Source organism: Cervus canadensis, chromosome 8 (genome assembly GCF_019320065.1).
Source record: "Cervus canadensis isolate Bull #8, Minnesota chromosome 8, ASM1932006v1, whole genome shotgun sequence".
In the NCBI taxonomy this organism is placed as follows: domain Eukaryota; kingdom Metazoa; phylum Chordata; class Mammalia; order Artiodactyla; family Cervidae; genus Cervus; species Cervus canadensis.
In genome coordinates, this window is record NC_057393.1 from 57,937,654 (window position 1) to 58,008,975 (window position 71,322).

Genomic DNA, 71,322 nt, shown 5'->3' on the forward strand with positions numbered 1-71,322 from the left:
CTCCCACATGCCCACCTTAGCCCACTACCACCTGCTTGTATCCCCCTTATCTGGGGGCCCGGGCATCCCTTCCTCCTGGAGAGTTTGGGGAATTCTGGGGACAGAATTGTCCCACCGGCTTCAGGCCACATCCACAGGAAGACACATCACGTCCCCTCGCAGGTACTAACTCAGCACTTCAGGGACTTGCCACAGACCCTGTCCTGTTTCTACATCCTCCCTGAGACTCTGGGCCATCTGCACAAATCAAAGCCCGGCACCAGCTCCAGGCATCCCATTCCAAGACTTCATTTTAATAAGAATTCAGGGGAAATATTTTCTCCGAAGAGGTTCTTATCTCTGCTCATCGTCTGCTCCTTTCCTAGTCCAGAGGCTCTGCTTGGGCTCAAGCAATGATAGAAAAGTGTCCTCAGAGGATGAGGCTGAGTTGTGATTCCCCAAGTGGAGGTGGAGCAGAGGGCGCAGCCTTCCCAGTGGGGACTAAGGAGGCCTTATTATTATAATAAATCAGTCTCACTTGATTGGCTGCAAATGGTGGAGTGATGTGACCATATGTCACTTGGGCATTAAACAAATCCTCATGAGCTAAGAATATGTTTGTTTAGCTAATTGACCTCTTTGGCCTTCATCAACCACTTGGTAAACATCCTCAGATAATGATTTCCAGAGAGCGGATTGTGGCTTTCAAGTGTGCTGTGAAGGGCCCCCAGCCCCAAGACCACCTCCTCCGGCTGCCTGCTGAAGCACATACGTGCCTGCCTGAAACTCATACATACCTGGTCCCAGGAGGGTATACTGGCGGTAACAGGGCTAAGAGAAGAGAGTAGAACCTGGCAACTCTCCTTGGCTGTGTGGACCACACTCTGAGCCATAATCATCCAGACTGTTAAATGAAGGAAATGCCCACGCCCAGAGGGATGGGGAGACAAAGCAGGGGTCCTAGGGTCTAGGCTCTGTAGTAGGTATTCTTGGAAATCTGTGATAAATCAGTCATAAGATGGACCCATGTCACTTCTATGCAAAGGAGAGAAGTCCAGATGTTTACTGGGGACCAATGATTTGGATACCTGTGGGGCCTCGACCTCAGAGACCCAAGTCCTCCAACTCAATTCTTGCAAGCAGAGGGTTGTGGGCTGGGCCCTCAACCAGGAGGGGAGTCTTTAGTCAGGAGAATGGATATTTGTTATATCTCAGAGCTAACTTCTCCTGCCCTGGAATCACCAATCCCATTCCCCATGCCCCGTGATGAAGTGCAGACATTTCATTCCTGTCACATGAAAGCTGTCACAGGGCACCATTTCAGTTCCCTTTGCAAGGAAATAACTTCAAGCTGTGAGGTAGAGGGAAGCTGAGACTCAACCTCGGCAGGATCTGAGTGACTACGGCCCCACTGGTTTCTTCTGGCTGCTCTCACATCCCCCTCACACCTAGGACGGTGGGCTTCTGGTAGTTATTGAACTCTGTTTATTCAGCTACAAAATAGACAATCGAATACGGAAACCTTATCAGTAATTTAGTGCTTCCTTCTTGCCTGATGCTAAGCACCTTACACATATTTTCTCTTAGTCTCTACAATAAGTAAGACACTTCCCTAACGCCACAGAGTAGGGGGTGGCAGAACCAGATCTCCAGTGAGTTCTCCCTGATTCCAGTGGTATGGGTCATCCAGTGTAGAGGGGAAACACTATTTACTTGCACGTTAATAACTCTCCTCTGCAGGATGAAAACCATCTGCATATAAAGTATGGAGCACAGTGCCTGGCATGTGGCAGGAAGTCAAATGGAAGTTATTCTTGTTATTCTACCAGACGTGGTGCAGCCAGATGAGACCCCCACATACCTTCTGGGTCAAACCACTTCCGCCCCTTCTCCCCAGTCCCCAGGGCTGATGAGCTTGAATTAAACAGGATTAAAGGCTTACTGGGGCTGGAAGCTACACCCCAACTCCTGCGTTTAGCCCCAGACCTTCTGTCCGCCAGCTGAGAAGGACGAGGGAGAAAGGCAGCTACACAGGGTAGTGCTATTGCCTTGCGCACGGTGTCAAGAGAGCTTTTGTGCAGGAGCCAGCCCTCCCTCTGGATCCCCATGGTGAGAAAATGGGCCCTGCTCTTGCCCATGCTGCTCTGCAGCCTGACTGGTCCCGCACACCTCTTCCAGCCAAGCCTGGTGCTGGACATGGCCCAGGTCCTCTTGGATAACTACTGCTTCCCAGAGAACCTGATGGGGATGCAGGAAGCCATCGAGCAGGCCATCAAAAGTCATGAGATTCTGTCTATCTCAGACCCTCAGACTCTGGCCCATGTGTTGACAGCTGGGGTGCAGAGCTCCTTGAATGACCCTCGCCTGGTCATCTCCTATGAGCCCAGCACTCTCGAGGTCCCCCCACGAGCTCCAGCATTCATGAACCTCACACTAGAGGAAATCATCGCAGGGCTGCAGGATGGCCTCCGCCATGAGGTTCTGGAAGGCAATGTGGGCTACCTGCGGGTGGACGACATCCCAGGCCAGGAAGTGATGAGCAAGCTGAGGAGCTTCCTGGTGGCCAACGTCTGGAGGAAGCTCATGAACACCTCCGCCTTGGTGCTGGACCTCCGGCACTGCACCAGGGGACACATCTCTGGCATCCCCTATGTCATCTCCTACCTGCACCCAGGGAACACAATCTTGCATGTGGACACCATCTATGACCGCCCCTCCAATACGACCACTGAGATCTGGACCCTGCCTGAAGCCCTGGGAGAGACGTACAGTGCCGACAAGGATGTGGTGGTCCTCACCAGCAGCCGCACGGGGGGCGTGGCTGAGGACATCGCTTACATCCTCAAACAGATGCGCAGGGCCATCGTGGTGGGCGAGCGGACTGTTGGGGGGGCTCTGGACCTCCAGAAGCTGAGGATAGGCCAGTCTGACTTCTTTCTCACCGTGCCCGTGTCCAGATCCCTGGGGCCCCTGGGTGAGGGCAGCCAGACGTGGGAGGGCAGCGGGGTGCTGCCTTGTGTGGGGACCCCAGCTGAGCAGGCCCTGGAGAAAGCCCTGGCCATTCTCATGCTGCGCCGTGCCCTGCCAGGAGTCATTCAACGTCTTCAGGAGGCCCTGCGCGAATACTACACGCTGGTGGACCGTGTGCCCGCCCTGCTGCACCACCTGGCCAACATGGACCTGTCCTCCGTGGTCTCCGAGGAGGATCTGGTCACTAAGCTCAACGCTGGCCTGCAGGCTGTGTCTGAGGACCCCAGGCTCCAGGTGCAGGTGGTCAGATCCAAAGAAGCCTCTTCTGGGCCCGAGGAGGAAGCTGAAGAACCTCCAGAGACAGTCCCCGAAGTGCCCGAGGACGAGGCTGTCCGGCGGGCTCTGGTGGACTCCGTGTTCCAGGTGTCCGTGCTGCCGGGCAATGTGGGCTACTTGCGCTTCGACAGTTTTGCCGATGCCTCTGTCCTGGAGGTGCTGGGCCCGTACATCCTCCACCAGGTGTGGGAGCCCCTGCAGGACACGGAGCACCTCATCATGGACCTGCGGCAGAACCCCGGGGGGCCATCCTCCTCTGTGCCCCTGCTGCTCTCCTACTTCCAGAACCCTGACGCCAGCCCCGTGCGCCTCTTCACCACCTACGACCGGCGCACCAACGTCACACAGGAGCACTTCAGCCAGACGGAGCTGCTGGGCCGGCCGTACGGCACTCAGCGCGGGGTGTACCTGCTCACTAGCCACCGCACTGCCACCGCGGCCGAGGAGCTGGCCTTCCTCATGCAGTCACTGGGCTGGGCCACGCTGGTGGGCGAGATCACCGCGGGCAGCCTGCTGCACACGCACACAGTATCCCTGCTGGAGACGCCCGAGGGCGGCCTGGCGCTCACGGTGCCTGTGCTCACCTTCATCGACAACCACGGCGAGTGCTGGCTGGGGGGTGGTGTGGTCCCGGATGCCATCGTGCTGGCCGAGGAAGCCCTAGACAAAGCCTGGGAGGTGCTGGAGTTCCATCGAAACTTGGGGGAGTTGGTGGAGGGCACGGGGCACCTGCTGGAGGCCCACTACGCTCGACCAGAGGTCGTGGGGCAGATGGGTGCCCTGCTGCGAGCCAAGCTGGCCCAGGGGGCCTACCGCACAGCAGTGGACCTGGAGTCGCTGGCTTCCCAGCTTACGGCCGACCTGCAGGAGATGTCTGGGGACCACCGTCTGCTGGTGTTCCACAGCCCCGGTGAAATGGTGGCTGAGGAGGTGCCCCCACCACCCCCCGTCGTCCCCTCCCCGGAGGAGCTCTCCTATCTCATCGAGGCCCTGTTCAAGACTGAGGTGCTGCCTGGCCAGCTGGGCTACCTGCGTTTCGACGCCATGGCTGAGCTGGAGACGGTGAAGGCCATCGGCCCACAGCTGGTGCAGCTGGTGTGGCAGAAGCTGGTAGACACGGACTCGCTGGTGGTCGACCTGCGCTACAACCCCGGCAGCTACTCCACAGCGGTGCCGCTGCTCTGTTCCTACTTCTTCGAGGCAGAGCCCCGCCAGCATCTCTACTCTGTCTTTGACAGGGCCACGTCAAGGGTCACAGAGGTGTGGACCCAGCCCCACGTTACAGGCCAGCGCTACGGCTCCCACAAGGACCTCTACGTTCTGGTGAGCCACACCAGCGGCTCAGCAGCTGAGGCTTTCGCTCACACCATGCAGGATCTGCAGCGAGCCACCATCATCGGGGAGCCCACGGCCGGAGGGGCACTCTCTGTGGGCATCTACCAGGTGGGCAGCAGCCCCTTATATGCCTCCATGCCCACGCAGATGGCCATGAGTGCCAGCACCGGCGAGGCCTGGGATCTGGCCGGGGTGGAGCCGGACATCACTGTGCCCATGAGCGTGGCCCTCTCCACAGCCCGGGACATAGTGACCCTGCGTGCCAAGGTGCCCACTGTGCTGCAGACTGCTGGGAAGCTCGTAGCAGATAACTATGCCTCCCCTGAGCTGGGAGTCAAGATGGCAGCCAAGCTGAGTGGGCTGCAGAGCCGCTATGCCAGGGTGACCTCAGAAGCCTCCCTCGCCGAGATGCTGCAGGCTGACCTGCAGGTGCTGTCCGGGGACCCACACCTGAAGACAGCTCATATCCCTGAGGATGCCAAAGACCGCATTCCCGGAATTGTACCCATGCAGGTGAGTCACAAGGGAGTATTGGTCCCACGTGGTCCCACGAGGACGTCAATCAACTGTCCACACATCCAGGGCTCTGTGCAGGGTTCAAGGCAATGGCTTCCAGACTTGTTTTCATGTTAAAGTTTTCACCAGTCAAATCTCTTCCTCTCTCTAACCCTGTCCTCCTCTCCTCATGCCCATGAGGTCCCTGAGCACCTCTGTAGAACATGGGTACCCACAGAAGCTCAGGTTGAAAAATGCTAGTACAGAAGGAGCTTCACTCTTGTCTGGGTAGAAGGCAAGAGTTTGCAGAACTTCTCTTTGTTGGTGTTAGAGAAAGAGGTTGCTAAGTCACATGAGGTCCCCATGAGTTCCTCTCCTAGAAATGTGGGGTTTGTGTCCATCCACGTCACTTGTCTGCCTTGTGGGAATTGCAGTTTTTGTGAATGAGTCAGGGTGTGGAGACAGGGAATCAGGCAGTGGTCCTGGGCTCACATTTGCCTTGCAGCTAGAACATGGAGCCTAGGGACAGGCCCAGGAGTGCTGGCGCCCAGCCTAGACTCCCGAGGTGAGGCTGCCTTGGTGGGGCACTGACTACCTTCTCCCCTCCCCCAATGCCAAGTACTGTCTCCCAAAGGTGTCATGCTGGGTGAGTGTGCACCTAGATACAAGGGCCAACAGGATGGGAAATTCTGAGTGAAGCTGTGTGGTCAAAATATTTGAAGTCAGCATTGCAGATCTGAGTAAATCAAGGTTAAGAAGGTTTGCTGCAGGGTGGATGAGAGAAAAATTCTGCAGATCAGGGGCCAAAGTACACCGCAGGACTCAGCAACCTCTCCTGTCAGCAAAGAGCTCCATCAAAACAGCTTTACAACACCTCTCCACGGGGTTTATCATCTACTTTTTCACTGCATGGCCACAACACTTAAGCAGGGAGCATTTGTCCTGGTTCCTTTGAAGGCAGGACCTGAGACAGGGACTTGTGTGCAGGCAGTTGATGTGGGAGATGTTTGCTGAAGCTGGAGTGAGGGAGCAGGGTGAATTGGATGGAAAGGGTGAGTCCATTATTGAGGCTGTTGTTTCTGAAGATTCCAACAGCACCCTGACAAGTGTGAGGAGTGCCCCCTGGAGCTCTCCCTCTGCAGATGGGACTCAGTAGTTCCGTCCTCTGTTAGCTGAAAGTCACCCCCAAACACGAACTCGCTCAGGCTCTGGAGCAGCTTGGAGAAGATCCTGAAGTAGAAAAAGACAAGGGTTTTCCAGACGGAGGGCCCCGTCAGCTGTGGCTGAAATCAGAGGGCTGAGGGCACCGAGAGCATCTACTACCAGACTGTTATCTCATTTTACCAAAAGGGAGGTAGTAGACAAAGAGAGGAGTAGACAGGAGAGTGGCCTGTAGCCAAAGAACTTGTGACTGAGGTCAGCTTAGGGTCTGGAAGGCAGGCATCCTGAAGTCAGCAGGGGTGTTCCTGGGATGGAGTCACCTTGTATGGATTCAGATCCTGGCTCTACCACTTACTGGCTGTGTGATCCTGAGCAAGTTACTTAATCACTCTGTGCTTTGGGTTTTTTTTTTTTTTTTTTCATTTAAAAGATGAGGATAATAGTGTCTTCTCTACAATAACTTCTACAATGTGCTCAGCCCAGGTCCAGATCCCTGGTAAAGACTCAAGAGCCCTGTAGTTCATGTCTTCTCTCCCTGCCTCAGGGAGGGAAAGGATGATGAACTCAGAGATAAAAAGTATCTGGGGAGCTCAGGGGAGTCAGAGTGGAGACTATGCCTGGGCCTCTCAACTCAGATGCCAGGTTGAGGAGTTGGTACCCATGAGCATTCCCTGTAAGGAAGCTGCTGATCACACATGGGATTCACATCCCAGGCCCGCTACCCATTTAACTTTCCAAGTACCATCAGGAAAGGCCCTGGCACCTACTACTTCCTTACAAAATGTTAGCTCCCTTCCAATGCCATCAATATTTCTCATGATGTAAAGGAACTCCGTGGCACCCACTTACAAATCTGAGCTTTCACTGTGTCTGGCAGAAGTGACAAGGAATAGATGCTGGGCAGAGCTTGGCAGAACAGGGAACCACAGCTATGGAAGAGCTGGACCTGGACTTTCTTCTTTAGCAGAGGTGGTTGTCCATTTAAGCACCATGATCAGTAATGAAATAAAGAAATAAGAAGTAATCAAACCCTTAAAAATAAAGTGAGCTTTCAAACCTCTCCTTTCCTGACATGGAGCTGACCTCCCACTCTTTCAGATCCCTTCCCCTGAAGCCTTTGAAGACCTGATCAAGTTCTCCTTCCACACTAATGTGCTGGAGGACAATGTTGGTTACCTGAGGTTTGACATGTTTGCGGACTGTGAGCTGCTCACCCAGGTCTCCGAGCTGCTGGTGGAACACGTCTGGAAGAAGATTGTACACACGGATGCTCTGATTGTCGACATGAGGTCAGTAGGCCTGGGCAGCTGCTGCAGACCGTCAAAGCCATGAGCCTGGTAGGGAAGAAAGGACTCTGGGACATAGGATAGGACCAAGGGATAATACCTGGCTGGCAGGGCTCTGGCTAGCTAGCCTGGGGTTCTGGTTTAATTGCCCAGATGGGGCCCCACTACTGGTAGTTTCTTAAGCTCAGATGGCCTCAATGTGCATTCCAGGCTGAGAAGCACTGGGCTAGTTCGGTGGTCCCCAAATGTCCCTAGTCATAGGATTAAGTGAGGAGAGAGGGAAAGGGTGACCTTAAAAACACTGATTCCAGGGTCCTTCTGAATCCAAATCCCTGCGAATCCAAAGCCCCAGGGGTGAGACCCAGTGACTAGTTTATTTGACAAGCAGCATCCAAGTGACTTGGATGATCAGCCATGTTTGGGAGAGCTAGGCCTCCACCTATGCTTGTGCCTCGTATCTTACAAAATCAGCACAGGACAAGCCTGGTCATGAGAATCGTAAAGCCAATGGCCCAGTCAGAATTTTACAGTTCAGCCACTATTGTTGCAAAAAGGACTCTTTACATCACAAAATGATTGCTGAGGGGATGCTTTCAGCTAGACCTCCCATCTGCTTCTGTGAAGGTATGTCTCATACAAGGTGGGTTTCCTTCCTAGAGCCGGGGGAGGGGAGTTAGGAGGGTAATGGGTAGAAGAATGCCCTTGTGTAGTGGCCAGCCCTCTCCTCACTCCCAGGACCATCACTGGACTTGCCCTGGGCACCTTCCACGGGCACTGGGAGGAGGGGAGCCTGCTCCCTGGGGAAATGGACACTGCCCCCATCCCCAGCTGCTGGATTGACTAAGAGAGAACTGTGGTTGCTGACTTGCAATACTCTTGTGATTCTTAATTGTCACTAGGTGGCGCTGGATCACAGAGGTGGGTTCCCCTCCCTGGAAGATGAACCCATCTCCCAGGGCTTGGGTTTGGGTATGTCCAGAACTCAAACTTGGGGACTCTTGTGGCATCTCTAATGACTTTATTCTTCAGACGCTCTATTGAACATCCAAATGACCCTCATGCTAAATCTCTTTCTGCTTAACTGTATTTGTTGTTCAGTCACTCAGTCGTATCTGACTCTTTGCCACCCCATAGACTGCAGCACACCAGGCCTCCTGTCCTTCACCAGCTTAACAGTATAATCCACATTTTTTTTTTTTTTTTACAGAGGAGACCCAGCCCACAGGTGTGCTTTGCTTAAAGATCCTTCCAAACCACAGTTTGGAGGTTCAGATGCTGAAGTCATGGGCCCTGAGCCCATCCAGGCCATCTTACACCATCAACCAGAAGAGACTACTAATACACTGCCAACCCAGTAGTTAGCATTCCTTGTTGGATTCCTTCTTTCACAGACAAGGAGACAGGGGCCAGAGAAGTCACATAATGTGACATATACAAATGGCCTGGGATGATCACAGGCTCCCTTACCCCCAGTGCAGTCCCACAGCTCTGAACACTCCACCAATCAAGGATAGACTCCACCACGTCAAGTGCCATTTTAAGACATCTCAACTAAGATGCCTAGTGGGTAATGTGAAATTAGCAATCATGAAACTGGGAAGATAGTGTTCTCAAAATGTGCTTCAGTCACAGGCAGCATGAGTTCAGGGGAGCAGTCCGTGGTCAGTAAGCTGGGGAAATTTATCAACAGGTTCCAAGCTGCAGGACTTGTCAGAGCCTTTAATATAGCATACAATATGTATCACATAGTGTATTAATATATGAACAGAAAGAATGGGTCTGTTATATAGTATTTTTTTTAATGAATTTGACCACAAAGTCTCTTCTCCTCAAGAATCTTGTACTCTGGGAAATGCCAAAGAATTCTGTAAGATAAGGAAAGGGTACCATACTTAGGCTGCCTGGAATTAAGAACCCTCCACAGGGCAAGGATTTGGGCCCCCTGGGGGCATCGAGGGCTACCCTGTGGGTTCCACCCCTTAGTGGGCAACTTTTCCCTTCCTTCAGGTTCAACATTGGTGGCCCCACCTCCTCCATCTCTGCCCTGTGCTCCTACTTTTTTGATGAAGGCCCACCTATTCTGCTGGACAAAATCTACAACCGGCCCAATGACTCTGTCAGTGAGCTCTGGACCCTTACTCAGCTTGAAGGTGCGTGCAGAAGGCTTTCCTTCCTATTATTCTAGTAGCTCCTGAGAAATCAAGGAAAGACAGTTTGGGTTCAGGTAAAAGTAATTGTAGCTAGAATATAAAACCCCTGTCCTATGGCATGTACTCTGTACATGAGACGTTCAATCCCTGCAAAACATTTACCATTACACCCATTTTCTAGATGAGAAAAATGAGTTCTAAGTCAAATATCTTGACTAAGGTCATTTGGCTAATGATAGGTCCAAAATTTGAACACAGGTTTGTCTAAAACCAAAATGCCTGCCATTCTTGCCATGGCAAACATCAGTCTGCAAGACAAATGTAGAGCCAGAAGGATCCCCTGCCCATAACCAAATCCCAATGGGTTTCCAGTGGTTTTCCACATTATCTGAACTCTCAGCAGCTGCCCAGCACATCTGCCTAAAGAAAGTTCATAACTCTAATGAACCTTCTGTTACCTGCCCTGGGCCCAGAGCAGAGGCTGGAGGAGGCAGTACAGGCCCTATGCTTTACAGAACCACGGGTCTCCCACTCACATCCCAGGGGATAGCCTGGCTCTGTCTCCCTTGCTTAGCTTGCAAAACCAGGGAACCTGGATGCCCATATGACAGGAAGGGGCTGGGAAACCAACGGAGGTTGTGTATCTAATCAGAAAAGCATTCTGCAATTTTCATTTGTGCATTTTCTTATCACACAAGCATTTGGGGGCAATCTTCCAAGATATACATTCAATAATATTACAAAATATAAATAAAAATCAGGACCAGATGAATTCTCAATTTAAATATATATTCAAGACTGGAAGTTAAAACCAGATCTGCAGACCGTGGAGCCCAGGAATTGCCATGTCCAATATGGGAGCCACATGCCATGCATGGATTGGAATGTGTAAAGTGTCAAGTGCACATGAGATTTTGAAGACTTTTTATGAAAAAAAGGATGTAAAATATCTCCATAATTTTACTGTTGAAAAATTTTGAGAGGAGCATATTTTGGATTTATGGCATTAGATAAAACAGTATTAAAATTCATTTATCAATTTCCTTTTACTTGTTTAATGTGGTTTCTAGAAAACTTGAAATGACATCAGTGGCTTGCATTTAGGCTCATGTTGCATTCCTATTGGACATCACTGTCCTAGAGGTTCTCATCATTAAATCACAAACTTGGCTCTTCTTGGGGTCCAGAGTGAAAAGAGAGTCTGATCTTGTTAGCCATTCTCTCAGGTAAGTCAGTCAAGCCTTTTCCCATCACTTGGTGAAAAAATCTCTCAAGCACTTGCATGCTCAGGATCAGGCACACATCCTTATCCTCATTTTATAGATGCAGAAACTGGGGCTCAGAAAGGTGGAGTGAATTGCACGCAGACATGCGGATACAGAACCAACCCTCCTCTCTCTGAGTCTAGGCAGTCTGGAGAAGACAAGTACCCAGCGTGTGGATTTGACTCCCTATTTTGAAGGGTCTTGTATCTTGCAGGTGAACGCTATGGCTCCAAGAAGAGTATGGTCATTCTGACCAGCAGTTTGACTGCTGGCGCCGCAGAGGAATTCACCTACATCATGAAGAGGCTGGGCCGAGCACTGGTCATCGGGGAGGTGACCAGTGGAGGCTGCCAGCCACCGCAAACCTACCACGTGGACGACACTGATCTGTACATCACCATCCCCACCGCCCGCTCAGTGGGGGCTGCAGACGGCAGTTCATGGGAAGGGGTGGGCGTGGTACCTGACGTGGCTGTTCCTGCAGATGCCGCCCTTACCAGAGCCAAGGAGATGCTCCAGCACACTTCACTAAGGGCGAGGCGCAGCCCACGCCTGCATGGCCGCCGCAAGGGCCACCATAGGCAGAACCAGGGAAGGGCAGGATCTCTGGGCCGGAACCAAGGGGCAGTCAGGCATGAGGTCCTGACTGAGGCCCCCAATGGGCAGAAAAGGGGTCTGCTTCACTCCGGTTAGGCTTAGAACCGCAGCTACCCTTGGAGCTCAAACATTTGGTCTCTTCCCAACTGCCAGCATCTTTTCTGTTGGGACACCTAGGGACAGGAAGCTCATCCCCTTCAAAGTCAATCCCCTCCAGGGAAGTGAAGTCCAAATCTATCCCCACCCATGCTTCTTAATCACCAACCCCTGGTCCACATGCTGTCAACTAGAGCATCTCAGTCCAATCGCATCATGATGGGAGCCACAGATGCTAGGCACATGCACATTTTCTGGTAGACACGTTTAAGAAAAGTATAAAGAAACAGGTAAAATTAATTTGAATGGTGTACTTTAACTCACTATATTCACAGTAATATCATTTCAATGTATACTCTATATAAAAATTTTTATGAATTGAGACGCTTTTGCACCAGGTCTTTGAGATCCAGTATGTGGCCCACGCTTGCAGTATGTTTCCATCAGCACGTGTCACATTGGCTCACAGCAGCCACCTGCAGCTGTCGGCTCCCATGTGGGACAGTGCAGGCCCAGAGGTCAAGAGCCCCCACTCCCTCCCCACATTGTCCCCATTCTGTCCTCCCCGCACCTGCATCTTCCCCATTAGAGCACCCCTCTCACTCTGCCCTGGGACCATGTCTGTCCCCATCATGCTATGTTGCACTCAGGGACAGGAGTGTCCTGCTCATCTCGTCTCCTACTGCTGCCATCTGACATGCCACCTGGCCCAGGCAGTGGATACACAATGAACACACATGCCCGTCAAGCTGAAAAACTACGTGTTCCTCCAGGTAGCTGCTCTCAGACACACAAAGACAAGTTCAGGTTCGCTTAGTAATCCTCTCCTCTCTGCCCCAAACCCTCCCAATCCAATTCTACATGGTAAGTCTATCTTTCCTTCACGTTCCTCCCACGACCGCTTCTCCTGCCTCTGCCAAGGACCCGAAAGTGAGCTCTGATGCTACGAAGCTTCCCACCATGCAGCGTTGCTGTCAGAGGGGAGAGTGGCCCTGGGTGGCAGTCTGGGGACCTGCCCAGCTCGTCCAAGTGCAGCCTGTCACTGTGCCAGCTCTGACAACCAAGCTGACTCCTAACAGGGTGAGAAGTTTGAGGCAGGCAGAGCCCAAGAACTCCCCTGGATCTGGGCCAGCCCTGGGAGGAGACCTGGAGCCCAGGGGTGGCCAAGGGAAATGAGACACCTCTAGCTGTTGCCCTGGGACCATGCAACCCTGCTCTGCCAGAGTCACAGGGACCCCAAAATGAGAGACCTCCAAGGCCCTGCTCAAAGTCATGGTAGGGCGAGGCCAGGAGGACAGGGAGCTCCCAGTGCCCCATCCCTGTGCCTAGAATCCCAGGCTCCAGGATTGCATGCTGAGGATGAAGTTCTGCCTTGTCCCCTGGTGAGTCCAGGCTGCGGTTGCCACAGTGACTTCCCCAGGGGACTAGGAACAGCTTGGACTTCATCAGTCCCCTTCCCAGGCCTCAGAGATCTTGGGAATCTGGGCCACCACCTATCCCTAGGGGTTTTCTCTGCTAGAAGACCTCAAACCAGCCCTGGAAAGCCCCCATGGAAGGCAAGATTTTACTCCAGCTCCTTTTCCTCCTGCTAAATTCAAGAAAGATTCAGGGCATGATTGAATTTTAGTAGTATCGCATATCCTGTGATCTAAACTTTTTCTTCATTAGACCTGCTACCATCCAGACAAATGTATGATCACCTTCTATGCTTACACTCTAGGAGTCTCTCTCCTCCCTCTTCTCTCTCTCTCCCATACACACACACACACACACACACACACATATATATATACATGCATATATATTATATATATAGCTATCTGATGATTACCTAAAGAAAACAATGGTTTCTTCTAGATGGTAGTATTTGGGGTGATATTTTAACTTTCTTCTTTATACTTTCTCTTTTTCTTAAATTCTTATGATTAGCATTTATCATTATTTTAGGATGCAGCAGTCATTATTCCAAAAATATAATAAGATAAAATAAATTCTATAACTGAGTTACTATCATAGTGATCATTAGCAGTTGTTTATCTTTTATGAGTTTTCCTTTTACATCATTTGGATTTCCTTGATTTGCACCACTGACATTTACTATAGCTTATTTTGTTTAAGGTGTCTTGTAGGTGTTGTGGTGTCCGCAAATGGAAAAGATCCTGGTGGGTCTTAAATAGGGGAAGGGGTGGAGCAGTTCTTGGGGTGGGTAACATACATAGATCTCTCTTCCAAGCTTCACACCACCTGGACATCCATTATTACCATCTCCACAGAGTCGACTCTGCCTCAGAGCCATAGACATCAGTGGTTATTCACTGGCAGTCACACATCTAGCACAGTGGCTGTTTGCCCTCCTTTAGGCCACCAGCATTTGCACCCACCTTGGGTGTTCAGAGAATTGCTCCATATGAACTTGTGGGAAACAGGCTCACTCAGAAGCAGAGAGGTGATTGAGAGCCCAGGTTCCAGCTTGAGCCTGCCCAGGCGGGAAGGCCAGTTGTGTGACTCTGGGCAACTTACTTCATATCTCTGTGCCTCAGTTTCCTCTTCCATTCAGTGGGCAAGATATTAGCACCTTTGGGGCTGTGTACATTGAATGAGTTAATCTCATGCTTGGCCAACATGCACTCTAACCATTCCTCCACCAAGAAACCAGATACCCTGGAAGTGCACTTTTCCAGCCCTCTGTTGGATATGTGTTCCTGCCTGGGCCAATCAGAGGCCCCTGCACAGGATGTTTTGTTTTGTTTAATTTCTGCAGCAAGTGACCCAGGGAAGCTGGGTAGCAGCAATGGCCAGATGTCGAGTGTGCAGGGCAGCACGGCCATGCCCCAACTTATCAGGGGCAGCGGCAGCACCCTCCAGAGGCAGTTTCTGTGCCTGGCCACAGCAGAGGTCTTGCTGAGTAGCTCCTTGCTTCTGCTCACTATTCATCCTGGGCCTCCAGCTTGCCCACCCAACACCGGGTGAAGCCCTGGCTCCTCTCAAGACAACCTTTTCTTCTTCAACCATACACAGCCTTTGTTTTCGTACAATGAACTGCACCATCCCTCTCCCTCCCTTGTCTTGAGGTCCTGGCTCAGTGCCTGAATCCCCACCCGCCTTCTGCTCCATTTCTGTATGCCGGCCTGTAGCCAGGGCCACTGTTTTGCCATGCAAACTTCTCACATCTCCCGCTGCTTGAGAACCCCTCAAGGCACCCACTGATGTGTCATGAGAGGGTTTAGACGAGGCTGTGTACCCCCTCTCCCAAGATATACCCGGTCACAGACATGCTGGACCTTCACCATCAGGACTGTTGCTGGGCCCAGCTCCCAGGCACCATGCTGAAGCACCAGCTTCTCTCCCATCTCACTCCCCTGCTTCCTTGTGCCTGCATCTGCCAAGCAGCCCAACACGAAGCAGATAGACACATTTGCGTTTCAGGGAGGGTCATGACCTCCCACACAGCTTTAATGCAATGAGAGGATACAGTTCAGAAAGTAAAAGGATGCAGCCTGAAACCCGATCATGAGCAAGGAAACCTGCCTCCTAGGTGCCCGCTGGAGGGCACCCATCTCCCACCTCCTGGTTTCTCTAGGATTAGCTGCCACCTGGCCTAAGGACCTCCTTACTACCTTGCAGATCAGGGTGGCTGGGGTGAAAATAGCTGCATAATCCAAGCAGCTTAGAATAAGGGTATCAGAGGCCACTGGCTTCCTGTCTCCAGTTCCAGGAAAACATGAGATGGTTGGGAAACAAAAGGCTAAACGTAAAGAATGGCGACCCTCCCTTCAGAAAGCACTGCCTCCCCAACCCCTATTCAAAATTGCCTTCCAAAATTCTTTTCTAGGACATGGCACAAATCAAAACACAGTGGAGAAAATTTTGTTTTTTTAAATAGAAACTTCATTCTATTGCTTTCATATCTTACTGTATGATCTTTAGACCGCTCGCATGACTTCTACTAGGAAAAAAAAAAATTATACAAATAGGCTCTTAAGAGAAGTGACCTGCAGGGGAGGCCTGATGCCACCAGGGGGCACCAGCACCTCCCAAGGAAAGAAAGAATACAGGGTTCACCTTGGGACAACTCCTGCTGACTTTCACCCCTTTGTAGGGGGTCTCGCCCTCTGGCCAGAGGAACAGGGCAGTATTGCAAGGTTACAAGGCTAGGACCAGCACCTAGTCGATTCAAAGACTGGGATCATAGTAGAGTTAAAGGTCTCCATCTGGTGGTTCCTGCCCCTCCCCATTGCCACCACCACTAATGTGCTTCCTTCACCCCCTGCCATTTTGACCGTCAGTTTTTAAAAGACAACTGGATAAATGATAACTGATGTCACATACAGTCCTGATCTCTGGCCTCTCTTGAGGCCTGTGTTCAGCCAGCCTGGCCCTAAGGAGCCCTCACCCAGAAATCATGTACTCTAGGTTTCAGGGCCTCCCCTACCTCCTCTTCCCTTGCCACCATCCCCCAAGCCCAATGGGCTTCACTCACTTTCTTTAACCTAATTTTATACCCATTTGACTAGACTCCCTGGTCTAGGATTCAGAAATAGAAATCTGGGACCCTGGCCTTTTAAGGTTTTACTTCTCTTCCAGATAAAAGCAGAAAGAAAACCAGATCTTGGTCAAAATTAAGAACTAAAATGGATGTGAATTCAGAATGTCTTATTTTAGCCTCATTAGCACACTTGGGGGGACCTTTAAAAACCTTAATTGAACGACTGCTACTTAGGAGATCACATATGAAAATATAATTTGCTATTTTTTCCAGCCACCATAGGTATTTTCCCTTCCATTGTCCAAAAAGGAAGCCAAGACTTTGTTTATTGGCTGAGTGGTTCCTGTGTTACCTGCCTAATGCTGGCATTGCCAGAAAACCACGAGGGCTGAGATCCAGGGAGAAGATCCACAGCACATTGGAGGAGAGAGGCAAAGACACCAACACAGTATGGGGAAGCTGTTTGATGCTGAGAGGGTATTCTGAAGTGTGAGGTGCTGGGGAACTTTCTGTAAACTGGAGAGACAGGGGAGGGATTTTAAAAAGACAGACAGCCTATACTACCAGAATAGGATTGGGGTGAAGAACAGACTAAATTATATAAAGACAATTTAAGGAATGTGGCAATTCTTACTCCAGAATTGTCGAGTAAAATTCATACCTGCTGATGTGATGTTTTGTGGCAACTTCACCCGCCAACTCTTAACTGGGATGGAAGGTGGCAGAGAGAATGTGAGCAAAGTTGTGATTAAAAGTGACTGCTCTCCAGCAGATACAGGAGGGTGGGAGAGAAAAGGGACAAGACAGTCTTCAACTGTCATGAGGACTTTGGGAAGCCAGCCTAGCGACAAGGAGGAAATGCCACATTAATCAACTGTAAGGCATCACCTCCATAAGTCATCTTGGAGTCTGTCAGTTTGAATGTCAGCAAAACAACTTGCATCTACATCAATTTTTACCACAATGAACTCTGTCTTTAAAAGTTAAATTGGGAGATGTTTTTTTGTGCTTCTTCATTAAATTAACTTTATTAAATTTTTTTCAAAATGTTTCTCTTGCTTATGAGTGATGTGGTCACTACTAGTAATCATTTTGTTTGCAACCATAGCCAAGTTTCCCAGAGGAGTATGGATGGGCCAGGGAAGACACACTGGTCTAGACATCTAAAGGGTCCTAGACTTGACCTCACCACCTCTTGCCCCTGCATCACTTTGCACATCAGCTCTTGGTGGACCTCATTGTTCATTGCTATAAAGTGAGGGGACAGACCAGAAATGCAGAATCCCTTACAATTCTAAATTTCTACTTAGAAAAATTTTTTTATTTTAGTGTACTTATACCTGTCAAACTGATTTCAAAGAAATTATGGAGTAATCCAACAAGCCAGAGGAGGACAGCCGTGCATGCAGTTTAACAGATGTCAAAACCCTTGTGAGAAGCTGGTTTGTCAGGGGTGAGGCCAGACCAGGCATCTTATTCATTCCTTCTACAAAGGTCTGTTGAACACTTGCTTTGGCCTCATTGTTCTAGTTGCTGAGTGCTGGGGACACAGCAGTGAAAAACACAGCAAAAATTCTTTACATTCTAGTGATGGGAGATACAATAAACAAGATAATTCAGTAAAAACAGTATGCAAGAGAATGAAAAGTGCTCAAGAGAAGGGCAATGGAAAATGTTGGGGAGGGCCGGGTGCAAGTTGAATGTTTAGACAGGGAGTCGACGCCTGGTCCTAAGTCCCAGTTCTTCAATTGTCCACAATACCACATGACCCAGCTGGGCTGAGCAGACACAAGGCAGTCTGGGAAGGATGTGAGCACAAGTGGGGCAGTCTGGGTTATTCTCGTACTGCTTCTCCAGAACCCATAGTCTTAGGAAAATCAATTGACCTCTTGGAGTTCAGTTTCTTCTGCTGTAAAATGGGAATTAAGTATCTATTTCCAGGGCATATCATGTGAGTTAAATGACATAATGTATGTTGCTGCACGATGTGGAGTCTCAGGTTCCAACCTCATGAGGTGTCCTTTCCTGCCCCGCATGGGACAGTAGGGGAGGGAGACTCCCCAAAGCTTCAGTCTCCTTCTGGGCAGAACCTCTCTGTGGGCAAATTCCAGCTCCATGCAGTTTCCAAAGGGACTCAGCCTACAGGGCTCCTGGGCTCCAAGCCTCTCTGTAGAAATGGGGATGCTTCCTTGGTGCCTCTAGGGAACCCTGCTTCTTCCTTCCAGATGGAGAGGAAATGGTTCGGGAGGTACATCTTCGCTCCTCCAGCCCACTTTACCTGTTACAGCCAGAGGCCCCCTGGAAGGGCTTCTCAGAGCCAGCCCTCCAGGACCCTAGCTCAAACTCCTTTCCTTCAATGCCTTCCTACCGTTGCATCTCCAAGAGTCGCATCCTCACTGTCTGCCCATCTGTGCCTTGCAGCAGCCTCAGACACCTATATCTCAGGACCACCTTCTCCCTAGCATTTCCTGCCCTTTCTGAATCACCAGCTCTTGCTGGGCTCTGCAGCTCAGCTTACACCCCCACCCCTCAGGGTAGGGGTACCCCCACCCTTACCCATAGGTTTGATTCGGTCATGCCCCTTGATGTGACTGATGCCAGCACAGGCCTCTGTTCTGCATCTGTCATGCTGCACCTGAATCACCTCACATTCCAAACAAGGACCATGGGTTGAACTCATTGTGGCCCCACCAGGGCCTGGCACACAATCTGGCACAGCCCAGATACCCAGGGAGCTCAAAAAATGAATGAATATATGTGTGGCTATGGCAAGTGGATGGGAGGGTAGGTAGGAAGTGGGGGGAGTGGGAAAGAGAGGGATGGGGCGGGGTGGGCAGGAGGGACAAGCAGCTGCCTTGGGCAAGGTGGGAGCCAGACATGGAGACGGAGAGAGGTGGAGCCTGGGGGTGTTTAGATGGATGGCTGCCGGCCGAGACCCCCACCAGCTCCTTTCTATCCACAAGCCTGAGTTCTGCAACTGAGGCCTGCAGGTCAAATGAGCAGATCTTGAAAGTGAAGTGAAAACCAATTAAAAAAAACAGCACTGACTTGAAAGAAATTCCACAAATGGCTTTCACACAAACTGGCTTGTGTTATAACAGAGTTTATGATCTGAATTTTGCATTATTAGGAATAAGGACAAATGTGGATGAACAGCACAGGTACTGAAACAACATGCATTAGATAATAAATGGTATCCACAACTCTCCCAGTCCTCAAAGTGCTTCAAGCCTTAACGTTTTATGATCGCTTCCTGAGAACTAAGGGGGATGTGTGTGTGTTGTTTCATTTTCCCATTTTCACATATTCAGAATGTGAATAACCATGGACCAGGTGTTGGTTGAATTATTGGTACCAATTCCTCCAGCCCTTGTAGGATTATACACTCACTCATGACTTCCCTATTGGCCCCCATGCACATCTCACCCCTTAACTTTGGGTTTGGCCATCAACTTGTTCTGGTCAAGCAGATGTTAGTGGAAGTGACCGAAGCAGAGGCTTGAAATGTGTTTGTGTATTTGGACTTGTCCTACTGTGCTCTTGGCATGACCATGAGAAAAGCATGATGTGGTAGCCCATGAGTTCTGAGAGAAAAAGCAACCTGGAACCAAGATCAGCCAAGCCCAGCTCAACCCCAGCCAACTCACAGACCCATGACTGAGAAACAGGGGGCCCGCACTGTTTCCCACTGAAATTGTCAGTTAACAACAGGTGACTAATCTGGACCATGACAACTGCACTCTTTACTTAGTGATGACACTGCCAGGCATGCGCTGGCCATTTCCCACACATCTTCCCATAGAACCCTGACAACACCCCTCAGACACACGTGTCACCATCTCCACTTTACAGATAAGAATGCTGGGACTCAGACAGTTAGAGCAGTTTGCCCAAGCTCAGGGCTAGTATGTGAAAGGGCAAGGATTCTGACCCACATCTGTCTGCCTCCAAAGCCCATGTTGTGTGCCAAACTTGCTTCCATGTGGAGCAAAAGTTATGCTGACAGGAGAAGAGTCCCTGCTCCTGCAAATGTCAGAAACGCTTGGTGCCTATTCTTCACCATACCCTGTGACTAGCAAAGTGCACTGTTTTACAGCTTTATTTCCTTTAAAACACATCATGGGGACTGGTTGTCCTTTTCCAATTATGACTGAGCTGTTCATCCTCAAATGCCCAAGGAGAGAGCCCTGCAGACAACTGTGACCAGACTTTTCAGAGGAAGGCCCCGTGAGCCATCTTGGCCTCATGGCCAAGCGCTTGCTCCAAACCACCTGTTAACTGTGCGAAGTCATGTGCCGGGAGAGGTGGTGGCGCTCGCGGAAGTACTCGTGGCAAATGGGGCACGTGAGGGCCTCTGCTCTCAGCCTCTTAGAATGCAGGTCAGGCCCCGCACGCTCCTTTTTGTGGTGAGATCTCATGTGGAAGACCAGGTCGGAGGTCAGGCGGAAGGACAGGTTGCACTTGGCGCACCAGTTCTGGGTGGACAGGCCCAGGGAGGTGAGCGTAGGGGGCAGCAGGGCCCAAGAGTTGGTGGAGGAGGAGGATGGGGGTGTGGGGATCTGGACCATGGTGCGCTTAAGCCACAGCGTGGGGGTGCCCAGGAAAGTGCCACAGAGAGGAGCATTTGGTGGCACTGTGTGCAGGTTCCAGAAATCACCCAAAAGCTTGGAGTTGGAAAGTTGACCCCAGCAAGTGACATCAACCGTGTTGATGAGTCCCAGCAGTTCTCCCAGGGCGTCTGCAGGTTCACCCACCTGAAAGACAGAGGCTGGTCCCAGTCTCGCTGCTGGACCCCTGGCTGGCTTGCTGAAGGCACTTCTCTGCTCCCTGCGGGCTCCACTGGGCCACACAGAGACACAGGTGCTGCGGGTTAGGTCCCTGGGGATATCGAGGGTCAGCTGCTGGGGGCCAGGCTGGCCTGCAGGGCCACTGTGCTCCCTGTCCTGGGCCTGCCTGCCCCCAAGCCTCTTCTTGAGCCGAGGCACCTCTGTGAAGGCGCTCTGCCCTTGTTCCCACCAAGTCTTCCGGGGCATCAGCTTTCCCAGCCTGAGCTTGCCTGGGGCCATTGACAGTACCATCTCGGCACAGGCCTCATCCTGGCCACTGCCGTCCAGGGCAGTCTCAGAGCCCAGGCGGTTCGTTTTCTCCAGTAGCACCGGCTTCCGGCCCCAGCCCTGCTCAGATTCACTAAGTCGCCATCTGTTTTCAGCTGAAGGGCTCCGCAGAACTCCCTTCCCAGTAGCCATGGGGGCCACAGGGCCTGAGCCAGCTGAGTAAGGTGGATCCTCCAGCAGTTGTCAGCCCCCAGAGTTTCTGGAGGGCTTGGCCAGGGGAGTGGCTGTGAGACTGAAGGGCTCCCCTGGGGCCTGGGCCAGCACACTTGGTCCACGGGGCTCTGCAGAGAGAGGAAGCAACAGGCCATGAAGTGTGCTCGTCACTCAGGGACATATCATAGCATGCAGGCTGTAGGAACTTATAGAACTCCCCTCACCTGGGACCTCAGTATCTTGGGCCAATTGCTGATAAGAGCATGAACTTGAAGGCAGACAAGAGTCCATGTGAGTCCAAACTCTGCCAATCTTCAGCTGTGGGATGTTAGATGAGCTACCCTTCTAATTAATCTTCTCAGCTAACTTGACCAGAAATAGTTTTTCCTCCTTTGCATCCAAAGCATCCTGACTACTACAGATGCAGCAACTCACCCTGACTCAGAGCACAACGTTTTCCCCACTAGAACTTCATCAGTTAGGAAGGACCCCATCAGTGAGGAAGGACCTCATCAGTGAGGAAGGACCCCAGCGCACAATGCTGCCACCCAGAGGCCAGACTCAGTACTGCCCTGCATCTATCAGCATGCAGGTAGGAGCTGCTGGGTTAACAGCGGCACAAGGCTTCCACCAGTCAGCTGTGACTTGGTTGACACTCTAACATCTCTGCACCCTGATATACATCAGTTTTTGTTCCTTTTTGCTCAGTGTGCTGATTTTTTTTTTAACAAATCATCACACATGCCAGGACACTTCAAGCACTTGATGAGAGGAAGTCTGTTGCACAGGTGACCAGAGGGTAAAAACTGGACAATAAACACCCAGGCAAGGCAGGTTGGGTCTGGAGCTGTTCCTGGCCCCTGCTCCCACACCTGGGGGCAGCCACCTTTCTACCAGGCCCTGACCCTGCCACAAGTGTGGGTCTCCCCCTCCACTCTCCTGACTACACTTGTTCTTCACACATTCATCCACTTGCTTCTCCTCTGCTCACCTGTCAACTGTCAGAGGTCTTCTTGCGCCAACCTACTTGCCATTAACAGGGGAATCAGCCTCTGCTTTGCCCTCAAGGTGCTCATGGCTGCAGGGGAGACACACAATGGCCATATGTGATGGCACCTGGAAGGAGAGGGAGCCATCAGCCCTGCTGGGGAGACATCTATCCCTCTTCTTCCCTAATCAGCCCACCAGCAAGTTCTTGAAGCTTGCAGATTCATCTTTAAGTGTCTCCTCAGCTTGTGAGAGGTTTGCTGGAGCACACGCCACTGAGTGTTCTGAGCTTTTATCATTAAGAAATATGTATCCTGAGCCCAGGAGGACCTGAGGAGTGGGCAGCTCTGATCCTTCCTCACAGGGACATCATTTGGGTTCAACTCAGCTTCTTCTTCTTCTTGGCCTGCCTCCTGCTCCACCTGTAAAAGGCATCACAGATACCAGCCCTCCTTATCACTATCTTGGTAACAGAAGCCTGTGACATGTGTTTTGTATATGTTGCCTCCTTTCATCTTCAATACACCTGGAGGGTCATCATCCTTTTTCATCAGTAAAGAGGACCCTGGTCCTGCAATACTAAACATCCTGCCCAACGTCCCCTACAAAGAGGAGGCACAGCTGGGATTGAAACCCAAAGCCTGCTTGGTTGCACTGGCCATGTCGCCTTCCCAGAGTCCCCACTGATGAACAACCAAGTCAACTATGTGACCCAAATACCAAAGGGGGGTATATAGAAGGTTTAAGCTTCCTTTTCCTGCCTTCTCTCCAATTTTTCCCAAGCTTTTACCCAATCAAGAAGTCAGATTCTTTGTCTAACCTGTGAAGTTTGAACAGTTCGTGAGGAAACACATGCCAGCCTTACCCTTCAGCCCACTCCAGTGTGACTCCGGTCTCCTGCTTGGTCATCCTGAAAGGACTTCCAAGATGGGCCACCAGGGGGAGCTGAGCCTCTCCAAATATTTTTTCCAAACTTGAGTCCTCAAAGAGGATGCCATTGACATCAGAATTAGTGCCGGCTACTTGAAGAGGCAGAGTGGCCATATCACTGCACCGCGTGACCCTGAGCTGTCCTTCCCGCCTCTCTCAGCTTCAATTTCCCATCAACTGGGGTTGGACTAAATCATCTCCACAGTCCTTTCCAGGTCTAACCATGTGTGACTCCAGTTGGGATGAAGCCATTTCTTCCCCTTTGTCAAAGAATAAACAGTCTGCTTGAAGCCCTGTTGCTGAGCTTCCATAAGCTCACAAAGACACACACACACACACATCCAGGCACACTCACACCCTCACATACACATACATTCACAATACATATACACCCACAATCTCACATGTATATACTCTCACGTACATACTCACACACACTCAAACATATACACACTATTACACAATCAAATGCACATACACCCTCACACAAACTCCCCCTTTCTCTCTCTCTCACTCGCTGTCCCTCACTGTTTTCCAGATGACAGTTTAAACCCACCTGATATGTTTCCCACAGCTGGGCAGGAGGCTGCCTTGCTGACCGATGTCTGGCTGCACCCCTGTACCCCTCTGCACATAGCCCCACTGCGTTGCCCTCACAGCTCAGGCAACATTGTCCAACCACAGCCATGTAGACCCCATTGACAGAACTTCCAGTGTTCTGAACGACAGATGAGATGACTTTCTCAGCTATAAAATTTGGAACATGCCATCTTTCTGCAGACTGGAATGTTTGCTACCAGAATGCTTCATGATATAAATATACATCTCACCATTTATTGACTACATAAATGTACATGCCAGAGATGCCAAGAGCTTAACACATCTTATATCATGGCATTTTCACAACAACTATTGCAGGTCTCAATCCAAATGTGTTCAGCTACAACCTACAGATGCCATATCAATAATAAACTCTGTGCTGCTCCAGCTTTTTGAGACTCTTCTAGATCTGGATTCTGTCAACTACTGAATCCACCCCAAATCACTTGTCAGTGTTATCATCCAACTCTTACTAATGATAATGAGAACAAAGAGGAGAAGGAAGAAAAGGTGGAGACCAAGGTACTGAACTGATGAAGACCTTAGCATGCTGTCCACCCTCCCTGAGGGTCACCACTCTCACATGCACCAACACTGCCAGGTAAGGTCACTCAGGCAAGTGCAAAGAATGACCTACTAAACTCCTTCTGGGGACCCATCTAACCTCAGTCCACTGCATCTGTGACAATCACCAGAAGGAAGTCTTTCAAATGAAAAATGATATGAGTCTGTTGTGGCTTGTTTGGGGTCAAGGGACCACAGGCACAGCCGCTCAGTGTTGCTTCTGTCCCTCTTTCCTACATGGACCTACCAATTCCCTTTGTAACTGGAAGGAGATTCTCTGTCCAGACAATCGCTGAACAAAGCAGAGCTGCCCCCTCCTCTTTCTCCTTCCACTGACACCAGCTGTTCTGGCAGCAAGTAGATCTATGCATCCCTTGATTTTTTTCCCCCCATCCAGTATTAAAGGAACTTTGCTGTCGTCCACACTCCTCAATAGCCTATGTCCATTCCGGGCTCTTGATCCCTGACACTATTTACTCATCCTTGTCACTCTGCTGTGTATGTCCTGAGATGGGACTCTTCTTGCCTTCCTTGGTTCTTTCAGTCTGAGCTCAACAAGACAAACCTCTGAGCCATACAGACATCACTCAGTGCTGGCTTCCCTCATAGCTCAGATGGTAAAGAATCTGCCTGCAGTGCAGGAGACCCGGGTTCAATCCCTGGGTCAGGAAGATCCCCTGGAGAAGGAAATGGCAACCCACTCCAGTATCCTTGCCTGGAAAGTCCCATGGACAGAGGAGCCTGGTGGGCTGCAGTCCATGGGGTCACAAAGAGCCAGGCATGACTGAGTGACTAACACTTGCACTTACACACTTGTGGTCTTCCTATTGAAACAATCTGACTTCAATCCCAGACTCTCCAACCTTTTCCCAGCCTTTAGATGAAATAATGCTCTTGGCAGACTTCTGAAACTGAGCCTCCCAAGTCAAGAGTTGGTCTGACCATGTCTATCCTCCCCTATCACTGGGAATACTTCTCCCTCAGGACTCAGTCCTTCTGGGCCATCAACCAGGGTTCTACTGACCAAAACATGAAGTTTTCTGAGAGGTGAAGCCTCACCTGCCCCATAGTGTAAAAGCGCTTGCCTCTCTGTTTATTATCTACTGCTGGGGCCCTGGCTGCAGACTCTAATCATTCCTTCATCTGAGCAGCACTGGTCACATTCTAGCTTTCTGTTCAGGTTCTAACCAGGCTGTCCCAGGAACCTTCCAGCCTCACATTCACAGAGAATTTAAGTGTGTGGGTTTCTAGGGTCAGAATGCCTGGGTCAAATACAGCTCTGCTCTTGCCAATCACGTGACCCTGGACAAGGTGCGGATCCTCTCCCTGCCTCTGTTGTCTCACTGTGGACCACCTTAGTGCCCACTTCATGAGGTGGTTGTGAAGATTAAATGGATTAACATACCAGAGCCTGCCTCAATAAATGTGAAAGTGAAAATGTCAGTCACTCAGACGTGTCCAACTCTTTGCCACCCTGTATACTGTAGCCTGCCAGGCTCCTCTGTCCATGGAATTCTCCAGGCAAGAATACTGGAGTGTGTAGCCATGCCTTCTCCAGGGGATCTTCCCAACCCAGGGATCGAACCCAGGTCTCTTGCATTGCAGGCAGATTCTTCACTGTCTGAGCCACCAGGGAAGCCCAGGTTTATCATCATACTCATAATTTATTATCATACTAGTTCTGAAGGTTAAAGACAAGCTCAGTGCTGCCTTCCCTCCACTTATGCCCCACCAGGGACCTGCACACAACAGTGTTTAATAAGGGACCAAATGGCCTGGGCAGTTTCCACCTTCCCCCTCCATTTACAGGAAAAAGAATTCTTTCTCAAGCAATGGAATGATAGCATGTTACTGATATCTGAACATACTCACCACCCCAAGCTAACCAGCCAGCCTCCAATTGTCCCAAGATGCAGCTCAGAAACTAGGTCTTGTTCAGTGAAACCATCTCCACCAACAGTGCCTTTCTCCACAGCTTCCTCTTCAGCTAAAACAAATGAGAACAGAAAAAAGTCTTCTGTACCCCAAGACTTTGGTTTCCTCAGACTCTGGAGATGCTTCTCATACTTTTTTGGAAGATTTCTAAGGATAATCATCTATCTACTTCTTCTATATGTGGATTGTGTGTTGCTGGGTTTTCCTAAAAGGGAAACATACATGTTTTCTAGACATCCTGTGGCCATAGGACCCTGAGAAAATGAAAAACTGCAGACTTGTCCAGGCCTTCCTGGAGGCTGGCTACTGGTGCCATGTGGTGGGAAAGAAGAGAAGGACTTCCCAGCCAGCCCTCAAAGGCTCCACATTCAATTATGCCTACATCCCTCTAATAGCAATGCCTGCTATGATCAAGCAAAACCCAATGCAGGATTCCCAGGATGTAGCCAGCTCCCAGGCCCACTGTGAGGTCAGCTGCAGTCCTAACACAACTTGGCCAGTTCCAGTGGCAGTCTTCAGAGGAAAAGTCCATGGTTTGTACAATAGATTGCATAGTCAGACTCTACAAGAACATCATTGGCTAGAAAGAAGAGATGCAGTCTATTGGAGAAGGGAAAGAAACTCAAAAGCACTGCAGCTCAAGATTTTGCCTAGAATAAAAAAAATTATGTGATCATGTTTTAAAGAAAAGTTGTCACCTCAGGTTTTTTGAAAAAGAAATCTGCTAATCAAAGCAGACATGATGGTTCTATATCATTGGAAAAGCATCCCTTCCCCCTCCCTCCCCAAATTCTAATACCTGGGAAGTCAGAGGTTAAATGATGCAAAAGACAATTTAACTCTTCAGTCCAGAAAACAGTCTCCCAAATCAAAGTGTCATGCCTATACCTACGAAAGTGTCCAATGTTCTTTGACATAAAGTGGGAAAAAAGATTTTTTTCAATAAACACACTGAAATCTTCTTCCATCATTTTTAATTTTTGTTCAATTCTGTGTGATTTATCTACTGACAAATTTCATTTTGTGTATCAACCAAAAGTTAAATAAGCTGAATTATCACTAAAAATCATAACAAACTCAAAGAGCAGGTTAAATTAATTATGAAAAACAAAAGCCTCAAATGTTGGGCAGTAATTAGCAGCTTTAAAACCGAACAAGTTTCCTTTTTACAATTTTATATATATATATATTATGTATGTGTATGTGCATGTTTGAACATACATGCCACAAAAATATCATCAAATAATGAAATCATGTCTGATTAAATTTTTAAGAAGCAAAAAACTGCTTGGCTATATAATATTTTCTATTTCATTTCTCAAAAATGAATCATTTGTTTTTCTGTATTTCTTCACCTAGTATCTTGGATATGAAAATGAGACCTTTCTACTGTAGTCTTACCTTATGTACACAAAAACATTACTCTCCAGTATCATAATAATTGTTATAAAAAGGCTGGATCATTCAACAGTAATTATGAAACCTAATTTCTGCACACCACCAGCATTGACAAGTATACACTTTATAAATTTATAGTTAACTTCCTGTTTCAACTCTCACCCAAATGTTTCCCATGCAAAGCTCTGGCCTATTGTCTTCCCACAACTGCTCTCTGAATCCCACCCTCGCCCTCCCCACCAACCTGGCCTTGTACTGCCTGCACATAAGGATGGTATGGGCCCCCATGTTCCCTTAATGTTCCTGCAAAATTTAGCTTCCTGGTGATGTCTGTGTCTATTACTAAAGGCCAAATACCAAGAAAAGGATTCAATCAATGCCTTGTTTCTAAAGCAGAGTATTTCTTTCAGCTCACCCTGAAACTCAGAGATTTATAACTTGATCCTTTATGTATTTTCCCAAACTGGCACTGAATAGGTTACATGCCTAGATCTTTGATATAATTAGTTGGAGAAAGGATCTGGAACAAATGCATCGTTATTACCCTAGTACCAGAACAAACTCTGGCTAATAACGGAGCGGCAGAGGATGGGTGAATGGCTGAAGGGATGAATTAAAAGAATTGCAGCCCAGAAAGTCAACCTAGGAGAAAAATAAATAAATAAAAATCCAAGGTGGAATTCTTGTTAGGGGAAGGAAAAGGGGAAGAAGGGAGGAGGAGAGAGAGAGAAAGAAGAGAGAAAAGGAAGGGCGGGGGACACAGGTAAAACAACGATGGACAAGAAAAGGTGAAACAGATGAGAGAAAAATACAGAAAGAAGCAAGGAGACAAAAGACAGAGGCAGAGGGCAGGGAGTGGAGTGGGGAGGAAAGGAGCGATGGAGAAAGCTGGTGACAGAGCGAAGAACCGAGCAGTTAAAAGCAGGGCTGAGAACCTGCCCCGGGGTAAGGCCAGTAGAAATGAGATGACTCCCGACCCCCACGCCCATTCGTGGCCCCGTCCCGGGGGCAGGACAGCGCGTCTCACCTTGGCTCTCTCGCGGCGCTGGGGACGCGCTGGCAGCCCCGGCCGCCTCCAGGTCGGGGCAGTGACACGCGGCTCGGAACTTGGCGCGCGAGCCCCGGGGGCCGGCTGGTCCCCGCCTTCCCGGACTGCCCCGCCTTTGGGGCGGGGCCTCGGGCCCCGCCCGCAGAGGGCAGAAGGGTTTCTGGGAAGGGTCTGCAAGTGGGCTGAGCCCTCTGAAAGGGGCGCCTAGGAGACTCGCTTCGCGGCACCGCTCGCCGCAGATCCGGACGCTGCGCCGCATGCCTTCACCTGGCCCTCTTGACTGGGCCTGGCCCGCCCGCGAGCCCCGTTCTGCATATCTCGACCGGCCGTCCCCGCTGGCTCAGGTTTTGCCCCATGCCTCGCAAGTTCAGGACTGAGGAGGGTGCCCTAGCGCGCGGGCTTGCCTTTGGAGGTGGCACTTGGACCACGGCAGAGGCTGTACTTGATCCGTGTGCCGCGACTTCTACCCTCTTAGGTCTCCGAGACCCAGGCGACAGACAGTACAGATGGTCCGTGCCATGCCGCTGCTGATCCTCCGTGCGCTGCCCAGAGACCCCCATCAGCGTCATGGACTCTGCTTCCCTTCCAGGCTGAGCGGCCGTGCAGGCTCCATCTTTGTGGCTTCCCCGATAATCTCCCAGACTTCACTGGAGCTGACCCTCGGCCTCTCAGCCTTTCCTGAGCCACCTCAGTTCTGAAATGGCAGCGTTTTGCCAGATAACGGTGAGTTCTGTGACTTCACAGAACGCACAGGTGTCAGGGAGCTTAATTACCCACGGAGGGTGGGAGAGGCCAGGGCCTAAAGGGTTGGGGACAAGAGGAAATGCCTTCTAAGAGACTACATTCATGCCAGATCGTGGATTAAATAGGACATATCCCTGGCGTGAGGGTGAGAGGAGGTGGGAGTGGAGTTTCAGGTAACCTGAATGGTTGCAGTGGCATCCAGGTGTGTGGGTCACATTGTTTGAGGCCAGCAGAAGGGCAGAACAGTTTAGATAGGGGAAGAGAGAATCTTTGAGGAACTAAAGGGAACCTTCCTTCCTTCAGTCCCTCAATAACTGTTCTGGATGCCCGTGAAAGTGTCGATTCATAAGGTGACTAAGCTCTGTGCTTTTCTTAGATTTGGGAGCATCTATTACACAAGGCAAGATTGTAAAGGAACAAAATTATGATGAGTCTGAGGTGGGCAAAGTGAAATTCAGAACAGACATTTAAGTTCTGGTAACAGTCCCCAAAGCAAAACTTTTCTTCTGTGAAGAGAGCCCACTAATTAATATAAACATGAGAAATCAAATCTCTAATGTGCAGCTCAGTCAGCCTTCATGGAATTACAGGACTTCTAGGACAACCTCGAAAATAATCTGTCCACCTAGAATTCTGTATCTAACCGAACTGTTAATCAAGAGTGAACACAACACAAATATTTTCAGGGGTACAGAGCCTAGGTTGAACACCCTCACAACCTTGGTGAGAGAACTACTGAAGAATGTGTTTCAGAAGGAAGGACACGGAACCCAGAAGAAAGGAGAGAGTTTCAAGAAACAGTGACTGGAAGTCCAAGATTAAGATGTCAGTAGGGTTGGTTTTTTATGAAACCTCCCTGAATTATAGGCAGCCTTCCGTCTGTGTCCCAAACACTGCCTTTTCACTGTGACTGTTTGAAGGCCATCTCTGGTGTCTCTTCCTTTTCTTATGAGGATACTAGACTTAGGCCCAACACTTAAGACCTCATTTAACCTTAATCACCTCCCTAAACACCCAACATCTAAATGCAGTCCCATTAAGGATTAGGGCCTGATAAATGCATTTGGCAGTAAGGACACAATTCAGTTCATGCTGCTGCTGCTGCTGCTGAGTTGCATCAGTCGTGTCCGACTCTGTGCGACCTCATAGACGGCAGCCCACCAGGCTCCCCCATCCCTGGGATTCTCCAGGCCAGAACACTGGAGTGGGTGGCCATTTCCTTCTCCAATGCATGAAAGGAAAAGTGAAAGTGAAATCACTCAGCTGTGTCTGACTCTTAGTGACCCCATAGACTGCAACCTACCAGGCTCCTCCGTTCATAGCACTCAGTAAATATCAAAGAAGTTATCAGTACTTAAAAAACTTCCCACAAAGAAAATACCATAGGAGATATAGGAGATACCATATCAAATATTCATGAAGCAAATCATTGTGATCATGTTCAAAATCTTTCCAAAGACAATGTAAAACCCTCCCAAGTGCATTTTAGGAGACTAGTCTTACCTAATAGCAAATCCAGATAAGAACAGGACAAAAATCGGAAATTACAGACTAGCCTCTCTCATGAGCATAGGCAAAAAATAAAAATCTGAACTAATACTAAATTCAATCCAACAGTTAGAAAATATCATAGCCAATTTGAATCTATTAACAATATGTTAATGTTTCAGCTGCATTAATTTAATTAGCCATATTAATAGATTACTGGAAAAATATGTTTCTCACAAAATATACAAAAATTTTAGTTAAAATTTAGCATTCATTCATCTCTAGCACACCAAGAATATTAGTGAAATACCTTTATCTGATAAAGGATTTCTACCAAAAACTTTCAGTAAGTATCATTCTTAATGGTGATGTGTTAGAGGCATTCTCTTAAAAATCAAAAATGCCTCCATCATAGCTCTACTCTTTGGAGTAGTCAGGACAATGTTTTTTATTTTTATGCTGACCCAGTGGATTTTATAATTTTTAAAATAAGAAAGCCTAGCAAGTTAAGTGACTCTATCAATCAATAAGTACCTTAAAACTTAAACAACTTAAAACTCTATTTAAAGTACTGTTTACACTAGCAGCAAAAAATGTTATTTAGAGAAGGTATTTGAAAAAAGAAGTGAAGATCTTCATAGGGAAATGAAAGGTATTGAGAAAGACCCAAATAAATGAAGATATTCCCATGTTCACTGAGGAGTCCCAATTGCAGATTCAAATACCTCAAAATGAATCATAAACAAATATTAAGAGGGTTTTGGTGGAATGAAGAGTCAATTCTAAAATCAAGAGTTGATTTTAGAATGTGCATGAACAAACAAATGGCCAACAATTACCCTAAGAAAAATTCGATGGGTGATTTACCTTGTACTATCAAGGCTCGCTCTGGCTCTCTGTGAATGTTAGGCTAGGTATAATAATTGAACCCTGTGTGTATCAGATTATAGCAAACCCCGCCAAATCTTATCAGCTGAAAAGCACAAACTTTATTTCACTCATATATCTCACTGTTGCACAAATACCTGTCCATCCCAGATTCCCAAGAGGGAGCAGCACTTCTCACTTACTCAGCTACTAGGCTGTTAGTTCTGCTTAAGTCACACCTGGATTCTTAAAAATTCTGTTCAGAAGTGGCACATGTAACTTCTATTAATGTTTCCTCGGTGGAATCAAGTCCAAGTCTGCCATGAATATGGCAGGGAAGCAATCCTCTACAAGAGGAAGGGACAGTGAAAAACAGTAATACAATCACTCACATGATAATAATTCAGACAGTGTGGTATCAACACTTTGGATATAAACCAATAGATGGATAAAGGTAATAGAACAGAGAGCACAGAACCAGGCCCACAACTTATGGATTTTGAACACATCAGAGGTGATGTGTAAATCATGAGGGAAAAAGTAGAACAGACAGCAAACGATGTGGGGACAATTTGCTCTATATATGGGAAACATGAAATCAGATCCGTACCAAGAATCATGCTTATAAATTAATTCCAGGTGGATTCAAGATGTCAGTGTGAAAGGCAAATCTTTAAAACTTTTAAGATTAAACCTCTTTCACCTTAACAAAGAAGAATTTCTTAAATAAGATATAAGCTGTGCAAAACTTAACAGCTTCTGAAAAGTGACAAATTCAACTACATTAAAATCAAGAACTTAAAAAAGAGTACATATGTACACATAGAATACAGATATATATATATATATACACACTTATTCAGGAATACATATATTTACATATATAAATCACTTTGCTGTACCCCTGAAACTACCACATTGCAAATCAACTATACTTCATTTTTATAAAAACCAAAAATTTGTTTTATTAAAAGGCATTAAATACAGTGAAAAAAGAGCCACACACTGAAGAAGATCTTTGCAACAATTGATAAAAGATTAGTATCCTAAATAAACATGGAATTTTAAGGAATCAAGATGAAAGAGAAACAACTGAATTGGAGAATGGATACATGCAGAAACAGACATTTCACAAAGGACAGAAAATGAATGACCCAAAATCTGTTGAACGAACATCAGTCCCTTCAGACTGAAACAGATGTTGAATCAATATAAAAATATATAAAAATATGAAGCAAAGAAAACCTAATAAGCTGTAGGGAGAAGTATACTGGATTTTATCAATGCAAAATATCTTTTATTTAAGATATTCCATTATTTAAAACACCACTTGAACAACAACAAGAACTACAAAAATCTCCAACACAATGCATAAACATTTGTAGTTTTTGTATTTTTGTTATACATATTTGAAGATCTATTTTATATTTATTACAGAATGACTTGCAGCATATTTCTCTCTTCTTTTGTGCCAACAAAATAAAATAAAATGGTAAAATTATTTCTAAAAATGTTTATATTCACAATCGGAGTTTTTGAAACACTTTTGACTCAGAGTTGTTTATGTCCAAGGTTAGTCTATGGAGACACAAGTCACCCCTTTCTGATTTCTGGTCTCAGAAACTATGAGCATAATAAAAGCTGTGCTTACTTGCTTAGTCGTGTCTGACTCTGTGACCCCATGGACTGTAGCCTGCCAGGCTTCTCTGTCCATGGGATTCTCCAGGCAAGAATACTGGAGTGGGTTGCCATGCCCTCCTCCAGGGGATCTTCCCAACTCAGGGATCGAACCCAGGTCTTTCACACTTCAGGTGGATTCTTTACTGCCTGAGCCACCAGAGAAACCCAAGAATACTGGAGTGGGTAATACATCCCGTCTCCAGGGGATCTTCCTGGCCCAAGAATCAAAGCAGGGTCTCCTGCATTGCAGGTTGAGCTACCAGGGAAGCCCCATAATAAAATAGCTCTTGTTTTATGTCCCCCAGTTTGGGGTGGTTTGTTAAACAACAGAAAATAACTGGCATGTCCTTCATTCACAAGGTACTTTGACATCCTTGTAGGACCTTCTTCCCTTTCTTGATCCTTCCATCCACTGAGTCACAGGAATGACCACTGAAACACTCTACACTCCAACTTTCCAGACTTCCTCCCAACTGTGATGTCCTCATCTAAGCCATCTCAGCTGCCCTCTTTCAGTTGACAAAAGGGTAGGATTTCTCCAGGATTTTAATGGCCCCCTGAGAGGGATGAGGGACAGAGGTCTCACCTTACTGCCCCTCCAAAGACCCCCTGCCTCCCCCCAGGATTGCCCACAAGCAAGACACTGAGTAGAACTGCAGGTCATAAAGTCACTATGCCAACCTTCCTGTCCATTATAAGGGTCATCACAGGGAATTCTGCTTCCTTGGGGTGGGGGAAGGGCCCCAAAGCCATCCATCTTTGCCTCTTCACCCTCAGGGGAGGTACCAGGGGAGGCTCACTGTGCACTGTGGTTAGAGGGCTAGAGGGGTGGAGGCCCCTGGGCAGCAGAGGTCATGGGGGCTGTGGCCTGAGGGGGCCTGGAGTGGCCAGGGTCCAACAGGACCGTAGGTATGGCCAGGTAAATGGAGAGCAGTGGGCCCTGGGTACCCGGCCCCGGGCTCTCCCTCTTGCTGTTGCTGCTCCCTCCACTGCTGAACGCAGGGAGCTTCCAGCACGATGTCCTGAACTGGAGAAATGTCCGCCACCTTGACTTTGGCTGGAAAACCATTCACCACTACCTCAGCCCAGACTGGGGAAGCCTCCACAGGAGCATCAGGAGCAAGGCGAGCAAGTTGCATGACTGTGATGGTGCCTTTGACCTCTATTTAGTCTTGGATGCGTGAGTAGCCCTCCCATCTGGCCCCCTGTGCTTCTCAAGGCGCCTCTGTCCCAGGGTCACTGATGGGAAGAAGGGGTTCCAGGGGTCCCCAGGCTCTGTGAGAGAGGAGGTGAGGACAGTCTTGGTCAGACCCAAGAAATAGACCTCTGTGGCCTCCTTATTCCTAGACAAAAAGAAAGCCCCAGGCATTTATTTCCTGGGATTTCTACTTCTGGAAAGGAAAAAGCACACCATAAGGTTTCCCAGTGGCTCTGTCTCTCTTTTCTTCAGCTTGGCCTGGATCTGTAAGGCACATGCATGACCTTTAGCAGGTGATCGCTAGGCGCTGCCTTCTCAGCAGTTGTGAGAAGCTCACAGTGCATTTTGGTTTTGTTTTCTTTCCAGAGAGATTACTGTGTCCTCTGTTAGGCTTTCTTGTAGTGCTCCTGCTTGGAAAGTCCTTTGCTTTGCTGGTTCCAACTGTTTTGCTGCTTTCTTCAAAAGCTTGGAGAACCACATTTTAATTTGTGTGCGCTTTAAGAACAGTTTGGTTTGTCTGCTTGTGGCCCTGGGAAACCTGGCCTGTGCGTTAGGTACCTTCTGACCATCAAAGGAAAGGGCGGGGTAAATCTTCAGGCTGGAGAGATTGCCTTGGTTCCATTTTCGACTCCTCTGTGAGACTGAGGATAAACTTTACTTATTTAGTAGTAACAGTGGCTTGACTCTCAGTATCACTGAAATGTTTTAAAGCTCATCACTGGCATCTGTCATCCTCAAGACAATCCTGGAAGACACAGTAGGAATGTATTTGCCTATGCAATCTCTTGGAAAAGGGAAATGGACTCCTAGAGGTTGGATGAGGTATGACAGAGGCTGGTGGAGGTGACAGGGCCAAATCCTGCTGGATTCTGCAAATGGGTAGAGGAGAAGATGGTGTCCAAGAAAGGGACCTACATATCCATTCCCCAGCCTCAGGCCATTAGAGTAAGAAGAGTAAGCCCAGAGCACGTCTATAGTGGGCCAGGCAAGGCTTGTTTGAAACCACAGCAAATTCTTGAGTCCCAGAGAAATAACCTTGTCTCTCTGGGAACCATGCTCACTCAGTCCAGTTGTAGAAAGCCTTGGTGCCTTCAAAGCCATCTTGATGAGAATATTTGGAGGATGAGGACAGCCTTCCTCCTGTGGCTGCTTCCTGCTACTCTTGGGGAGAGGGGAATAATGACCACTGAGGAGGCAGCTCCAGTTTTGCAGTCAAGCAGACTCCACTCATCAGTCATGCAACTTGGGCAAGTTGACTCACCTCTCTTTGCCTCAGCATCCCCATCTGTACAATGGGATCTTCATACCTACCTCACCTGGTTGTGATGAGGATGAATGGGAGTTTGGTTTGGGAGTATGGTTTGGGAGTATAGTTTTCCTACCATGTGTCAGATGAAGTCATGGAAGATGAGCATAAAATAAAGGGAAGGCAGAGCGCACACCCTGGGAACTCGCCAGCACTGCAGGGGCCTCTGATCCAGCCCTGACTCCCTAGCTCACTCTCTCCCATGTGCCCTTTGTGGGGAGGTGGGGTGTGGGTCAGACTTCTGTGGGTGGCACTCCCAAAGTTGTCTGGATCTTTCATCCATTGGTGAGCAGTCTTATTCACTCCCTTGTTCCCTTGCTCATCCACTCACTGAAATAATTACTGGAAAACTTCTATACACCAGTCACTGTTTTTGGGCAGTGGAGATAAGGTAGCAAACACAACACAATTTGAAAAGTCCTTTTCCTCTTACAGCTTTCATTTTAGGAGACAAGACATAAATCAAAGAGGAGCTAGGATATGAGATGGGGATAAACACCAGGGGAAAAATCAGGACAGGAGAATGAGAAGTTTTGAAGGAGGGACTGTTCTAAAGAGGTACCCAGGAAAGACTATAGTGACAGACTGAGATGGTGTCAAGAAGACTTGGATGACTTTTGAGTAGAGTAGGTGTGTGATTGGATCATGTTTAAAAGAGTCACAGATGAAGGGCACAAGAATAGAGCCTTCTAAGTGAGGGGTCTGGTGCAGAAATCCAGGGAGGAGATGATGGTGGTGTGGACCAATAGATATGTGTGGCAGTGATGAGTGGACAGATTCTGGAGCTATTTTGAAATCAGAGACTACAGGATTCCAGAGTGTGGATGGTAGGCGGCTGGGGGAGCCAGGTGTGTTGCTAGATTGGAGATAGGGGTAGGAGAGGAAAGCAGTTTCTTCACCATGTCTTCTTCATAATGTGAATAAATATTATTATCTTCATTTTACACATGAGGCAAGGAGGCTGCTCAAGGCCTGGGGATGAATGACCTACCAAAGCCTCAATATAGAATACACGGATCCAGAATTTGAACTCCAGAGTCCTAGTCGTTGTCTTCAACAGTATGATTATAATGTATCTTGATGTGAATCTCTTTATTTTATTTCATTTGTACCTAAGATCCTTGGAATTATAGGATAATATATTTTATCTAATTTTGGACATTTTTGGATGTTATTTCTTCAAATAATGTTTCTGTTTCTTTTTCTTTTTGCTTTATTAATTCACACAGTATATATATTGTTCTGCATAAGTGTGTCCTGCAGGTCCTTTAGACTCTGACCACCTTTATTCATTCTTTTTTCTTTATGCTCCTAACACTAGACAGTAGCAATTGTCCTGTCCTCCACTTTGCTTATTCCTTTCTCTGCCTAGTAAGATTTTTTATTGAACCACCCTAATTATGATTTTTTCAATTTATTATTATGCTTTTCTGCTCCAAAATTTCCTCCTTGATTTGTTAATAATTTGTTCTTCATGATATTTATTTTGCTCATTTATCACTATCCCGATTTCCTCTATTTCTTTGTCTTTCTTTTCCCACTGTCTGAGTATATTTAAGATGATTTTAAGTGTTTTTCTAGTAAGTCTGATGCCTTGGCTTCTTCAGGAATGATTTCTGTAATTTTATTTACTTCCTTTGAATGAACAATGGTCTGGTTTCTTTGTATGTTTTACAATTATTTTTGTTGAAAATTAAGATTTTTATTACTATAATGTGGTACATCTAGAAAGCAGAATTCATCATAGCTCACTGGGTTGTATTTGCTTTTATCTGTTAATATAGACTCATGGAATAGTCCATTTATTCTGAAACATTTCCAAACTACTTTTGCAAAGAATATTCCTTGTTGTGTGTGTGTGATCACTAGAGTTTCTGTTCCTGTAATTCTTATTCACTGAATGTATTGACAGAGATTTCCCAAATGCCAGGATCTGAAACAAACATGAAATCATTACAAAACTGTAAGAAGACATGGGAGTGGTGGGGAGAAGCCACCTCTTCCATTCTTTGTAGAATGCTTATTACTAGGACATTTCTTTAGCACTTAGCCAGACTACCACTGAGCCTAGGGACCAGCCTGAGGTGAAAACTGAAAGTCTTCTCAAGACTTTGCTGAGCATTCTCTTGAGCTGCCTGTTTCTAAAGTCACCTATGCCCACAGCTGATTTTAAACATCCTAATTGACACCAGCCAGGTAAGGCTGGCTTTACAAAATAATTTGTAAGTAAGGTCAACATTCCTCCCTCTGGATCTAAGACAACATGGGACAAAGCCAGTGATCAAAACCAAAATTGTCACCATGCCAGAGAAGGTATGGGAGACATGTGATGAAATATGCAACAGAACTTTCCCACAGTTTTGAAATGAACTGTGTGTTGACTGCACATTTGCTTTCTTGTTGAGTTTTGTTTTTTAGAACTCCTAGAAGTTAATGCTGATAATGTCTGGTTGTTTGTTCAATGTGTCCCTAGCGGAATGAGGGCTTAGATTTTTCAGAATCTGCCATTTTGATGACATCCTTCATGCTATAAGTTTTTGTTTGCAATTTTATTTTCACATTTGGGAGAAACTACTTGAACACAAATTTTAAATCAAACACTATTACTGTTCACGGCAAAAGTCTTGAGGTTCCTAACCCTTTCCTCCCCATTTTTGATCTCACTTCCAAGAGTCAGCCACATGATCTCACTTCCAAGAAAAATCTTCCAGATTTTCCTTCTGATAATATGATCATGTTTCCAGTGCTGTGCTTGTACTGACTACAGTTTCCTGCTTTTTGAGGTTTACACCTTCTCTACTGAGTTCTTACTAGGGGAGGAAGAAAATTTAGCTTTCTTATATGTCAGCTCTCCTACATGACCCTGCCCCAACAACTTCCAATGTCCCATCGTTATCTCAGTAGAATGTTTTGGTCTCAAGCATAATATCAAAGATATCCTCAAATTGCTGGTGATCCTTGTCTCCATTCTCATTTAAGAGTAGGGCACTAAGTCATGATTGAAACTTGGTTTGTCAGAAGCCCATGTGGTTGCTCGGTTCTAGAGTGCCTCCTTCCTAGGGACCTGAAACTCCCTGTCATATTTTCCACTGCCATAAACACTGGTGTTTTTCTACATTCTAGAATCTAAAGCTTCATTCAAAATAACCCCACACCGAAACCTTTTCCCGAGTAGGTGGGTGGGTTAAAGACTTAAGTTTCCTTTATATCTTCTTTGGAAAATCCTCTTCAGTGAGGGAGAACACAGTGGAGAAGAGTAATGAGAAGGAAAGCAGAATGTGGTATGAATAGTTAGGAAAGGAGTTGCCTTGCATTAAAAGTATAGGAGCTCCCAAGAAAAAGTATGTACTGTGGGTAGGTTGACTGTCTCATGCTTTGTCACCCACAATTGTCACACACAGCAGTGTCTCCCAGGTCTGCTAAGTTGAGGGGGTAAATCATGGGGTTTACAGCTAGTTCTTATGGTTCACATCCATGGAAATTCCTTGATCTGTAAGCACTTCCATTTTCTCATCTGTAAAATGCAAATAATGATGATTTCATAGAAGTGTTTAGCATTGGAAATCATGCATGTATATACCTGGTATATACATACTCCATGAATAATAACTATAATATTGTTAGAATTATATATTCTTAGTTTACTCATCTCTTAGCAGTTTTAGATACAGCCAAGAGGAGTCAGAAGGAATAGTAGAGAGGAGAAAGATGCTCTTGGCTATATGGGAATTACACATTTTAACATGATATTCAGGGTGTTTATGGGCATGGTGATCACTTCAGGTAAAAATAAGGAGCTCCTGGTGGTTTTCTCAGACTCACAATCCATATCAAAGACATGAACCAACATTCACCAAGGAAGAGCCTAGAACACGGCAGCAGCCTCAGTTTCTCTACTACCTTGTGCAGAACCTTGACAAAACAATTAGCCAGAGAGACCCACATTTGCCCTTCATAACCTGGAGTGCAGCCTGCAGAGGTGTGGGATTGCAAGGACCTTCGAGCCCTGGCCAGCGGGGCACATGGAAGTTCTTCCCACCTAGACATAAGGGGTCATGAGGCTCTCCAGCCTCCTCATTATCCATTCAGGTAACTGAAGTCAGAGCCAAAGGCAGTGAGAAACTGAAAGTGGGGATAGGAAAGTCCTGCAACTTTGCCTGCTAGTGTGGTATCATGGCACCAAATAGCAGTATCCTAGACCTAGTTCTGCCCCTCCCCATGAGTGTTCCCAGAAAAGGCCTTCAGTGTTCAGAGTCACTCAGCTTTGCAGGCTGATAAGAAAGTAGTAAAATAAAATAATCTAAGTAGTACATCCTTCTTCTGCCTGAGGCCAGGGCTCTTATGGTTGTGTCAAAATTAGGGGACCAGGAATGCAAACATATTAGAATTGCTCAGACTTCTCCAACCAATGTATCCTCCCTTATTCCTTGTGTGTCAGCCAACCTGGTTTGCTACCCAGAGTGTCTCATCCCCAGCATGAGTCAGGTTGGTCACCTTTCCCACCACTCACGCTGGTGAAAGTCACCACCAAGGTGACCCACTGAGGTTGCTAACAGAGTATGACAGCCTTCAGCTACATGGGGTGCGGAAGAGTTGCTCAAGCGCCTTCTGGAAACTGGAGAGGCAGAAAATCTGCCCACCACAAGGAGATGCCTCATCCCTCTTAATCAGGTCTTCTTTGTTTTCAGGTCGAACAGCGAAAGCAACACTTGGAATGAAGTTTGTGATTTAACAGAAAGGTTGCTGAAGAGGTTTACAAAGTATGGCTGGTGTTTTTCTCTGCCAGACAGAGTACACAGCTCTTTACAGTCGGTGAAAATGGGAGTCCTTTGGTTTCAGGAGCAGAGAGCCCTAGGTGGTGTTCTGAGGCAGAAAGAATTACCAATCACACTGATTTTACCAGGTCTCAATAGCTCAGTCGGTAAAGAGTCTGCCTGCAACGCAGGAGACCTGGGTTCATTTCCTGGGTCGGGAAGATCCCCTGGAGAAGGAAATGGCAACCCACTCCAGTATTCTTGCCTGGAGAATCCCATGGACAGAGGAGCCTGGTGGGCTACAGTCCATGGGGTCGCAAGAGTCGGACACGGCTGAGCGGCTAAGCACATGCACATCTTTCTTGACTCCTGCCTGGGAATCAGGGCACAGTGTAGGGGACACGCTCTGGCCTTAAGGACCTCACAGATTAGGAAACAGGCAAGTCACATACCTACACACGGAGTTAAAGGGTTCCAAGGACCAAAAGATAAGAACAAAGGAGTTACTTGCAACTTTAAGGAAAAAGCAAGTATTCTTAGAAAAAGAAGAAGGCAAGCTTGGCTTCCTACAGACTGTGGAATAGTGAACTAGATCTTAAAGGATGAGGAAAGACAGGGTGACAGAAACCATCAAGGAGACTTCTTCTGTAGTGAGTGGTCTGTTTGGTTAGAAAGCAGAGTTGACTCAAGGGAAGACTGAGAGATGAGGCTAAACAGGACAGTTTGGGAGGCTCATAGTGCCAGGTTTATGATTATCTGCTGTGAGTAATAGGGAGCTATAGGTTATTCTAGGGTGGGGATCTGACATGATCAAGGTTGTGCTCCAGGAGAAAAATCTGATAATTTTGGATTAAATGAGATAGAACTTGAGCCAGGAAAAGTGGGGAACCCAGCTAGGTAGCAATTTCATGAAAAGATGAGTCAATGGACCAGAAGACAGTGGGGGAAAGAGAGAAGGATGTGTGTATGAATGGCTGCCAAGAGGTAGAAGAATTTCCCTGAGATAAAAGGCAAGCATGGAAGACAAGAGAGGAAGGCAGTGTGGTAAGGTCCAAAGAATTTTACATGAGAGGAGAGGACCATGGAGAGACTCTCATGCACAAGTGCATAAGTGTCTATTTTCTTGTGCATGCAGGAAGTGTATGCATGTTTCTGTGTGTGTGTGAGAGAGAGAGAGAGGGAGAGAAAGGGGCTTTGGGGGCTTGGGGTGGGGGATATAGAAATGGACCAAGATGACATCTTAGCACCAACTTTCAGCAAGATCATATGTCTTACAGGCCTCTGAACCCTTCACAAAAGTATTAGAACTTTCAGGATTAGAGAAACACACACCAAAGCAAAAGAGTTGGGATGAGTAGGACAGAAATTGACATGCACCGCTGCCTCTCTGGCTGCTCATTGATATTAATTTTGACCAGTGTTCATGGCTTCTTATGAGCCCCTGCTTCCTTCCAGCCCTAAACTGAGGATTTCCCTCATCACCTACTCCTCAGTCAGCTATGTCCTTCTGCCACTCACCTCCGACAGGTAAGTGTCATTTTAAATCTCCAAGGTAGGCCTGGTGGGCAGGGCCACAGAGAGGCCCAAGAAGCTGAGGATCTCCGCTGGGTGCAGGCTGGGCCAGCCTGGGCTCTCGTGAGTGCCCACTCTGACCCCAGTCCTGATTCCCTGGCTCCCACTGACCCCTGACTGTACTGACACTAGTAGACTCCGGTGCTACTGGACCATCTCAACTCCCTCCAAGCCCTGCCCTCCACTCATCCCGTCCTATCAGCCCTCTTCACTTTTTTTAGAACTGGCTCACTGTGAGGACTCCTGGGATCTGGTGGAGCAGATGTGTGGATGCTTTGTGAACACTGGCCTGTGTTGGGTGCCTCCCCTGGATGTCAGTCTCTGCTCTGGGCCATGGGGGAAGAGGGCAGGCAGAGTCAGAACCAGGAGGCAAGGACGGGTATGCTGAAGTGCTGGAGCTTCACTGTGTGGGAGCTTGGTCCCTTGGTGGATCTGATACAAGGGAGCCCATGAGTGTGGTTCCAAACACCAGGCAAAACTGGATGTAGGAAGGAAGCGCAACACACCAGTATCCTAAGTGTGCCAAAAAGCCTGAAGGTGAAAAGACGTGCTTCTAGTAGCAGGGAGGTAAAGATGCTCCTGATGCACTGAACCCAGTTCAGTGGGTGAAATACCAAAGAGAGGTTAAGGTCATTTAGAAATAAGTGGGTCCAGGATTTGTGGCACAGAGCCCTTTTCAGGACCTTGGAGAGAAGCCACGAGCTGCAGATTAAACCAAACAGCAAGGTTTCAAAGGAGGAAGTGTGATGGTGTCAGTTCATGGAGACAGCTCTCCCCAGGCCTGGCTCCCAGGATAAGCAGGGACCAGGCCTCCTGTTCAGTGAGCTGGGGAAGGCATGGTTTTGTGCATGTTTGAGTTTAGAAGAGAGAGAGAGCAGAGCTGATTTGACACGGGAGAAAGTCCATGGGGAGGGATACTGGCAGGTGGCAGAGAGGTGTCCAGTGAGGACTGGAAACATACCTCTGGGGGTGGCACTGCCCATGGAGGAGAGGAGGACAACTGCCTCTTCCAAGGCATGGGGCTTGAGGCCCAAACCAAGAGAGGTTTGGTGAGGCTCATGGAGAGCCTCCGTAGTCCTCTCTGGAAAGTGAAGGAGAGAAATCTTCCATAACAAGAGTGTTCAGGAGAGGGAACAGAGCTCAAGGGAGAGCAAAAGAAGTGAAATCCTGTGTGTGGGGGGGGGGGTGGGGGTGGGTTTGGATGGGGAAGGGAATACATACCTAGGAAAACAGGTCAACATCAACCATGACCCTCATGCTTCCATCTCAGGAGGACCCCATAGAATCTTGCTGGGAGCTGGTCTCAGCCTGGGGTTGGGCATTTCCAAAGCTGCCTAGGCATTTAGGAGGATGTGGCAGGGGGCTGGGGTGGGTCTTGCTGTACAAGGTGAGTCCAGAGTGACTCAGGGAGCCTGGTAAGAGGTGCAGCTCTGATGGGTCTGCAGAGGATTTGGGGGCAGGACTGGGACCAGGGCTGGTGCTTTCTGAGCCCTATCTACTAGGGCAAGCAGGCTGAGAGGGCACCGTCCACAGAGGCCTCGCACCGGTGCTGGAGAAACCAGACAGTACAGGGCTAGGAAGCCTCAGGTGTGCTGGTGGGGGTGCATGAGAACTGGGAAGAGGTTCAGGAGCTCCTGTCATTATGAGTGGGATACTTTAAGAGCAGGAAGGATTGTTGAGGGTACTAGGAGCCTGGTGTCATGGTATGAGAAGAGCTGGAAGGGCAGCAGAAGAGAGAGCCACTCAGGTAAGAACTTTGCCTGATGATGTGAGTCCTGGGCAGGAGACTGTGAGCACTGAGAGTTTCAGCATATTTTGAGGTGTAAATGACAAAATTGAAATCTTCTAGAAAGTGCCAAGACATGTGTTTCTACTCAACTAGGCAAGGCCTGCTTTGGCTTGCCCTGGCAGTGGGTCCCAGGTCTCCTCTTCTCACGGGCTAGGTTGAGTAGGTCTGGGGCTCTCATATTTCACTGCACATTGAGCATCTCCTCTGCCCGCAGTGAGAAGCCAGCCTTCAGGGACCACATCCTCCTTAGACTTGCTGTGACAGCTCAGCCCATCACACTGGATAAACCTGAACCTAAGCCTGCACTCCCTAGTGTATCCCAGTCCTATCCCCTGCGATCTGCTTTAGCAGAGGACGACATCTCATTGTCATGGCAGCCTGGAGTCACTACTCTTTCCCCCTTCATGGACAGCCCTCAGGTCGCTTTTCCAGCTTATGGTCTGTTTCTTCAGGAACAGATGAAGGCCAAGAGCCCTAGACTCTAGCAGAGAAGCTTGACTACTTCCCTTAGTACTGGTCCAGAGGGAGAAGTGGCTGGAAGGAACCAAGTCCACCTCAGGGGTCTGTGGCTGAAGAGTAGGGGACAGGGCAGGAATATCAGAGTGACTTCGCCAAACTCAGCCTTGCTTGTTGGAGGATAATGAGCCCTCACCAGGGACCCCTTAGGTGCCAGCAATACCGCCAATCACGTTGGGGGTGCCGGATCCACAGGTGCACATCCGTGGGTGCTCCCCTCTCACCGTGGATGGTCAAGGCTGGGCCCTTGATGAGTCCCCTGAGGTCTGGATGCCTGAGACAGGGATGAGCACATTGAAAACCAGGTCCTACTTATGGGACAGAAAAGCAGCATCCTCCACACTCACTGAGTCGGGAATGAAGAAGGGTTAGGGCTAGTCCCGTCAGTGGCAGAAACATGGGCAGAAGAGTCAGGACAGGGCCACTTGTGCCCCCTCAGATCCAGGCAGGTCTGCACAGGGCAGAGTGGTGTCAGGACAGCTGGGGCTGTTTTATTGCCATCAGCCCACATTCTCCCTCTACCCTCTTTTCGAATTGTTTTCAGAAATGAACTAAAAAAAGGTCTTCAAAAACTTCGGGAGATAAGGCCCTCAGGAACCAGAAGATTGCAGGATGGATTGAGAAAGGTACGGACTCTATAGCTCAGAGGATTTATTCTGCTTTGTCAAGTTCTTAAAGAATTATTGGATCATCTCACTGTACTCCCCCAACTCTCCTTTATTTTGTTTCAGGCAGGTGATGAGATTGCGAAAGTTTACACTGCTAGTAAGTTGCCCGCTGACATCACTGTGCTCAGGTGGGACAGAGCCAGGCCTGGCCTCAGCGAGGGCTGGTGTAGACCCTCCTCGGCCAGCTCCTAGCGCTGACTCTTGGAGCAAGCTCCTTGACCTCTTTGTGCTGCAGGTTCCTCCTCCCCACAGTGAGGATGCCAAGCTCCTCCAGGGATGTTCCTGAGGACCACATGGGATCATATATTACATTCCTGGTTCTTACTAGATATCAAGTGCATGACCTAAAGTTGAGCTGCATGAAAAAGAAAAGAGAAATTCCAGGGACAGTGAGCAGATGGAGTTCAGTTTAAGGAGCAGAGACATTGGCGTCCCCCTGGCTGCCCACACTCTGTCCACCACGGTCCTGGCTCTGCCCCCTTTCCCTTCAGCCTCTCCCCTCTGGTAGACTCTTACCCAGTAACTATGTTTCCAGCAGTGGGAAAGGTTGTTATTGACCCAGAACCATCTGCATGTAGACTGTAGCGTTGCAGCCCTCATCAGGAAAGAAGCATAGGCTGCTGGGGAAAGGCAGGGAGCTGGGCGGGGCCGCTGCCCAAGCCTCTGACAGTCAGTCTGGCTGCTCCTCCCTGAGCTGTAATGAGAGGCTTGTCCTCACCGGAGAAGCAGCTGCAGTTGCCATTCAAGATAAACACTGTCCACCTGCCCCTTGTGAGGGTCCACCAGGAAGTGCTCTGGGCCAGGCACTTCATCTGTCAAGTGAGTCCTAGACCAAGGTTCCTTCTCCCTCCAGGTGCTCTGGGTGGTGGGTACTCAGGTCAGAGTGGCCCCTCTCCAGGAGGAGATGTGGGAGCAGCACTGTGGGCCTGACCGCCTGCGGCAGGTGCTTGCTGACCAGGCCACTCCCTGCTTGTTCCGCAGACAAGAAAGCTGCCAGCATGGTTTATGCTTTGACTGCTGGACCACTGGACCAATGGACAGTATGGGCTTCTCAGAGAGAAGTAAGTCCAGTCCATCATTTCCAACTTTGTGTCCCATCTAGTTTTATATTTTGTTCTCACAGTCTTTTTTTCTATTAGGCCAGCAGGTTTAAGAATTTTAAGACCAAATTTTACGCCATAGGTATGAAAGGCTCTCAGAGAAACCAGGTAATTCAGAACAGGTAACCATGTGCCACTCTTGAGCCCAGCTGGGGAAAATTTTCAAAGGCAGCTGTCCCAGCATCTCCCAGTGAATGTCCCTCTACCCCAGCCCAAGTGTTTGGACAACAGGTAGTCACGGCAGATGAACAGCAGGTGTTGTGTAAACTATACCCCAGAGATGTGGGTGGGGGAGCTTTTCACTCCCTGAGGGTGGGCTGCTGACAGATGCCAGGTTTAGAGTCCAACATGGCAGCAGGCAAGAGCCTATTTCCTGGGACAGAATGCTGTGTTTCCAACCCTTGGCTGTTTGCCAAGCCATCTTCTCTTCCTTGTAGTTGATTCAAATTGTGGGTGGAAAGACCCAGGCATATGAGGTACCCAAACCCAATGACATGGAAGGCTTTATTGTATCGGTGAGTGTGGGATAAATGTGAGAAGGAGGTTGGGGTAGCTTCTCACTATGCTCATGCATGTCTCTCTTCCTGACCCTACCACCCATTATACTCTCTTACAGCTCGTGGGAAATTCCTGTAAGCAAGTTATGGGTGGGGACAGCTACTATGCCTGTGTAGGAGGTACGTGCTGGGGTCACTGTTCCAGAGTAAATGACATTTGCGCATGCGTGGTGTGAATGTGCCTGAGTCTGAGTGTGGTGTGTGTCTTTGGTGTAAGTGTGAAGTATGTGTGTGTCTGTGTGTGTCTGTGTGTATGTGTGCTATGTGTGTGCATGCACACAGGAATATGTCGGGTATGTTATTGTGCATTGAGTATTTAGGTAAGTGTGTGTTTGTGTGAGTCATGTCTGCCATGGATTATGGTGTAGATATTGGGTGTAATTACCTTTTCTTCTGGTTTTATTGAGATATACTTGACATACAGCTCTGTATAAATTGAAGGTATATACACCACCAAACGACTTCACATACTTGTGTTGGGAAATAATTACCCTAGTAAGATTAGTGTAATTACCTTTTTAAAATTCAAAACTAAAAAGTTTTACTTAGATATAAGAAAAATAAAGCACATATTAATAAGAAATATATTTTAAGTAATAAGAAAATTTATTTTTAAACTCTGAATAAAAAAAAAAAATAAAAAAATAAACTCTGAATAGAACACTAGCAAATGTAATCTAACAATATGTAAAAAGGACAATATATCAAGACTAATTAAGGATCACCTCAGAAATGCAAGTTTGATTCAGTATTTGGAATATCAGTGTAATTTACCACATCAGCAAAATGGAGAAAGAAAATATGATTTTTTTCAATGGATGAATAAAAGAATTGGGCAAAGTTCAAGTCATAAGAGGACCATAGTCTGACAAAGGCAACCACACAAATTCTCACAGCCAACATTATACCCGGTGATTCAATGAGGATGGCCTCTCTCTGAGGTCTCTAACTTGACAAGGATGCCCTCTCTCCCCTGGGAGGGTCCCTGCATCAGTGTGGGGAGGGTCCTGCGCCGTTTCTCTTAGAAGCCCTCTCTCTGAGTGAGCTCTGTGTGTGCCAGCTTGTGCCTCCACATCACTGGGATTTGTACAGCTGAGGCAGGTGGATAACACAAGCTCCCACTGGTAAACAGCTCCCAGCTGGATGCAGCTGGACGCAGACCCAGGAAACTGGTCCTGGTTGTGGTACTCCAAACTGCAAGAATACAATGCAGTAGGCTGTGGTCAGACAGAGCAGTGCTCATATCCGAGATCTGTTGCCCACAGGTACAAAACCAGGGCAAGTTGCTGAGTATCTGGCAGCTCCAATTTCCTCTTCAAGGAGTCTAAATAACAAACATCCACTGTCACATCTGCAATGAGATGTAGATGCAGTGGGATTCACAGTGACTGGCACAGTATCTGGAAGCTGGTGGCCCTTACCAACAGGAGCTGGTACTAAGGCTTCTATCACTGACACCTGGCTCTGCCCCAACTCTCATGCTGAGCCCAGGTTGGGGAAGGAAATGGTTAAAGAACACCCAGGATGAAAACGTCTTCAGCTGCACCCACTGTAGGTCATGCCTGACCCTGACTCCTCCTGTCTCTGACCCTGTGACCTGCAGTGCGAAGTGGAGATGTGAGGAGGGACCCACACACATGTGCGGGGTCTTTTCCTGCTTCTCTGATGTCACTGCCAGCTGTGTAACAGCCTGACAGCTTCCATTCTGTGATCATGTCCCCAGGACACACACGGGCCTGTCAGACCTCGGGGGAGGATGCCTGTTGTCATTCATGCCCTGGGGTGGCCCAGCAGGGATGACAGGTGTCCACTGCACACCCTCTGCCAGTGAGGCCCAGCGGTGCTGCTCTAACGTTTACAACTGCCGTCATCTTGTCAAAAGCTGTCTCACAGCATGACTGTCACTGGAGGAAAGCTCAAGGCAGGAACCTAGCTAGACCTGAAACAAATAGAAGCTGTCATTCTGAATAAGTCAGTAGGCCGGGTGTGAGGAAGCCTGGAGGAGGTGAGCGTGATGCAGGTCACTTCTTCAGCCTCTCAGGACTAAGACTCTACTCCAAGACTAAGCAGAGGCCTCTGCTGGCCTCCCTGCCTCCACGCTTGTGCTCCAGTCCCTCTGCACAGTGCCCGAGGGGCTGAGAAGGCCACTTCCCTTCCCACCTGACCACAGAAGCTGAGGCCCTCAAGCTGAATAACCAGACTCTCCAAGGATCAGCCTTTGCTGTAAGCTCACCTGCTGGAGAGGCTGTGGGGTCAGGGGGCTGAACTTCCTAAAAAACCTCCCTCAGTTTTACAGGGTTCAGCTTACCACCCTTTTAGATGTTACTCTCTTGGTGCCTCAGTCCCAAAGCCTCTCCTGGTCAACTGCTCACTCCGGCTTCCCACAGCTTTGATGTTTTTCTGTCATTTGTCACTTATGTACCATGACTTCTGCTTTGCTGTGTCCATGGCTTTATTATTTAATTTTTATCATTCACCTCACTTTTTCCTACCTTTCATTATGGAAAATTTTCATAACTACAGCAAAGTGAAAACAGAAGTACTCCTGTCTCCACTACCTGGATTGACAGCATTTCTATTGTCATTTATCATGGGGTTACCTCACCTCCAAACCCTTCATTGTGCATAACTTTACCTGGTAACTGTTTTTGGTTGAGTTCTCTTTTTGAAATGCAGCAGACCAAAGTGTATCATGTGATGAGTTCTGACAAATGCACGCAGCACTCATGTAACCCCAAACCTCCTGAAGACTCAGAGCATTACATTTGCACCTAAAATGTCCCCTCAGCCCCCTTCCTAGGCAATCCCTCCCCCACCCTCTGGAGGCAGCTACTCCCTGATTTCTTCCTCTGCAGTCTAATTTGCTGCTTTAGAACCTCTCCTCAATGACTCACAGGGATGAGCACAGGATCTGGCCCCGGGCAGTCGCCACTGTGGTTTGGGGATTCATCCACCCTGTGTGTTGCTGGGTTTGCTCGGGATTTGACCTCAGAAGGCAGGCTGGAGGTGGCACCCTGTCACCCTTTTTCCTGTATGTGACCAGACCAGAGTGAGTGTCTGCAAGAAGCCCAGCAGCAAAGGCCATAGTAGGACACAGTGCAGAGCAGGGCTTTCCTCTGAGGTCCAGCGTCCAGCTATGCATCGTGGTTGGAGACCCTCTGTGGGGGTGGGTGGGGCAGGAGGACCTGAGGCATGAAGGATGGACACGCTGTGCCAACAGGGACACTCCTGCAACCAGCCTGGGTAGAGGCTGCCCCTCCTCCAGGATAAGGTCCCCCCTTGTCCCATCCCACTATCTCCTGAGTTAACAATCACAAGGAGTTCTGCTTTTATATGTAAATTCCTACCTAAATATACTTTATAAAGATATTTTTACTTTAATGGGATCTTGCAGTACATAATGTTTTCCAACCATCTGCACAGTATTCCATTGCATGAATGGACCAATTTATTTCATTAGTCTCCCTTGGTCCATATTCAGATTATTCCTAATAAGTATACTACAAGTCACATTGCAGGGACTGTCCTGATGGTTACTCCTCTTGGGTCAGAGTATCCCTGGGATCAAGACCAGAAGTAGAATTGATACCTTAAGGGGCCACCCAGCTCACTGTGGGCAGTGTCCAGTTTGTCTCAAAATGGCTGTGCCAATCTGCATGGGGTGCTCCGCCGTCTGCCCTCCCCAAGGCAGGTCACCTCTATCCCTGCACCCTAGTCAGTCTCATGCAGGTTGCATGCCCTCTTCAGGCTCCTCTCCACCTGGCTTTCTCAGGGAGCCTGCCTTCCCACAACTCTGTCTAGCGGCCCCAGGTGACCTGGTGTGTAACTTTTCTTCCAGAGAGAAAGCTCTCTCCTCCAGAAAGGATCAGTATCCCTCAGGCTGTTGGTTCTTCTGCCTCTGGTGGGCAGCTGCACTGTGCATGGGAAATGAAGCCTTGTGAGCTGATTGCAGTTCTTCTTGCAACTTCATTTTCATCCTGTGGGGCTAACTGTTAAGAGGAATTAGGATAAGGGGTGTTGGGAAACAGAAGAGGCTGCTGCCCGGACAAAGAAAACTTGTTTATTTTGAACTCTCTTCTGCTCAAAAATCTGAAACCATCACCCTGCCTTCCACTTTGGAGACTTGCCAGAGTTTAGAAGCCCTCCTTTGAGAGCAACGCTGCCTGGGACAGAAGGGCTCTGCTGCAAAGGTGAAGCAGCACCTGAGCGGGGCTGAAGGCAGCAGGAGATCCAAGGAGGAAGGAAGGGATCCAGGATATCCAGGCAGAGGGCAGCGTGCACTGCTCCTAAAGATGCCACCATGGTCTGTGTTCTGGGCTGTCAGCTGGCCCTGCCCTCAGCTGCTGCCCTCCCTCCTGTCACCTCCGTAGAGGAAGAGGCGGAGTCCAGTCTTTACCATAAGGCTGGGACTGGCCAGGTTCTCTCTGGTTCCAATTCAGTCCAATGAGCTGAAAATCCACGTATCAGAGTATCAGAGAGGATGTGTCCCTGGAGAGGAATGTGACAGATGTTTAGAATTAAGACAGGAATGGGCTTCCCTGGTGGCTCAGCTGGTAAAGAATCCATCTGCAATGCGGGAGACCTGGGTTTGATCCCTGGGTTGAGAAGATCCCCAGGAGAAGGGAACGGCTACCCACTCCAGTATTCTGGCCTGGAGAATTCCATGGACTGTGTAGTCCATGGGGTTGCAAAAAGTCGGACACAACTGAGAGACTTGCACTTCACTTCAAGACAGGAGCAGAGGTGGTGTAAGTAGGTGCTGGGTTAGGTACTTGAGCTCAGATTCTGGCCCTGTACCTGCCAGGGGGTAGGGGGTACCTCTTGCCCTATATTAGCTCTAATTTCTCTCTCTGTAAAGTTGGGAGTAGTAGATCATGTGTACCTTGTGGGTTCAGGAGATATAAAGGAAGAAGTATAAAGATTGATAGGCGCACTGTAGATGCTTGCTTGTGGAGAACATCATTTTGAATGAACGCAGCAGGTAGTGCCTTGCATGGATTTTCCCACTTCTGGTTCCTCTTGTCTTTTTGTTTGTGGCAGGAAGGCTACACTGTCTATTTTTGCCTCATCTAGAGCCTGACGTCTCCATATTCTGGCAGTGAAGGTTTCCTTTCTCTACCTGTATCTACTTACAATATGGTTTATTAGTTTAGAGCTATGCTTCTTTGCAAAAAGTAGTCCTAAAATGTAAATTGCAAGCAATCCTCTTTGAGACTGAGGGGCAGCTGCCCCGCTCAGGTGGACCAAGTTGTGCTGGCAAAACTGTATGTGCAAGACACAGTCCCAACAGCTTTTTCCAGGACAAATACAGATTCCCATGTCTTGGTGAGCAGTGAAGGTGCTTGGACTTTTGTGTCATAATTCAACTGACCGTATCTGCACGGGTTTACTTTGGGGCTCTCTATACCTATGTGTCTCTTTCTGTATTGGTACCATACTGTTTTGTTTACTGCAGCTTTGGAGTATAGTCTGAAAATAGGAAACATAATACCTCCAGCTCTGTTCTTTCTCCAAAACTTTTTGTTTATTTGGTGTCAAGAAAGTATGCAGGCTTTAAACATGGGGTGCAATTTTTGGAGAACCCTTGAAAACCTAAAAAACTTATCATCAAGCCAGCTTCAGCCCAGAGGCTGAGAATATATTTTCTGCAAGCAGAGAAACTGCAAACTTGGCCCTGATCTGATGGGAACTGCAGGGATACCTGAAGCAGGAGCAATCAGGACTGCCAAATAAAAGTCTGTGCTGACATTTCTGAGGAATGCTTCTCAAGTTAACTGACCTTGGGCAAATGAAGCATCTGGGATTGAAATTCACCAACTTTGGCCAGGAGGCAGAGGTGGAGGCTAATGAGCTTGGGCTTAGAGCAAGAAGACTTGCATGTTATCCTGAACAATTCCCCAGGTTGTTATGCTTAGCTTCTTAGTTGGGTCCAACTCTTTGTAACACCGTGGACTGTAGCCTTCCAGGCTCCTCTGTCCATGGGGATTCTCCAGGCAAGAATTCTGGAATGGGTTGCCATGCCCTCCTTCAGAGGATCTTCCCAACCTAGGGATTGAATCCAGGTTTCCCACATTGCAGGTGGATTCTTTACCAACTGAGCCACGAGGGAAGCCATCTTCTCTGGGTCCCCTGGTATTTGCCTCTGGGACCAGAAATTCCCAGCAGTCTGGCCCAGAACTTCACTTTAGCATATCAATGTCTCTCACCCTGACAAAAGGAAGTGCTTGATGAACCCTGGGGACATTGTGTGAGGAACAGGAAGGGTCAGGAAGAGGGAAGGGAAGAGCAGTCATTGCATACTTCAGGACCACATCTAAGACAAGATTTTATCCTCCATGGGGGATTCTCCTCTGCAGGGCCCTTGCCCCTTTGCTTGCCTCACCCAGGTCCTGGCCTTGCTCCTGGGGTCTCCAGCCTACTATAGGCACAGAGAAGTACAGGGAGGAGGAATAGACCCCAAGTGTGAGAAAGTCCTACAAGCACCAGTCTTGTGTGCTCAGCTGAAGCAAGGGTCAGATCTATCTTCAGCTTGCTTTATCTTGGTTCCTGTCCTTTGTGTAAGGGAGGGCCTGGTGGAGAGCACTGCCTGCAACTCCTAGGAAAGACTCTGGGACAAATGGGTCAGAAACCCATGACTGGATTTGCCTCTGTGGTGGGGATGACGTTGGGTGCCTTTAATGAGTTTGATGGGTCAGGGGAAGTAGTGAGAGGCCCCCTGAGTTCTCAAAGCCCAGACCCTCTGCCTCAGAGTGGACCATCAGTGACAAAAGGTGAGCCCAGAGGACAAATGGGTTATTCAGACCCTGGCTCCTTAGGGGTGTCCCCTGGGAATGCAGTTGTAGGGTGACCTGTAATAATTGTGAAATCGGAAGGAAGTCAGGACTCAACCACTCCTAACACAGAAATTTGGATGTTGCCCTTGCAGAATCCTACCATCTCGGATTTTATGCATCTGGACTGAGTCCAGACAGAATGAATGAATATACTTGCAGATATAAATTGGACAAAAACAAAGCCTACAGTAAGTAACCCACCTTGGTGCCTCTAAGTGAAAAACTTTCCACACCACAGCATTCCCTCAGCCAACCAAGCCGTCAGATCCCTTCCTTACCATTCACTTAGACACTCTGAGGATAGAAATAGTGCAGACAAGTGGAGGCAGGGACTTGGCTAGGAAACCTGGCCACTTTGCCCTTCATCTCAGGCTGGGAAGTGATCAATCCCCAACAAGTCAAGAAAGTCTTGGATCAGGGCTTATCCCTGCAAAGGCTCACCTCTGCTTGGGGTGCTATTTCTGCCCTCACTGCTACATTCTCCCACAATTTCCTTGGCCCTCACTCCTCTTGACAGAAAGGACTTGAATCTTATGAGTCTGTTGGTGAGAAGTGGAGGTAACCCCAGGGCCCTGAGTCTGTGCAAGGTGCACTGAGCTCTCCCAGGAGAGTAGGGTCACCGGGATTGAGAAAGGATGCCAACGGCCAGGCCTGGGCCCTGGAATCTTGGCTCAGGCCCATTTTACATGTGTGATTTTGACCTAATGAATGTTCTGTTCTCAGCCTCTATTATCTGTACTGTAAAATGGGGTCAGTATGGTAGGTGCACTAACTAAACCCTACTGTATACATAAAGCTACTATTTGGAAATATTCAGGCACTAGATGTTCCTCCACAATGGGGGAGCGGCCTGCGAAAGTGCACAGAAGGGGCAGGAGATGTGCCCTCATCACTGAGGTAGGTCTGATTTCCCTCAGAGAGTGCCTGGGGACAGTTGGACTTCCTCTGCCTGCTCAACTCTCCCAGTTAACCCTCTGATACATTGATTGGATATGATTATATTATGTTCTGTGACTCCTCATTCCAGGGCCATCTGATAAACCCAGAGCGAGTCCTTCCACCAGCACACTTCTGGACCATGTCTCCTTACATGGGTGCATAGAACGGGCAGGGCTCTGCCATTTCAACACTCTCACACCACACCGGGTGTAAATGGCCTCAGGGGGTTAGATTTCCTTTGGTCTGTACTTTCTCAGGAGTGGTTTGTACTGAGTCTTTGTAAGGAAAATTTATGTGTATTGAGCACCTGCTGCATCAGGTTATGTCTAAGTGGCTTATATGCACTAGCTCAATTAATTCTCAAATGAGACCTAATTGTATGTAACTGATGCAGCAAGAGCTGGAAAGCAAACACAGGTGATCTGACTGCCTAGTCTGGGTCTTTGGCCTTGCTGATGACAGTTCTTGAAAAAGGTTGGGAACAACCTATCATCCAATAAACGTATTCAGACACTTCTGGGTTTGGGTGGCTATACTGTTTTCTCACCCACGGTGTCATCAGTTTCTCTCTGAGGTGGACCAGCACAGAGATCTCACATGGGAGAGCTTATCCCACAGTTCTGGGCTCCTCTGCTGACCGCCATGTTGGATATGGTTGGAGGCTGACCAGAAGTGGTGGATCAGCACTATTTATTGCCATGAGCCCTGAGGATTGCCATGAGCGCCAATGAGGATTCATTTGGTAGTCTCTCATTATATTTTACTCTGATTAAAACATCTGGGAAAACTTTTTAGTAAATACAGAAAAGCATAACAAAGATTAATTTTAAAGCCAATATTCCTTTATGTTTTCTATTATTTATCTTAAGTGTGTCATGATTTCACATATTAAGAAATCTTTATACATGCTGTTCTTGTGACCCTCAGTATGTGAGGTGGCTGCCATTACCTCACTCTCCCTGCTGTGTGAACACTGTGGAGATTATACTACATTTTCTTGTGATTTTTTTTCACCCTAATCCCAACCATTCTACCCCTCAGATACAAGTCCTTCCCCCTAAATAAACTTATTGATTAGTTTTTTAATATCAGTACCAATAAAGGGGAAAAACTTCATAGCTAATGTGAGAACTGAATTATGGCCAAAAGCTGGTCACTGGGAAGGAAACCATCTGAGGGGGAAGGCCTGATCTGTGGCCACAGTCAGCGTGTGAGAATAGTTAGGGTTCAGGAAAAGGAAGGTTCCACAGCTACTCACTATGCATTGTCAGAGTGTCTTGAGGGCCATCTCCCAACCCCCACAAAATTTTAGAACAAACACAAACACAGAGGCCCTGTTCCCCCTCAGGCTTCCCTGTGTCCACAAATGGCACCACCACCCACCCAGATGTTCTGCTCACTAACCTGCATGTCGTCCTTGACTCCTGTTTATTCTCATCCCACATCCAGGCCACCTACAGGTCCTTCTGCCTCTGTGTCCAAACTCATCTGGACTTGGACAGCCCCTTGACACTCACTGTACTTAGAATAAAGCCCACACCCCTTTCCAGGGTCCACGAGGCCCCCACCACTCATCTCTTTCCGTCAACAAGTTCAGCTTATTATGCCGCAAGCCATGGCACAGGTGCCCACAGCCTGGACAGTCTTCCTCAGAACTTTCCTTGCCTTTCCCCTCATCTGGTTTCAGCTCCAGGAACATTGTCTCAGAGACCTTATCTTTAATGAGAATTCTCAATAACATACAAAAGTAGCAAAAATTGTATAGAGCCCTTGAAGCAGTCTTACCTACTTTCATTAATTATCAACCCTGGCCAATCTGGTTTTGCTCATATTTTCACCATTGATTATTATAAAGCAAATCCCAGATATCCCATCATGTCCTGTATAAATATTTCATTTTCTCTTAAGGAGAAATTGTGTCTCTAAAAGGCTAAGCAGTTATTCCTTCTACTCCCTTCCCTATTCCTTCCCTTGATTGACATCATGGCACTTTTCTCTCTGGCATTCATTTTGTTGTTTGTTACTTTATTGTCTGTCTCCCTCTCCAGTCCCATAAATGTCAGGCCCTTAAGAGCAAGGCTTCTGCCCTCCTTGTTCCCATTAAACACCAGAGCCCCTGCACAGTGCCTGGTGCATGGTAGGTGTCAGAAGAAGGCAGAGAAGAGAAGCTGCTTCTGCCAGAGCGATAGCTTTGCTTACCAAGGACAGGCAGAAAGGGAGGGGTGGATGGATGGACAAGTCCATTGACACTCTTTTCATATGATTGTCTTTTAGCTAAACCACCTGACTCAGTGACTGCAGAAAAATTAGTCTGCCTAGGACATATTTTTCTTAAGGCTGGACAGTAAGTGTTTATGTTCTGGGGCCTTTTGGGCAGGTTTCCCCACTGTGAGGAGTCCAGAGTGTGGGATACCCCATTTACTGAGGGCAGCACATGTCTGTCTCCAGGAGGGCTCAGGCATTCTCCACCCCTGTCTTGGTTGATAATCCCCTGAGGTGTTCAGGGATCCGCTGTGGGCTGTGACCCAGGCTCTGCTGAGGAGAGCAGGATGTGGGAGATGGTGTGTCCCAGGGATGGTACCTTTACTCCAGGGAGCTTTTCCAGATGAAGCCAACATGCTGTGTACATACAGAGTCGGAATGGGGACACATACAGCCATCCTTAGTCACTTAGTCCATGGTCATGAGGGCATCTAACCCACTGCAGGGCTCCCCATTGCCTGGCCTGCCTTCATTTCAGAGGTCAATCTCATGTTGTCTGGGCATGAGCTTTCCTTGCCCATGCTTCCTGCTCCCTGGAAGCTCCAAATACCTGATGTTTGAAGTCATTACAATAAAGAGATCTGGGGAAAACAACTTGAGACAAGTGCAAGAACTGTCACTTGTCACCTTGTCACCATTTGCCCTTTTTGTGCTTCAGGGTGGTCGTCGTTGATTACTCTCTGGACAGGGAAAATACCTGGAGTGAGCGAAGCCTGAAAATTACCAGCAGGGACTGTGTGAGTGAATGTTGGGCTGCAAGAGAATCTGCTTGGGAGGAAGAGACAACCAGGGATGCAGGACAGGAGAATAACATCATTGGGAAAGGGCCAGCAATAATCTGTGCAGACATGCACTTCAGGTAGCATTTTGCAGCCAGTTTGGTGCCTGAGTTCTTTATCAGGGAGCTGTCCCCACAACTCTGGTTTGTGAAATTCACTGGAATGCCTCTATGAGTGTCTCAGGGTACAGCTGGCTATCCGGGTCCTACAGAAACTGCCTTCTCTATGAACCAAGTATCATTGAAGGTATGTGCAAGGAACCAACTCAAGCTCTAAGCAACTCCAGAAATGGTTCTGAGCTTCTGCCCACCCTGGACCCATGTTGCCACCTCTCCTGGCCCAGGACTTGTGGTGGGTAACTCCAGGCTCCAGCCTGGATTCCATCTGGAGTGAATGTAAGAGGCTGGGACACTGCGTACTAAGAGACAGAATCCAGGCCCTCTGAGACACCCAGGCCCTCCAAATTGGAGTCCCAAGCACGGGGCTCTGGAGGGTGGGAGCAGCTGTGGCCATGCCCAGGGTGTGTCTTCACTGAGTTGGTGCAGCAGCAGGTAGGGCTCTGAACCCACTCATTACCTTCACAATCCCAGCCTCCCAAGACTGGGGAACATAGGCGATCACTTTACAGAGGTCATCAGCCTCTCTTCTGCCTCTCCTCTTTTCTCATGTTCCTCTTCTGCCCCTCTCTGAAAACTGGCTCTGACCTCTCCAGGGGGTCTCTGCCCTCTATTCCTGGGGAGCTGGCAGGGTCACGGGGAGGCTGGGGCTCAGCACAAGGAGGCACAAGGAAGCACAAGGAAGAAAGTGCTGCTCTCAGGGGTCTGCTCTTCCCAGCTCTACAGTGTCTAGGCTGCTTAGCCTGGGGCAGCCCGGCATGGAAGACAGAGCCTGTCAGCCTGGAGTGAGATTCTCTGGGAGGAGGGACACTTGTGCTAATGCCATTGCCCCTGTGTCCAATCCCAGCTGGTGAGGGTTCCCTCAATGTGATGGTCCTTGTGTGTCTGTTTCTTCTGGTCCCTGCACATCCTCCTGAGGATCTGAGCCTGAACCTCCACATTTCCCACCAGGAGTCTCTCCACCTAACTGCGGTCTGTCCACGGGCACATTGAGAAGAGAACTCTGGAGCTGCCTGTGGCTCCAGGCCCAGCAAGGGTCACTCTCAGCCTGACTGGGCCTCTCCTTTCAGCAGCCCTATTTCCTGGACAGGGGCTTTCTCTGTCCCCTTCCCTTCTGCTTCTCTCCAGCAGAGCCATTGATGTGGGGAAGAGCTGGGCAGTGCAGGTCCATGTATGCAGCATACGCATCCTTGGTTATGAACAAGAGAACAGAGCTCACTCCTTAAGATTCCATGTAGACATGTCCTGTGCTACTCTGGGCTTTCTAAAGCCTCTCTCTAATGCTTTCAAGTGCCTGCACTTCCTCAGCACAGATGTGAGCTGTGCTGTGAGAGTAGCATTGTCCAAGGTTGCAGAGCTGGGAAGTAGGGAAGAGAAACTATGGGTAGGTGATCAGGTCTCCCGCCTCTTCTCTCAAACCCCCGCTTCTCAGGGGCCCCGCAGCCCTCCCTCACACATCTGTGTGTCATCTTGTGGTCCTTGAAAAATCCCAGTGCTCTCAACCAAAGCAGGCAGTGAGGGCTGGTCTGTCACCCCTTGGAGGGCTGGGCTTCTTTGACAGCACTCTTGGGAGAGCCTCTGAGCAGGGTCAGCAGTGAGGGTCTGTGGCCCAGGGCTCCACAGTGGCTCTCTGGGTACCAGCCATGATCTTCTAGCCCAACGCTGGTCCTTATAGATGAGGCACCCTGAGGAGAAGGGGAATTGTGGGGTCTAGCGTGGGAAGTGCATTTTGGGTGCATAAGAAGTGGTCACTCAGGCTAACCCGGGGACTTTGGCATGTGTGCTCTCTACAGTATGAGCCTACAGAGCCCACAACTATCCCAACAACTACCACAACGACCACAAAGCCTACCACAACGAGGAGGACAACAAGGAGGACAACCACAACCACAGTGCCTACAACAAGGAGGACAACGACAACAACGAGGAGGACAACGACAACAACAACGACGACGACGACAACGACGACGACAACGACAACGACGACGACAACCACGACGACAACAACGAGGAGGACGACGACGACAACCACGACAACAACGACAACGACAACCACTACGACAACTACGACAACCACGACGACAACGACGACAACGACAACGACAACAACAACGACAACCACAACCACAACGACAACCACGACAACCACGACGACGACGACAACAACGAGGAGGACAACACCAACAACGACGACAACGACAACCACGACGACGACGACAACAACGAGGAGGACAACACCAACAACGACGACAACGACAACCACGACAACAACAACAACCACGACGACGACGACAACGACAACAAGGAGGACAACGCCAACAACAACAACCACCACCACCACAGTGCCTACAACTGTCACAACAAGGAGGACAACAACGACAACAAGGAAAACAACAACCACAACGAGGAGGACAACAACCACAACGAGGAGGACGACAACCACGACTACGACTACAACGACTACAACTACTACAACGACGACTACGACAACGACTACTACAACGACGACGACTACTACAACGACAACTACTACTCCCACGACAACAACAACTACGACGACGACAACAACCACAGTGCCTACCACTGTCACTACAACGACAACCACCACAACCACAGAAAGTACAACTGTCCCAGAGACTACAGTGTCCATCGTTGTCACCCAGAGCCCGGTTCCTCTCTTGTACCCTACACTTGTCCCATCCCTGGTTGTGATCCCGTTGCTGCTTATCTGTATCTGCTGCTACAAGAGGGTGAGTGACCCCTGCCTGCACAGCCTCTGCACAGCCCTCACCAACCCCCTGAGGGGGTGGGGCGTGTGCTGGCCCCAGAACCCTGCCTGTGGGAAGGTTTCTTTCAGCTCCAGGGCCCTCACACCAGCAAAACAAGGTGCAGACTCTATCCTCCCGTTCTGGGCACAAACATAGCCTGGGCTTCTAGGGGGCCGCCTGCCGCATGCTTTAACTTCACAGGGAAGGGGCCTATGAATTGTCCAGACCCCTGAGACCAAGGCTGCCCCACAGCAGTCAGATTCCTGAAGGACTCAGGTAGACCAAAGCCCCAGAAGTCTCTGCTGTTGAGGGAAGAAGAGGGGTCTGCATGGGCACTGATGGCCCAAAGGGAGAGGGGTACTGGCCTGGAGAGTGCTAGCCTCAGAGGTGGCTGTGCCTTCGAAAGCAGCATGGATCCCTGCCCAACTCTGATACTTTCTGTCACTCCTTCATCAGTCATGCTAAGTCACCAGGAAGTGCAGCTGCCACCTTTGCCCACAGGAGCTCACTGTCCAGTGTCTGGTCTGGTGTTGGTACCTGGGGGACATTGAGGGTAAATGTCACCTTCAGAGGATGTGTCAGGAACCCTGATAATGAAAAGAGTAGAGACTGGCCCTGGGGAGGGAGGGGAAACAGAGGGGATGGCCAGCTGGATTTGCAAAGACACAGGCCACAGCGGGTGAAGAAGAGGAAAAAGCAGAGCTGAGAAAGGATAAGCAAAGCAGCATAGAAGCTAGCAGATCAGATTTCTGCAAGAGATGAGACGCGAGGAGAGAAAGCATGGGGAGATGGAGGTGGACCATCATCCCTGAGGGCTGGGAGGCAGGGAGGGCTACAGGGGATGGGAGAAGAGGGGAGGTCGGAGGGGTATGGGGAGTGTTCTCTTGTCTTCCCATTATGTCAGGGCTGCTGATGAAAACTCCCATGTGCAGCTTCTACCAGGGACCAGGGGCCTTGATCTGGGCTTTCTCCACCTTGACCCTACATGGATATATTGATTCCCCTTTGAAATCTGAGAAGTCTAAGGCTTAGGAAGATAGTCACAGGTCATGAGCACCTAAGAGATACACTAAGGCCTGTTTTTTGACCATTTACTGTTGCAGAGCAGAGTCCCAATGTCTGCATAGCTGAGTCAGACTTGTCCATGCCCTTTCCACATTAATTATGTCTCTTTAATATCCTAGGTTATCAAGGAGCCACCATCAGCCCAGAATCCAAAAAAAGTGAGTGATGTGTTTGGCTGATGTTGAGAGCACGCCTGATGCACACACTGCCCTGCACAGTGCGGCCCCCTGATGTGTATGGGGCTGTGCCCCCCAACCCTTCCAGCTCCCGCCTATCTGAGCAGAGAGAACTGGCAGAAGGAAGAGGGTGACGGGGGGCAGAGAGGGATGCAGATGAGAAATGGACTCACAATATGTCACCCGCAAAATACCATTTCTTAGTTCCCAGCACCACCTGATATAGGGCCTTTATCAATGAATTAGCAATGTGGGGTAGCCTGTTTTAGAAACACCTATGATCCCTCCTGGAATCAATGAGCTGTTTGTCAGTTCTCAAAGGACTGTTTGTAGGATGGTACTTCCAGGACGCAGGTGAGCTTTTGGAAAAGGATCCTCAGGTTTCAGGGACTTGGTCTCTCTCCCCGCGCTCTGATGTATGTTGTGCTCTGTTTCCCTGATCTTCTTTTCCATCTCATTTCAGGGTGGAGGTCTTGGCAGGGTTGGGCCTTAGGGACGGGGACTAAGGAAGGAGGAGGGAGTTTTACCTGGCACTGAGCTGTGAGGGGGGCACAGCCCAGATGAACACAAAGACAAAGGGTCAGGAGAAAATGCTGTGACTGACCCAGGGTGGGGACCCAAACCAGGGCCCATAAGAAGTGGAGGAGCGGCTCATGTCCCAAGAAAGGGAGACCTGGGTCTGAGATCTAGTGGCAAATAGGATCACTGCCAAGACTGGCATCGACACTGGCTGCAGTGAGGCCTGGGGAGGCTGGATCTGTCAGAGGTGGGTGAATGCAGTCCTGTAACCTGCTACTGCTACATCCCTGACAGCCTCCATCATATGGCACAGCCTCACACCCAGTTTACCCTACCAGGGAAGCCTCTGGGAACCAAGGGGACAGGATGAAGTTTGTTGATATTTGGAGAAGAGCCATCTTTGTAAACCAAACGAGGTTGGTGTGCTTTCATATGGAGGCCACTATCTTACTGTGCCAGGTGTTGCTCATTTGTCCTTGATTCTCCAACAAACATTTGCTGAGTGGCCAGTACTTGACAGGTGCCAGGGCAACAGATGTCATGTGTCTGCATCCAGGAGCTGTCAGATGAGAAAGCCGACAATTATTTCTCTTTCTCATAGCCATGCCCTGTACAGACCACAGTGATTGTCTCCCGCTGTGACTGCCAAGAAGACAGAATAAGACAGATGGAGGTGAGAAGGACCCATAGGAAGGGAAGGATGACCCCCTCAAGGCTGGGGGTTTGGAGGAGCAGGGGAGCCAATCAACCCACATGGGCTTGGGCCTAAAAGACCTGGCTTGGATGGAGATGAGCTTTAGGGGCTCTGGTCTCCCACCACTTGGTGACAGAGCAAATCCAGAAGCTCTTCCCACCCTAGTGGCTCAGGGTGAAACAAAGAGTTGAATGTTCAGGCACTCACTGCCTCCAGCTGTCCCAGCACCAGGGTCTTCCCCTTGAACAGGCCCAGGATTCTGGATGTTGGTGGCTGACTCACAGCCGGTCAATTCCTAGTTCTCACAGAGATTGTCATCAGCTCTGACAATGTCCTGAGTTTCACCAGAGAGTGATTGGATGAGTGAAAAGAAACTATGACAAAGAGCCACACACAAGTCAGGAAAAAAATATAAAGAAACTTCTGAGCCAAGATCTTAGCACCATTAAAATACCAGGAAGTGCCCATAGCTCCTGTCTGCTCAGTGAGAGAGGCAAAGGACTTACTGCATGTTCTTGTGGCACCTGAGATGGGGTGACAGGAAACTCCAGGAGGAGGGAACCTGAGGAAACCTGCTTCCCTTGGGTGACTGAGATCCTCGCTGGCAGGAGGCTGAGAGATGACAGGGAGGGCCCCAGGTGGCAGGTGTGAGGAAGAAAGAACCACGATCTCTGGGTTCAGTTTTGTCCTCCTCTTCCTGGTCCTGCCTCTGTCCCTATGGGGTCCATTGCTTCCTCCTGGGAGCTTCAAATGGCAGCTGGAAGGCCGCCCCACATCTTCCCTGACAGTCACTGTGGGGGCCCAGGAAGTCCAGAGCTCACCTTCCAAGAGGGAGGAAGCCATCAGCCAGGGACTTATTCCCACTCAGAGGACCAGCTCCACATCCTACCTCCACCAGGTCCACTTTCTTGCCTGTTCTTTGTTTTTCTCATCTTTCTCTTTCTCCCCAGTATTGGGACCCTTCCCACTGAGCAGGGAGTGGGTCTCTTCCCTGCCTTCTCCCTTTATGCCCCCAAATGGAGGCCCTCTTCCCCCTCCTTCAATCTCCTGCCCGGTCCCCATGCCCACCCCATGTTTCTCCTTGAGGACCTCTCCTTAGCTACTGCATACCTCCTCCAACCTTTGACATGTTTCTTTTTTTCAAAAGCAGCCCCAACATCTCCTCCTACACCAAAACACTGATTTGTTCCAGAATCCAATACAGTCTGTGACCCATAGAGACCGTCTCCCAACAAATACAAAAGGTTTTCCAGCCCCCTGCCCCAGGTGAAGCCTGCAGTGCTGCCTCAGCCAGTGTGTGGGGACACAGCCCTGGGGACTTGTGGGAGATGGAGGCGATGCTGCTCATCTGGCAGTGTCTGTGCCTGTAGCTTCCTTACAACCACATCTGCTTTTCAGGGAAAGCTGGATGTTTTTTATAACTTTCTTCAGCGCTGCAGTCTGGTGCCATGGATGTGGTGTCCACCCAGGGACATGGTAAGATGGGTACAGGGTGCTCTCCATGGGCTGGGGTCTTTTTTTTTGGTCTTGACAGTTACTGCCTGTGACTGTGGTTCAGAGAGCCTTGTGGGGGCATCTGCTAAGAGGAAAGCCCAAGACATGGAGAGCTGGACATCATGAGCCTCCAGATAATTCTCAACATGGTGCCCATGCATTTTCCCTGCATGGTCATCTCAAGGATGTCAGGACCCTTTTTCTCCAGAGCAATGCCCAGAACTTCCAATCCTGAGTAAAAAGGGCTATGAGGCCTATTGGTCTCCCATCCATCGTCCCTCCCCACTACCTACCCACCCCTGTGGGACTGCTGGCTGCACCCCACCCGTGAGACCCTCCTGGGCTGGTTGCTCAGGTACCAGGAGTGCTGCAGGGCATGGTGACACCCCCTCCCCAATGTTGTCTGGCCACCACTGACTGCGTTTACCAGGTTGTAAAGATGCCCTCCTTGTGTCAGTGTCTGTGACAATGGGGAGAAGCCGAATCATTCCGGTTGTCATCCTTGGAATTTACTAATGATGAATAGTAATGGTGCATCCTTTCTGTGGGTCAGTTGCTAGACCAATAATGTTTTCAGTGCTTTAATTCTCCCAGTAACTGTGCCAGTACCATTATCCCAACTTTACCAAGGGGGTACTGACCCACAGAGAGGCTGAGTGACTTGACCCAGGTCACAAAGGCTGGGAGGGGCATAGCTAGACTTGGACTCTGAGCCTGGCTTCACCCTTCTCACTGCTCTGCCCCCCCTTTCAGTTCAGCATTCATGGTCTCATGATGGTTATTCCCAAGCCACCAGAGATCTGCCCTCCTCAAGCCTGCAGATTCAAAGAGGTACTGCTCCTGGTTCACCTGGGAAGCACCTGGGCATCATACTTTTGGGTGTTCTCCTGCACAGACCTTTTGTACAGACTGGGCCAGGGGTCTGGAGGATATTCTGTTTCTAGGGTCTATAGTTAGGGCTGCACTGACTATATTCACTGAATCAGGCAAACACTGGCTCTTGGTGGCTGGTCAGGTGGGTGTTTAGAAGCTCTGGACAGGCCTGAAAGCCTCTGGACACTGTTTAGGACACACCTGAGGCATGCTCATGCCCAATAGAGATGTTGTCTGGTGACAGAGGTGTCAAGGTGCAGCTGGGCTCCCGGCTGTGGATCAGAATAGAGCTCTCAGTCCCAGCCTTGCTTACACAGAAGCCCCATTTTCCACTTATCTCTCAATAGCTCTCTAGAGACTTGAAAGTTATGAATGTATCAGTGAGTGCCTGCTTGGCCAGATCACAGTCTGTGACAGGGTGACATTTAAGCTAAGAAATAATTGATAAAAAGGAGTTGGTGAAGTGAAAATCCAAAGTCCTTCCCAACCAAGGAAACATTCAGTGCTTCTGCCCTGGGGCTGTTAGGCTTGGAGACTCAAAAGGCTGGAAATTGAGTACTGTCCTCATCAATCCAAATGGTCAAGATATTCCCAGGTTAGCAGTGTCACCCTGTGGTGTGTGGGGAACAGATGAGCACCAGCCCTGCAGATCAGAGCATCACAGGAGCACCAAATCCAGACTGCACATGGTCTACACATGCACTGAGTCCTCTGGTGGTGAATGAATGGACATGTCCAGTCATATGTGTTTCTTTGTAGATGCTTTCGGAGAAGGCAATGGTACCCCACTCCAGTACTCTTGCCTGGAAAATCCCATGGACAGAGGAGCCTGGTAGGCTGCAGTCCATGGAGTCGCTAAGAGTTGGACACCACTGAGCAACTTCACTTTCATTTTTCACTTTCATGCATTGGAGAAGGAAATGGCAACCCACTCCAGTATTCTTGCCGGGAGAATCCCAGGGATGGGGGAGCCTGGTGGGCTGCCGTCTATGGGGACTCACAGAGTCAGACATGACTGAAGTGACTTAGCAGTAGCAGTAGATGCTTTAGTCCGTGTCTCTGACGTGCAGAGGCATTTGGGATCCAGTGAAATAAGGCACAGATACCTGTTTTGCAGGCACCGTGCAGGAATGAAGCAAGGTCCCTGTGGCCTTTTCTGGAGTTACTGACTTCAGCCTGCTACTAAGTCTGAAAACTTAGTTTCTTAAATGTTCCAAGACCTACAATTTGTTTCTCAAAACAGGGATAAAATAATAAAATACCACTGAACCAACAATAATGCACTTATGAAGAATGTTAGGTCTATTTTTGGTGAGGGCAAGGGAGGATTCAGGTGAGTCTGAATAATCCAAAGTCCAGAGGTCCTGGAGTTCCATTGACAAATCTGATCCATGGCTACCTACCAAATGTTATATCTGGTGGTAGTTACCCCTGTGGCATCCTTATAGACAGGGGTGACTCTGGCTCCCCATTCTAGCTCACACAAACTTCAGGAGAACAGCAGCATGTCTAGAATCTCCCATGCTCACTGATGCCCATGTCCTCTCATTGCTTGGAGGGGAGAATAATGGAGAAAGGGACCCACTCTCTGCCTCCCATTCTGGAGAAGAACTTGCCCTCTGGGTTCCCATCTTGTCCTACCCTCCCTCCTCACAGTGGGAAAGGGAACCAACTTAGCTCCCACCCCAGAAAAGTCTTCCATTACCAGGCATTATATTCTAATTTGTGGTATCTCAGCCTATGCTCCTGTAGGGTTTTTTCCTAAGAAATAAAAAAAAAAGATATGGTGTGTGAAAGCACCTAGCATGAAAAAGAATGTGGGAATGAAGGAAGAGCATCTTAAAAGCGAAGGAAATGGAAAAAACATGGTCTGAGTTAGACCATGTCTGGAAGGAGGTGGTAACCGGGAGACAGAGCACTGGCATTGTGCCTGGTGGAAACCATGGGGAGAGGTGAAGTGGTCAGCAGTTAGCAAGTCCCTTGGGCCCTCGAGGCCTGTAGCTGTCACCTCCTCTTCCTCACACAATGACTAGCATGGGTGGTCTCCTCTCAGTATCATCACAGACCCTACTGCTGCTCAGGAAGAGGTTGAGGATGATAAGGGCCCACCCTTTCATGGCTCTTACTGTACCTCCCTCACATGCTTAATCAATTATTGCTTTGAGGGTGATGAGTCACAAGGATGATGAACAAAGGATGGATTTATGGGCCTCAGCCTTCCAGTATACTTCAGAAGGCTTCCTGCTAAGGCCCAGTTTGTGCTAAAGACATAATGGTCTCAAACCTGTGCCTTAAAATAAGTGCAAACAAGAAGGCAATTAATGAGGGGGATTTATTCTGCAGGAAATTGGTTCACATCGTGGTTCTGTCTTTTGTTGAACTGGACCATGGGATCTAGTGGTCACTGTGACAGGCCTCTCCTCAGCCTGCAGGCCATCCAGGTCAGATGTCAGGAGCGCAACCTTGCCCATTCCCCTGTTTTCACAGCACTCCAGGGACAGACAAGTAATGAAGGAATCTCAGAGATCAGACATCTTGTTAGAAAAGAAACATGCAAGGTTTATAAGATAGACTGAGCAGGAATAGTCATTTCTGTTGGAAATGAAGTCAAGGGGATAGTTAAGGGGATTCATGGAAAAGGTAGGGTTTAGGGTGATTCTTAAAAGGTGATTAGGAGCTCACTAGGAAAACACGGTAAGGAAGGATATTCCAAAGAGAGATAATAGCCAATTATCTCTAGGTTATATAATAACTTAGAAATGGTAACCTAAGTTGTTCCAAGAAAGATTTTAACCTGATTGCCTTCATCCTGAGCAGCCCAGAGTTGGTGTCAGTTGGTCAGTGTGCTGAGGCTTCCCTTCTTGTCCCATCCAGGACCCTCAGCAGGGGACCAGTGAGACATGATGGCAAAGCTAGGAGCAACTGATACTGCAGATTATGCTGTCCCAAAGGGTCTGTGGCCATCTCTACCCAAACTGAAAGATCTGTATGTGCTGCTGCCTTAACAGCCCGTCACCCATCTGAGGGCACCATCGTCTGCCCTTGCCCTGTGGGCCCAGAGCTCAGACTGAAGGCTGTGCTGAGGACTCATCCTTTGAGCACACAGTCACCAAGAGAGCCTGGTCAGTGCTGGGGCTGCTGTGGCAATCAGCACTTATGCTTCCATGGGCTCCCAGTGCACAGGGGAGCGGACAAGTTCAGTACCGAGCAAAGGGGATCCATAGTCAGAAAAACAGGGCCCCGTAAAGGGAGAGGAGGTTCCAGTGTCTGAACAGAGTCTAGAAATAGGAGCACAGCCTGGAGGCCAACACCCAGAAAGAGGAATGGCATTAACAAAGGCTTGCCCTGGGAATCCTGAGGGGGTACTGAGCTTGATCTCCTTGAGCAAAGGAAACCACAGCCTTCTGCTCCCAAGTCCAGCGGCTTCTCAGTGATATTCTGTTTCTATTCTTCTTCATACAGGGGAGGTGCATCGACTTTGCCTTGATGAATCCTCAGTGCATACCAATGCTCTATGACTCAGAGATCTGCCTTCAACCTAGTGAAGAGTGCCTCCCCCTCAATACCTGCTGCTCACGTTGTCAGCATCCCCCACCGATATGCTCTCAGCCACCATCCAGGATGTTACCGCTGATCCCTCCCCCAGAGGTCTACAGAAGTACTATATCTCTCCCGCCCCCATAGCTCAACATCTAAAGAACTTAAAACTGAACATTAAGAGCCCCTTTTATACCAATTAGACATATATATATATATAATATAATATATATCTTGTGTTTTGGATTACAGTCAAAAGGAGCTGGAATTAGTTTCTGATCAGCAGGAGAGTTCCTTACCTGGGGAGCACTGCTCCTCTGTATGAGACGCAACTGTACTCTCCTACCAGGACAAGGGATCCTGGTGTCCTGTGGATGTAGACATGATGAGTCCCATTCCCACAAGACAGATCTCCATCTGTCACCAAGGGTTGAGATGCGTGGGGTGTTAGACGAAATATGCTCTTTAAAGAAAGCCCAAAATATCTGATATATGGAAATAGTCTGGTGTCCATTACTCGCTTGCTGTTACTTAAGCTCCTGGGTGAGTTGCTTAATCTCCCTGTACTTCAATTTCCTTACTGAAAAGATGTGGACAATGGTGTCTCTTCTAAAAAGAGGGCAACAGTAACTGCTGCAACATGCTCAGCACAAGGCCAGGTCACTTGTAAAGACTCAGGGGCCAAGTCTTTAAGATGTTCTCCCCTTCCCCAGGGAAGGAGACGATGATGAGCTCAGAGACATCAGGAAGTGTGTGGTGAGTAAAAAGATGTTAGAAAAAATCATGACTGGAACTTTAAGTGCTGGATACCATGACAAAGGGTTGGCATACATGAGAATTCTCTGAAAACTGTTAACCACATATAAGTTAACATCAAAGGCCACCACCCATGTAATCTCCAAGATACCATCAGAAAAGGTCCTTATACCTACTATGTCTTTCACAAACATGAAAGACCTGTTTCTTCCTGTACCTTAATTATTCTCATAAAGTTAATTCCTAGTTTCCAATTTCCTATCAGCTCCTCTGATAACAGACGGACCTCCCAATTTTCCAGATCCCTTTTGAAGAAGCCTTTGAAGACATGATCAGGTTTCCTTGCACACTTACATGCTAGAGGACTATCAGTAGACAAGAATTCATTGTGAAGATCACACAACATATTTATGAAGATGAATCAACACCCTGGACCAAAGAGTCCAAGATGAGTAGAAGTGGCTACTACCTCAAATTTGCACATACCAGTGCAACAAATAAGGGACCGTTAAGAATCAAGTAAACATGAGATGATGAAAAGAAGTGACTAAAATTCTCTAAATAATTAGATATCTATGAACTCTCTTATAAAAAATTCAACCCTCTTAAGGTAGTTTAGTGAAATGCAAGAAACATGGACAGACAACTACATGAAATTCAGGGGGAAAATGCATGAACAAAATGAGAAGTTCAAAGAAAATCAAAAGAATGACTGAACACTAGAGGTGAAAAATAAAACACTGTATTGAAGAATATAATAAAGTATTTCAACAAAAGCAAGCAGAAGAAAGAATCAGTGAACTAAAAGGTAGATCATTTGAAATTATCCTGTCACAGGAGTGAAAAGAAAAAAATTATTAAAAAGAGTGACAATACACTCTGGGACATTATCAGTAGAAACAATAGTGAGTTATGGAAGTCCCACATGAGAAGAAAGAGAGAAAAGAAAGTATATTGGAGACAAAATGGTTGAAAACTTACCAAACATGGAATGAGAAATACATCCAGATTCATGAGGCCCAAAGAATCCCAAATAGCTTGAGCCTGCAATGGTTACAGGAAATCACATTGTGAGTAAATAGTCTGTGGTCAAAGACACAAGCAATTTTTAAAGCAACAAGAAAAAAAAAAGTCACCACATGTAAGACACCATCATAACACTCAAGAGAGACTTCTCAATAGAAACTTTGCAGACCAGGAGAGAGGGATGATGTATTCAAATATAGAAAGAAAATAAAACTGTCAAGGAAGAATATTGTATCCAGGAAATCTACTCTTCAGAAATGAAAGAGATATTGAAAACATACCAAAGAAACAATAACAAAACAAAGCTGAAAGTGTTCATCACCAGAAAATCTGCTGTATAAGAAATGCTGCAGGAATTTCA

At 48.4% G+C, this 71,322-nt stretch overlaps 2 protein-coding genes across 9 annotated transcripts; one reads left to right on the forward strand and one right to left on the reverse strand.

Moving 5' to 3' along the window:
• The first annotated feature begins 2,085 nt into the window (after positions 1–2,085).
• RBP3 (retinol binding protein 3) lies at positions 2,086–11,670 on the forward strand. The gene is made up of 4 exons (XM_043475035.1): positions 2,086–5,133; positions 7,375–7,565; positions 9,570–9,712; positions 11,192–11,670. Exons 1-4 carry the CDS (start codon positions 2,086–2,088, stop codon positions 11,668–11,670), a joined length of 3,861 nt encoding a protein of 1,286 aa, XP_043330970.1.
• Positions 11,671–17,491: 5,821 nt separating this feature from the next.
• Positions 17,492–28,970, reverse strand: ZNF488 (zinc finger protein 488). 8 transcript variants are annotated; one of them, XM_043477240.1, is made up of 5 exons: positions 28,865–28,970; positions 26,377–26,491; positions 22,741–22,832; positions 21,648–22,539; positions 17,492–21,551 (listed from the first exon to the last, which is right to left on the reverse strand). In XM_043477240.1, exon 5 carries the CDS (start codon positions 21,400–21,402, stop codon positions 20,431–20,433), a length of 972 nt encoding a protein of 323 aa, XP_043333175.1. In that variant the 5' UTR covers positions 21,403–21,551; positions 21,648–22,539; positions 22,741–22,832; positions 26,377–26,491; positions 28,865–28,970; the 3' UTR covers positions 17,492–20,430. The 8 variants fall into 8 exon arrangements, with proteins under 8 accessions (XP_043333175.1, XP_043333177.1, XP_043333176.1 ...); XM_043477242.1 differs by having other exon boundaries at positions 21,648–21,741; positions 22,415–22,832; XM_043477241.1 differs by having other exon boundaries at positions 21,648–21,760; positions 22,415–22,832.
• Positions 28,971–71,322: the final 42,352 nt, after the last annotated feature.

Coding starts and splice junctions, on each gene's coding strand:
- ZNF488 (XM_043477245.1), bottom strand. CDS start 21,402: ATGGCTACTGGGAAGGGAGTTCTGCGGAGCCCTTCAGCTGAAAACAGA.
- RBP3 (XM_043475035.1), top strand. CDS start 2,086: ATGGTGAGAAAATGGGCCCTGCTCTTGCCCATGCTGCTCTGCAGCCTG. Junction 5,134..7,374: donor CCGGAATTGTACCCATGCAG/GTGAGTCACAAG, acceptor CCACTCTTTCAG/ATCCCTTCCCCTGAAGCCTT. Junction 9,713..11,191: donor GACCCTTACTCAGCTTGAAG/GTGCGTGCAGAA, acceptor TGTATCTTGCAG/GTGAACGCTATGGCTCCAAG.